Genomic DNA, 72089 nt, shown 5'->3' on the forward strand with positions numbered 1-72089 from the left:
CTGAATAAATGATTTTTTTCAGGAATGAGTTAGTGGAGTTCTCAGAACATAAGAGATGTGACACCTTGCATTTGGAAAGCATTTTATCCAGAAAAATGGAAACTTGCTCAACCCAGATACTGCACTCATCTCACTGTTCTTCATCTTCTGGGGCTATGCCTTGCCTCCTTACAGAAGAGAGGCAACAAAGGATTGAGTTTAATGCTTCTCTCCAGGGCATGGGGAATACTTGACTCTCCCTCTCTCAGCCCCTGCCTGAAACCACAGGTATCCCGCCCCTGTTCCCCCAGCCTGTGTTTCACCAGATGGATGTCTGCTGCCTCCAGAAGCCCCATTCTGGCAATATCCCAACAAAACCAGTGCCTACTGACCCTTCACAGGTACCTCCTGACTAGTCTTGCCCACTTCAGGCACACAGGGAACTGTGCTGGAAATGTGTGCAGTTCTATTTCCAGGTGAGATAGGTGGCATGGGCAGTTGAACGGTGAGTTGTGACTTTGCATAACTACGTCCTTCAACCGTATCGCGCCACATAGGTGATTGGTGGGAAGAGGGTGTGGTAACTCCCAATAAATTCCCTTTGAAGTATGGTGTCCCAATACATGGGTCTTTGTCCTTCTGTCTTTCTTTCCTTCTCCCAGTTCAGCTGTGGGAGAAAGTTCAAAACTCTCTCTGGTTTTCCTACTCCACACTCTTCACTGGCCTCAAGGAAACAATTCTGGTGTCTCTCTTCTGCCTAATAACTCCAGGCATAACAGGCAGAGGGGGAGGCAGGGAGCTTCCCGGAGTGGAAAGAAGTTGGTGATTCCAGTTCATTCTCTCCCCCAACATGATCTGAAGCTGTTTGCCTCAAGAATTCCACAAGATAAACCCACCTCACCAGAGCAGGGATAGGTTTTCTTTCATACATCACATAATTCAATCTAGCAAACACTTGGAGGCCACTCATGGACCAGTTTCAGCCCACTGTCATATTTTGCTTGATCTTCATGTTTTTATCATTCTCCATTTTAAAATTAGCTATATAGACATTTGGGGGATTTCACATTTCAAAAATCTATATTCCTGGCTTGCCCGAGAAAACAAACTATAGACCAAGGGTTAGGGCCCACATTCTAGCAGGGAATTCCAAGCAGTTGACTCTGAGGAAGATCTCAGCCCATTTTAAACTCAGAATATTCTCTTGAGTGGGCCATGCCCCCAGATGACCTGCTTCACTCTAATAAATTGCCCAGATGTCCCCTGGAAACATTTGCATTAGTAGCTTAGCCCTCCTTTGGCTTACTTTAACACCGTTTGCTTTTTATTTTATTTGCTTTATCTTCATCTCAGCAATACTTACTTCAGGGGGACTCTCTGCCAGACAGTCTTCTAGACAGGAGTAGTCTTACCCTCACAGAACTTTCACTGTAGTGTAGGAGACAGACAGTAGCCACGAGACAAAAAGTAAAATATAAAGTATTTTCACACTAATAAATGTTAAGAAAGAAAATATAAAGCAAGGAATGGGGGAACTGGATTTCAAGGGAGGAGGCTGAAATCGGATAGATAGGGAGTCCAGAGAGAGCCTCACCGATAGTAATGACCTGAAGGCATTGAGAGAACTATCTGTGGTTTTCTAAGGAAGGAGCATTCCAGCAAGAGGGACAGCAAATGCTGAGACCCACAGCAAGAGTAGGCCTGACATTTTCAAACCATATTGAGAATACCAACATGGCTGGAACTGAGTGAGCACGGTAGAGAATATGATGGAAGTGAGTTTACAGAAGTGATGCCAATCTGGGAGAAGAATGGAATTTGACTTTTATGCTGTGGGTGATGAGGAACCATTCAGTTATTTTCAGCAGAGGCTCAGCATTTTTTGTTGTGACAACACTTGAGAGTAGTCTGTAATGGTGTGCAAACTGAAAATGTGAGATCAATTGGTGACTTTTCCAATAATCCAGGTAACAGATATGGTCTCAAGCAGTCTGGCACCATTATATGTAATGTGAATTTTGTCTTGTTTTATGATTGTTCAGTTTCTAAATCTCGTGTGACTCTTTTGCGACCCGATAACCTACCAGGATTCTCTGTCCGTGGTGTTTCCCAGAGAACACTGGAATGGGTTGCCATTTCCAACTCCAGGAGATCTTTCTGACCCGGGAATCAAAGCCACATCTCCTGCATTGGCAGGGGATTTTTACCACTGAGCTACCAGGAAAGCCCACAATTGGTCTATCTCGCTATATTTTACAGTATAGTGTAGCATGCCTGATTTGCCCTTAGATAAGATGTTTGCTTGAAGGGAAATATAAGAGATGCCACTTAAAATACTAAGTTTCCTGATATCCTTGAGCCACACAATTTCCCAAGTGAAAGAATAGATGAGGCATTTGGGCTCTTTCTTTCTTAAATTGAATATGTAATGCTGATGAAGTAAGAATTAGAAACTGTCCAAGAAAGCCTACATGCATTCCGACTTTTGCTTCACCTCCTTGGAATGTTCCCTAGTTCTTCTATTGTAACCAGATAAGAACTGATAGTTGCTCTCGTGATAAAGGGCAGAAGGTACCCCCAACAGGGTTTATCATCAGTTTAAATCAGTTAGTAAAGAATTTAACTGACTCTTCAAAAGGAGGCAGGTTTTGAACAGGTCTTGAACTTTCTTATTAGTAAAGATACCTATAGTAACGTAGCATTGTTTTAAGTGCATTGCCTAAATAACATTCCATCCTCCTTCCCCAAGCCCAGATGATATTTTCCTTTCTGAGTTAAAATGGAGGTGTGTATGGTACTAGTGATTAACCACTAATATGAGTCACACAATCAGTCTTGGTTTGGGCATGCATTACATTTAAAGGAATACTGTCAGAATCTCCCAACCCTTTCTTCCAGGTTATTACTGGAGGCACCTACAAATATTTGGAATACCAAAAGTTTCCTTTCATGTCTTAGAGATGACAATACATCCTCTAATTATCCAGGTCCTCTATTTATCTTGAAGAAATAATGCCAGGCCAAGGCATATCTAAGATGGTTGCTCCTTCCCTTGCAGATTGAAATTGTTCCACAGCTCAACATAATGTTTGGGTTGAGGTTCCAAAAGACCAATAAATAAAGCCCCTTTTCTCCTTGCAAGTTTTTAACCACTTGCGGGACAGGCACAATAATGACACAAATGGAGTTCAAAATATTTCCTTTATAATTGATAAAGCTGGCTTGGAGGACATGCCTAGCTCTGAGGCCACAAGTACTTCCTCATACTTCACCCAATCACAGGCAGAGCTGGATATAACTGCAAGTCTCCCTGATAGGGACAAGTATCACTTGCCTACAAAGTTTACTCTGTCTTAAAGTTGATTAGATTGTGCCTAAAAGAGATAAATACAAGAAACAACTCAAAAGGTTTCTCATACATCCATCCTCTCAAACTCACCAATTATAGAAGTCACTGGGAGATGTGAAGTCAGGGGAATGAAGGTCTGAAAAAATAGCTTCCATTTTATTTTCAAAAAATAATATTCTTTTTATTGAGGTATATAATTGGCATATAATATTATTTAGTCTCAGGTGTGCAATATTTTGATTTTGCATATATTACAAAATGATTACAGTAGTCCAATTAATATTCATCATTATTGATAGTTTTTCTTGTGATGAGAATTTTTAAGCTCTACTCTCTTATCAGCTTTCAATATGCAATAAAATGTTATTAACTAGAGTCACATTGCTGTACATTATGTCTATATGACACATAACTGGAAGTTTGTACGTATGGATCCCTTTCATCCATCTCACTCAACATTTCTTACCTTGTACTGTTAATATGTTGTACAACATACCTGGGCATAATTTGCAATGGGTTATAGTTTAAAGAATTAATATTTCAGTGTAGCTTTAATATCATGTTTAATATCAATTTGAGAGGATTCTGAAATAAGCCAAGAACCACCTAGCTCACTCATTAAAGAAAAAACAGTAGGTATTGAAGGAGGGCTCTCACAAAATATGGGCATGACTCCTCTGACTCCCCTGTAATCTTGTATTTATCATGAAGGAAGAGAAGGGCACAAGTAGTTGACTAAAAGAGTGGCTAATGAACCCACAGGCTTATAAAAAGAATAAAGTGTAGGTAGAGGAAAACTCTTCTATTAAATCACTTTAAAATGTTGGATGAAAAATGACAGCTCTCCTTCTAAATTTATAGCTGATCTTTAAATATTGTGAGAAAAATCCCCAGAATCAATGATGAAGAACAAACTGAAAACAAAAGCAGTAAGCATATGACCTGATGCTTTGGCAGCTAGGGAGAGAAATGTGTTATCTCAGTAACTAAAGGATTAGAGTAGAATATAAAACCTTAAGCCTGATTAAATTGAGTGTTGGGAATGAAGATCTCCTTGCTTTCCTTTCAATTCTCAATATAATAGCTGGAGTGAGATTTTAAAAATATAATTGAGATTGTATCATCTTGCTTAAAACTCTCCAAAAGCTTCCTATTATAGTTGACATACAACCCAATCTCCTTGCGTTACCCTGCAAGCTCTAGATCATGCGTTCTCAACCAGAATGATATTGACCACAAAGGTGAAGAAATTGACTCTTTGTTTGGGAGGTGAAAAAAAAAAAACTTAGCTATTGGAATGGTTTGTGGCCTTCCAAACTCAACTGTATCCGACAAAATCTCATTCTTTAGATTTCAATTACTCTCACTGGGTTTTCTTAGATATAGCATGAGCAACACTGACATTGAGCTTATAGAAATATACAATGTGTATGCAAGATCAGTGTTACAAAATACTAGCAAAAATAATAGCTGTGATTAGAAGGCTTTCACATCATTGCTCATTCCTGAAATAATATCTTGAGAAATGAACTATGTGAGCCTATTGGTTGCCATTGAAGGCCTTTATATATTGTCCTTTATGTCCTTGTATATGACTTGGGCTTTGCGAGTTAAATAAAAATAGTATTTATTTAATTCTACAAAAGTTATTCAGCATGTCATTTATTATGTCAAATGATGAAAAGGAAAAATGTCAATAATATATGAATGATCATCTAACAGCTAGTTAAAACTTATTTTCTCATATGAAGTAAAAGTTAGAAGTCAAATTCACTGAAAATAATTTTTAAGAAATGTAAAATTTCAATTGTTCTGCTTTGTCTAGAAAAATAGGTTTTGAAGTATTTTGTAAAGTTTGATTATATGGATATTATATATATATATATATATATATATAGCTAATTTTCAGATTTTATACATTATAATTCATGTAAATAAATAAATTTCATTAAGCCATCCAACAAATATAAAGTTACATGCTAATAGCTTGCAAATTTTAAATTTAACTTCTACCTTCAAATTTTATTTATTCTTAACCCTACATAAGACTTACTATTTTTTATGTATGAGTGTATTTTTATTTCAGATTTCAGATACCTTCCATTTCAAGTACTGTTTTTAATAAAACCCAGACTCAAATTGCTTTACCTATAAAGAAGTTTCTTATCTCATAACTTGAAGTCAGAACTAGGACTCCAGGAATGGTATGATCAGCAGCTAAATGAAATGACAAAGAACTCAGAGTATTTTCATTTCCTCCTAGGCCATATTCAATGTGCTGGTTTTGTCCTCAGGCTGGTTACAGATTCCAGTGGTCATATACAGAAATAGCATTGTCCTAAAGAAGAAAAGGAAACGCCATTTTCTGTTTCCCTTAAGAATAAGTTTTTTTTTTTTTCCCCTCAGAAGTACCTCGTCATGTTCAATTAGCCAAGATTAGATCATATGCCAAATGCTAAGCCAACCACTTGCAGGGGGAGTAGCATTACCATGAATAGCTTAGAGTAAACTTTTAGAGTGGGATGAATATTGGGAAATCAGTGGCCATGACCACCTATAGGTACAGAATGTGTCATTAGGACAACAGTCTCCATCTTTTGCTTACCTTTGCTGTGCTCTTCTCTGTGCAGCTTTGTCCTCAGTCTCCAGACCATGGTAGGGTGAATAGAGCAGCTCAGTCTTCATATCCTCTCAGATTCACTCATGTCCAGTGGACAAGATCATTTACTTCACACCCAGCAGTTTGTGCAAAAATATCATTGTGCCTTATTGACTCTGACTAGGTTGGATACCTAGTCATAAAACAATCACTTGGACAGTATTTCAGTGCTCTGAAAGGTCAGACTTAGGTTGTTCCCAAGAGGAAGAAGGACATATTATTACCAGAAAAAGTGTGATTGAATGCTAGACTGCAATGTGTTAAAATTCAACACATTTTGCTGCTTATCATACTTATGAATCATTCTTGCCATATATACATGTTCAAATATGTCTCCATTGTGTCAAATGTTATGCAGTCCTGAAACAGAATGAAACCGGGTCATTTGCAGAGACGTGGATGGACCAACCTAGAGACTGTCATACAGAGTTAAGTAAGTCAAAAAGAGAAAAAAAAAATATTGACACATATATGTGGAATCAAGAAAAATGGTATAGATCATTTTATTTTCAAAACAGAAATAGATATTACAGATACAGAGAACAAATGTATGGATACCAAAGGGGAGAAAGGGGGCTGGGATGAATTGGGAGCTTGAGACTGACATATATAACTATTGATACTATACGTAAAATAGATAACAAATGACAACCTACTGTAAAAGTCAGGGAACTCCACTCAGTGCTCTGTGGTGACCTAAATGGGAAGGAAATCCAAAAAAGAGGGCATATATGTATATGCATAGCTGATTCCCTTTGCTGTGCAGTATAAACACAACATTGCAAAACAACTATATCCCCATATAAATTTTTAAAATTGTAGAAAATGAAATTCAATCTACAGTGATAGCAAGCAGATAAGCAGAGGAGGCAGTAAGTGTGGGATGGTGAGATAAACAAGGGGGCATGAGGAAAGTTAAGGATTTGGATTTGTTCACTCTCATGGCTGTGGGGATGGTTTCATGGATGTATGCCTGTGTCAAACTCAACAAATTGTACACTTTAAAAATGAAAGTTTATTGTATGTCTTTGTACCTCAATAAAGCTCTTAAAATTTACTAGTAAAAGTGGAAAGGAGGAAAATTTTTTAAAAGCCCCCATGTGTTCTTTCATCAAATACAAACGAAATGTGAATTGTTACCACCTATTTTGAAAACATCCTTGTAAGAATAACTGTTTTTTTTTTTAATTTTAAGATAATAGACTATTGATTTTTGAAATTCAAATACATTGGAAAGAAAATGTGTGCCCTTTTGTTTCTTCTTTTTAACAGCATATTTGTGAGAATCATTCAAATTGTTCTATGTAGTTGTAGTTTACTCATTCTAAATCCTGTATGATAGTCCATTGTATGAATGGATATACCACCAAATATGCAGTCTACTGTTGATGGAAATTTGGGTGATTTCCAGTGTGGAGCTATTATAAATAGTTGATATGAAAAGTAAGATGATAGGAAATAATTTCCCAACCAAGATATGGAGGACAACAGGTCCAAGAGACAGAGAATTTAGTGGATGTTTTTCCACTGAGGAAGTTTAACCACTCTAGAGGGAACTGCTGAAAGCAGTTGAAGCTAAGGATAATTGGAATCCAGAGTCCTGGCAAATCCCATTAATTTTTGATTGGGACTCCAAAGAATAAAAGTTAGCCAGAGATAAACTCTCCCACGAACTAAAGCATATCTGAAATTTGATTTCAATTAAAAAATTGTATGAACTTTCATTTGCATCAGTTTTACATATGAATTTGTTTCATAATCAATGTTAATATTTTTATACTTTGATGATTGAATCAAATTTTTATTGATCTTTCCTTTTTAGTAATTATTTTAAGCTTTGTTGCTTTGTTAACGTTCAATCTATCACTTGATTCAGATATTATATGTATTGAATAACCACTAAATATTGAGATTGTTTAGTTGGTTTTGAGTTGTTTGGTTGTTTTTTTCTTTTGTATTATTTTGTTTCATTTTACATTTTAATAAATCTATTGATATTAGAATAAACAGTATAAAATTTTCCTCAAATTTTTAAAGAATCATTCCAGCATTCCTTAAAGAATAATTCTTCATTGATTCTCCATCATTTTATCTAATTGGTTCTTATAAACTTATTTTTTCCTGAAGCTCTCTTTTCTGATAAATAGACTAAATTACCAGCTATTGTGGAAACATAATCCCAATGTTCAGTAAAGGGAGAAATTAAATTGTGGCCCCTGTAAAACTGAGTTTAATGGACTGAAGGCCATACATGCAATAGGTGCTCAATAAATATTTGATGAATGAATAAGAGAAATAATAGTTTTCAGAATATTTAATATTTTAAGAAAATGCATAATCAATAAGGAAAAAACAGGGTATTAACTTGCCTAGGCAAAGTGATCCTAGTTTTGGAAGAGCCTAGAAAAAATGACAAAACAAACAATGAGTGGTAGTATATGGCTGGGAAACCTAGGGAATGAGAGCTAGAATTGCAGCTGATTATTTTCTTCGTATCAATTTCCCAAAAATTCCACAGTGTTAACATTGTGGAGGAAATTCATTTGCAATAGATTAAAAGTAAAAGAAAAGGGACTTAAGAAATCAAGTCCAATAATGACCTGTAAGGTTGTTCTAATGGTAAAGAATCCGCCCTCTAATGCAAGAGTTCCAAACCTTGGTCGGGAAGGGAGTCTGAAATGGCAACTGACTCCAGGATTCTTGCCTGGAAAGTTCCATTGACAGAGCAGCTTGGTGGGCTACAGTCCACGGGGACTCCAAGAGTCACACACCACTGAGCTCACAGACTTACAAGGAAAGCTTACATAGAGATTGGGTCAAGATGGCAGACTGAGCACATTTCTCCCTTTCTACCAAAAATCCTTGTAAATGACGGGAAAGGCATATTTTAGTATGAAAAATAACTACATAAGTGCACTGGGGGAAAGTAAAGACAAATTCCTAGTAGATGGAAAGCAGATGGAACAGGGGCGCTTATAGGATGGAGGTGGAGGTGAGCACAGGAGAAACAGGACCCTGAAACGGGGAGGAAAGAGGAGGGGGCAATAGGGAGGAGGATTATAGGCCCAGCTGCTTCAGATTTGGGAAAGGGGCGGGATCGGGAGACAAGTAGCACCTCCCATGCTCAGAGCAGTGGTGGGCTTAGGAGTTGAGGTGGGGCAGGCGGTGTTTGGCAGGAAGGGGAGGCTTCTCTCCTGGCAGGAAGCTGCGCTACGGAAAGAGGGAGGAGACTACTGCACCAGTAGCGGCTGGTGGGATCCCGATGTCGCAGAGGGGCAGCCGCCACCAAGAAAGAGGCGGAGGACCCCAGAAAAGAGTGCCGAAGACACCGCCGCCATCCTCCTCTCCTACTCCTCCGCCCTTCTGAACGAGCTCCTCCCTGAACGATCCTCCCCTCCCAGCTCTTGCAAGCACCCAGCTCATCGCCTGCCTATCCTGCTTACACACAGACTCACCGAAAAGGAAGCTGCGAGGTGTCCGATTTGCACACGTGAAGCCTGAGATCCGGGCGGTGGACGCCAGGAAAGGAAAGGCCATTGGTGGGCGCCAGGACAGAGAAGGGGGATGGGATGGATTCCTGCCAGAGATAAGGGGTGGAGGCAGGCGCCGGGTGAGGCTAGGGTGGGAAGGGGGAGTGCAATGGGCAACAGGAAAGGGGCATAGCGTTAGGAAGCAGGCAAGACACTGAAGATGAGCACAGGGAGGCAAGGGCACTGGGGGCCAAGAAAGCGAGTGGAGGTAGACAGGGGGCATGTGAGTAGCAGACTACTGGGATGTTCTGAGCAGGACGACAGTGAGTGAGGGCATGTGGGTCAGGGCTGTGGAGGGATAGGGGTTTTGCAGGGGTTTCAGAGTGGGCGCCAGTGGCGGTGACGGAGGCTGAGGTCTCTGAACAAGGACGTAGTCTGCCCCCTCCTGCAGAGTTCCTAACCCCAGGCAGCACCACTGCTGCTGCCGCTGCCGCCTTTCACCGCAGCCTCAGGGTACCTAGAAGCGAGAGCGCTTTCAGGCACACAGCCAGGATTTCCAGCATTACTGCCAGGCTCATGGGGAAATTTTAGGCGCTGGCGCGGGGCACATGGAGACGTCGCTGTCGGCAGAACTTCACCTTATGGCATATTGAATGTTCCTCTCTTATCTTCTCTCCTCCTCCTGCAGACATGAAAACCCCCAACTCACAGGAGGCCGAAGGGCAGCAAACCAGGGCTGTTGCAGGAAAGGCCACTGGGTCTGCAAACATGATGAAGAAAAAAGCCTCCCAAAAGAAGCAGAGAGGCAGACCTTCGTCCCAGCCCCGCAGGAACATTGTGGGCTGCAGAATTTCACATGGATGGAAGGAAGGTGATGAACCCATCACTCAGTGGAAAGGAACCGTTCTGGATCAGGTGCCTATAAATCCTTCTCTTTATCTGGTGAAATATGATGGAATTGACTGTGTCTATGGACTGGAACTTCACAGAGATGAAAGAGTTTTGTCTCTTAAAATTCTTTCTGACAGGGTGGCATCAACTCAAGTCAGTGATGCAAACCTTGCAAATACCATAATTGGTAAAGCTGTGGAACATATGTTTGAGGATGAGCATGGTTCTAAGGATGAATGGAGAGGAATGGTCTTAGCCCAAGCACCGATCATGAAAGCCTGGTTTTACATTACCTATGAGAAAGATCCTGTCTTGTACATGTACCAACTTCTAGATGATTATAAAGAAGGAGACCTCCGTATCATGCCAGAGTCCAGTGAGTCTCCTCTTGCAGAAAGGGAGCCAGGAGGAGTTGTAGATGGTCTGATAGGTAAACACGTGGAATATACCAAAGAAGATGGCTCCAAACGGATCGGAATGGTCATTCACCAAGTGGAAGCCAAACCCTCTGTGTATTTCATCAAGTTTGATGATGATTTCCATATCTATGTCTATGATTTGGTGAAAAAGTCCTAACTGTCAGGATAAACTTTGCCACGTTTGTGAAAACAAATGCGTACTTTGTAGACATGCAAGATAATGTTACTTTTCAGTGTATTGAAAACTTTGGGGTCCATGTTGATTCAACATCGTTGCCAGCATAACTATTGTCTTGTTCTAAGAAATACAAATGTATGTGGTCATGACATGCTGTGTGTAAGGAATTTGTCATGTTGAAAAGGTTGGGTGTGTTTGGTGGATGGAACATGAAAGGAAGGAGCAGCTGTAAAATTCAGGCTGTGAATAACTTTCAGCTAGTATCATAATCAGTCAAATAAACATGGAATAGGACTTAGCTGGTTTGGGCTAGGGAGAGGAGAGGAGAATGAACTAGAGATGGGCTGTGGGGAAAAGGAAAAGGGAAGGTGGCTGCTTACGAAAGGAGGTGGGAAGGGACCGGAAATGGAGAGACTCCTAAGGGGAGGGATGACCTAAGAGTAGGAGGCAGCTAACTGGAAGAGGGTGAAGAATAACAGAGGGAGAGTGAAATCTTGGGGCTGAGAGAAAATGGACAGGATAAATTGAGTAAGGAGGGACACAAAGACGTTTAGAAGAGGTGCAGAGCAATGGGGAGAAAGGCAAAGTTGGCAGAGATCTGAGGAGAGGCTAGAGGGATACTCCAGAAGGGAAGGGACACTGAGGAAGGAGGAATTCTAAGAAGAAAGACTGACAGAGGGAGTGAGAATAGAGAAAAAGGGGTATGAGGTGTGGAGCCAATGAGAGACGGAAAGACCCAAGAAAACCAGGCCCTCTGGCAGTCTCCAAGTTGCCCTCCCTAGCTCTGTGCACAAAGGATGTGGCAACAAACAAACCACATGGATTGGAGCCTCCCTAGAGGGGAATTTTGACAGGACTGTCTCAAGAGTTAAGCAGGAACCAAGTTTATACTTAAAAGACTTTTATTTTATCAGGGACATCATGCCACATCTGCTGAGCAGAGCCCAGCCCTCAGCTTAAACACACTGCATGGTGCTCCATAGCAGGGGGCTGTGGGCAGTTTCCTCGTATTTTCCAGAGGACCCAGGGGCAGTAAATCTCAGACCTGAAGTTCTTGGTTCACTTCCCCTACACTGAATAAATGATTTTTTTCAGGAATGAGTTAGTGGAGTTCTCAGAACATAAGAGATGTGACACCTTGCATTTGGAAAGCATTTTATCCAGAAAAATGGAAACTTGCTCAACCCAGGTACTGCACTCATCTCACTGTTCTTCATCCTCTGGGGCTATGCCTTGCCTCCTTACAGAAGAGAGGCAACAAAGGATTGAGTTTAATGCTTCTCTCCAGGGCATGGGGAATACTTGACTCTCCCTCTCTCAGCCCCTGCCTGAAACCACAGGTATCCCGCCCCTGTTCCCCCAGCCTGTGTTTCACCAGATGGATGTCTGCTGCCTCCAGAAACCCCATTCTGGCAATATCCCAACAAAACCAGTGCCTACTGACCCTTCACAGGTACCTCCTGACTAGTCTTGCTCACTTCAAGCACACAGGGAACTGTGCTGGAAATGTGTGCAGTTCTATTTCCAGGTGAGATGGGTGACATGGGCAGTTGAACGGTGAGATGTGACTTTGCATAACTACGTCCTTCAACCGTATCGCGCCACATAGGTGATTGGTGGGAAGAGGGTGTGGTAACTCCCAATAAATTCCCTTTGAAGTATGGTGTCCCAATACATGGGTCTTTGTCCTTCTGTCTTTCTTTCCTTCTCCCAGTTCAGCTGTGGGAGAAAGTTCAAAACTCTCTCTGGTTTTCCTACTCCACACTCTTCACTGGCCTCAAGGAAACAATTCTGGTGTCTCTCTTCTGCCTAATAACTCCAGGCATAACAGGCAGAGGGGGAGGCAGGGAGCTTCCCGGAGTGGAAAGAAGTTGGTGATTCCAGTTCATTCTCTCCCCCAACATGATCTGAAGCTGTTTGCCTCAAGAATTCCACAAGATAAACCCACCTCACCAGAGCAGGGATAGGTTTTCTTTCATACATCACATAATTCAATCTAGCAAACACTTGGAGGCCACTCATGGACCAGTTTCAGCCCACTGTCATATTTTGCTTGATCTTCATGTTGTTATCATTCTCCATTTTAAAATTAGCTATATAGACATTTGGGGGATTTCACATTTCAAAAATCTATATTCCTGGGTTGCCCAAGAAAACAAACTATAGACCAAGGGTTAGGGCCCACATTCTAGCAGGGAATTCCAAGCAGTTGACTCTGAGGAAGATCTCAGCCCATTTTAAACTCAGAATATTCTCTTGAGTGGGCCATGCCCCCAGATGGCTGGCTTCACTCATAAAATACCCAGATGTCCCCTGGAAGCATTTGCATTAGTAGCTTAGCCCTCCTTTAGCTTACTTTAACACCGTTTGCTTTTTATTTTATTTGCTTTATCTTCATCTCACCAATCCCAGGCAGTCTTGTAGACAGGAGCTTAGGATATGTTCATAAAAAAAGCAAAGTAGTCTTACCCTCATGGAACTTTCACTGTAGTGTAGGAGACAGAGAGTAGCCATGAGACAAAAAGTGAAATATAAAGTATTTTCACACTAATAAATATTAAGAAAGAAAAAATAAAGCAAGGAATGGGGGAACTGGAATTCCAGGGAGGAGACTGAAATTGGATAAATAGGGAGTCCAGATAGATCCTCACTGAGAGCACAGTTTTTGAGTAAAAACCTGAAGGCACTGAGAGAACTACCCCTTGGTTGTTTAGGGAAGGAGCATTCCAGCAAGAGGGACAGCAAGTGCTGAGGCCCACGGCAAGAGTAGGCCTGACATTTTCAAACCATATTGAGAATACCAACATTGCTGGAACTGAGTGAACAAGGTAGAGAATATCACAGAAGTGAGGTAAGAGAAGTGATGCCGATCTGGGAGAAGAATGGAATTTGACTTTTACACTGTGTGTGATGGGGAACCATTCAGTTATTTTCAGCAGAGCCACATTATTTGTCTCATTTTTTTTAACCAGGACTCTCTGGCAACTCTTGAGAATAATCCGTTACAAGGACAGAGGGAGGAATATCAAATATTTCAGTGAAATGCCTGATATTACCCTATAAGAAACTGAAAGTTGGATATAGGTTACATTTTAGAGGAATAAGATTAGAATTTTTTTTAATAATAAATGTGTATGTGTGCCTGCTTAGTCACTTCAGTCATGTCCAAATATTTGTGATACTGAGGATAGTAGCCCCCCAGGCTCATCCCTCCATGGGATTCTCCAGGCAAGAATACTGGAGTGGGTTGCCATTTCCTTCTCCAATGGAATCTTTCTGACTAACGGATCAAACCCACATCTCTTTTTTCTCTTGCATTGCAGGTGTTTTCTTTTCCACTATAGCCACCTGTGCTAGTGGTAAAGAACCCAGTTGCCAATGTAGGAGATGTAAGAGATGCATGTTCGATTCCTGAGTCGGGAAGATCCCCTGGAGGAGGGCATGGCAACCCACTCCCATTTTCTAGTATTGGAGAATCCCAAGGACATAGGAACCTAGAAGGCTTGTTCACAGGGTCACAAAGAGTTTTCATGACTGAAGCAATTTAGCATGCATTCACATACAGATCCACCTGGGAACAGTGCAGGATTAATCTATTTTCCATTTGCTGGGGAATATACTTAAATCCCTTCATACCTTGCACACAAAATTAGTTCTGAATGGATAAAAAGTTAGTATTCAATTTAGGAAGTAGCATTTATAAAATATTAGAATAAAGTAGAAGAAAGTGTTTATATTTTTCCTATGGAAGTGGTGAAAAATTTGTTTAAAAACTATAATACTGACAGATATTGATGGAAATTTTGATAAATACTATCATATTAAAACATGAATCCTCTAATTTGAAAAAAGATCATGCTGTAAAGTGGAAATTGTTATGATATACACCTTTCTATTCATCAGATCAACAACATGCATGAAGTTGAAAAATATTTGCTGTCAATCAGATAAAAAAGTGAGAGATCCCACCCACTGCTGGGAGTTCTGTTGGAAATGTTTGCCATTATCTAGTGAGTTTGAAGATGGCATATTTCCAACAGTTTTACTGTTAGAGGACAGTTCTGTATGGATTCCTCTACATTTTGCAAGCAAAGGAATGATTGGTTTTGGTTTGCCAGTTTTGTTTGAAGGATGTGTGAATAACAAACATCTTTTTGAGATGGAATAGTGGTTCCTTCTATAGCAATGAGCAGGAATGCTAACTTCAATATAATAAATATGTCTTCTTCTACAATAAGAGGAAGACGTATTTACTGCCCATTTTAAAAGATTAAGTTAAAGTAGTTTCCTTTCCTCTAATGCTATCTACTGTGTATATACGTGCCCTGTGTCCACTTACTGTCACCCTGTGGTAAGGGGACTTGGATATTTAGAGTAAAATTGCTGATAAGTCTGACTGTAGCTGTTGCTGTGAATAATAAGCGGTTAACTAGGAGTAATTCAGGAAATTGTTGCAAGATGAGTACCAGGAAGTACATAAAGACAGGCTGTAATCATGTGTTATTTCTTTTTTCTTAATTTTAATTTTTAATTAGAAAGTAACTTACAATATTGTGATGGTTTCTGCCATACATCAACATGAACTGGTCATAGGTATGCATACATCCCCTCCCTCTTGAACATCCCCCCCACCTCCCTACCCATTCCATCCCTCTAGGTTGTCACAAAGCACCAGCTTTTGGTTCCCTGTGTTATACAGCAAATTCCCACTGGCTATCTATTTTACATATGGCAATATGTTTCAGTGCTATTCTCTCAAATCATCCCACCGTTTCCTTATCCACTGTGTCCAAAAGTCTGTTCTTTACTTCTGCATCTCCTTTGTGCCCTGCAGGTAGAGTCATCAGTACTATCTTTCTAGATTCTATACATATGCATTAATATATTCAAGCATTATTCCTTGATAATTCAACTCCAGTTGAAAGGTGTTCCTCAATCTAGTCATTAACCTCAGGTCCACTCCACTACAACAAATAGTCCTAAGATTAATCCTAAGTAAGCAGAAGTTTTTGTATTCTTTCATATAACAGTGACGGAGACACACAGCGACCCAGAGTTAAAGGAAGGAAAGCACAAGCACCCTAAGCACAAACTGGAGAATCCTTAGAACTTTTGGTAGTTGGCTTGGGATATGAGAGGGCTGGATAAACAGTTATTGTAAATAAAGAATATAGATAGCTGGCCTACTCAACCACATCTGCTATAAGTAGAAAAATAACTAGAAATGACACTGAGTCCTCTCTGTCTCTAATGGAGATCAGATGTCATGTGCATTTATCTGAGTAGGCTGTAGAATTTTGGTGAGGAGAGAGAATCAAATTTTATGATTCTGGTAGATATGGATGTCCAAATTACTATTCTACAGGACCCATGGAAGGGAACAACATCTAGATTTGTGTTATAGGTTTTGCCCAGGTTTAGAATAGGGAAAACTTGAATGAAGCTATTTGTGCCAATTCTGTGCAATCTCAGTGTTACCTTCATATCTGAATATATAGTAGGAAATAATGCTTGTATTTTCCTGTCCCATAAGTGCTAGATGAAACTCGGCCACATGTAAAGAAGTATTAGGGAAACATAAATGTTCCACCAGTAGACACTCTGGCTCATCCTGGGTGGTTTCACACACAGAGTATAGAATCCCAGGAGGAATAAAAAATTCACAGCCATGATTAAATATTACTTAAAGGAAGCAGTGGGAGTAAGAAATGCAGGATCTGTATCGAAAAGCCATGCATGCACAGTATAAAAGTCTAAGAAGAACTGAAGATTTATAGTGGATTATTGTCAAGTAAATTCAATTCTATCGTCTTGGCTGTTGCATACAATGTGACTCTAACTGAATCTATTACACACACTTGAACATTGGCAGCACCTTCTTTGCCATACTATTGGCATCTGATGATCGAGATCTGTTCACATTTATGTGACAAGGCATCTCATATATGTTTTGTTGTACTCCTCTGGGTTACCTAATCTTCTTGGCCATTTGTGAAAATCAAATAGTTTAGAATTTGATGTATTTATTGTTGTTAAGTCACTCGGTCATGTCTGACTCTGTGACCCCATGACTGCAGCATGCCAGGCTTCCCTGCCCTTCACTATAAGTAAGGGCTCTGATTTATAAAGTTTTCACATATATGCATGATGTCCTGATGGTTGGCTTTCAAAAGCTTCAGTTTTAAAAGTGTTGGTTTCCTAGGAAGAGTGCTTGAAAACCTTCAACAGAATTCAGTAGCCTGCTTGCCTAGTAATGTTTCTTGTGGCTTTGCAAGTAGATTCACAATACTGAATCCTTAGGCAGTCAAGGAAAATTTGTTGTCTATTCAGCCCCCACCACTAAAAAGGAGAACTATCATTAAGCTGGATCCCTCAGATATTGAAGAGTTTGTGATTCTTTGAAAATTCTGCTTGGTCCTATATATTGGCTAACCCATAATTTACCATCTTTTGAGTGGGGCCCAAAACAACATTCTGCTATGGAAACTGTCATTCAAGCTGTGTCATACTCTGTATCTTTGGGGCCCTACATTCATACTGACCAACTTGAGATTTAAAGTCCTGTAACTGATGATTTTCCAATTGGAGTCTCTGGCAGAGGGAAACATTTTTTTCCAGGAGGTGTGCTTTGGGATTTTGGACTTAGCTTCTCCTTAATATGTATGTTAAATATATCCGTATAGAAAACATCTGTTTTCAAAACTGAACACCTACACCATGGAGGCCTTGTGTCTCTCTAGCCTGTTTTTCCCTTTTTGTGATAGACGATTGCAACTTAACATCTATAATGGTGGGAAAAGATAAGTCTTGCCTGTCAGAGGTAAATAGTATATTTAATACTTACCTGGCCTCAACCCGGTGGCATATGGACTTTACATGAAAAAGTGGGTACTACACCTTCAGGGAAACTCTATGAACCACTCTACCACTTGAAGTAAAACTGCTAGCTAAGTGAGGTCTTGATTCATTTAGAGGTTCAACTAATCCCTAGACCTGGTTCACTGATTGTTTGGATAAGTTGAAATCTAGTGGTGTCTACTGTGCTGCTATGTATGTTTAATCTCAGTATCAGCTAAACAGAATCGAAAGCAGATCGTGGTCACTGTCCTCAGTGATCAGACTGAAGGGCACTTGCATAGGTCTTGGTACTACTCTAGAGGAAGTTTGTCCTATTTTAACGACTCATGATATATTAACAATAGCCTAGTTTTTGGTCTACCACTTAGAAAGTTACAGAGGTGTAGACTGAAGACTTCCAACTATAGAACCAGAGGAATGAGACTACCAAGATTGTGACAGATTGTCCCAACTTCACTCCCACTCACAAGAAGAATAAATACTCATGGACAAAACACCAGTGAGAAAATAATGGAACATGAATAAGACTGAAGCACCCCTCCTGTACCACAGAGACCAAAACAGAAGTTTGGTCTTCTGTTTTTCAGCACTAGAAGTTTAAAAGAAGTGACTACATGATGATTGCATTGCCAGTCCTTCAAGCTGGCACTGTACCACACTGAGAGATTTCCCCAAGACTAAAGTCCCTCCAGTGAGAAAGAGTGCCCAGGGTAGGTACCCAGGTCCCAGCATTATAACTTGCTTTTTGGGAGTCCCCATTTTGGTCCTGTCTCACAGGGATTGTGGAGAAATGTGCATGGCTTGCTCACTGAGACTCTAGTTGTGAGGAGTAGTGGGGAGGATTGCAACAACCACCACGTGGATCTTGACAGACTGAGTTCCTACCCATAGCACCTATGTAGTCATCCCAACCAGCAGATTTTCTCATCTGCAGAAAGCAAACTGTAGTGCAGTCTGACCAGGAAACTTGGCTGGGTACAGATCTGGCTGATTCAAGTCCTTAAAAAAAGTTTTGCTGGATCTAGAGCTCTGCCCACCTTCTACCCAGATAGGGAAGATAGTCATAGCCCAGCCCATGACTGAGTGTAGCTCCTGGACATTTTCTGAGCAGGAAGCATAACTAGGAGCACCTGGAAGGCCTCTTGGACCCAACTTACCCGCACCATCAGCTGAGGAGTTAATTAATTGCCTCACATAGTGTTGAGTGAAACTCCCAGCTCCACCCAACAAGAAAACCTGGACAGAACACCTGGAGAGTTGGGTAGCCCAGCAACACTTGAGCAGAGAGTCCAGCAAGAGAGTTGATCACCCATAGAGAAAAATCAGTGTTTCAGTTCAGCCAGGAAATTGGGGCATGTGTCCATTTGAGTAAAGACCATAGAGTTTTGTTGACTTTGAAGTGGGTTTTCCCACTCTGCCCAGGCAGGAAAGCAAAGTCACAGCCCCACCCATTGCTGAATACAGTATTCCATCTTCCCAACAAGGGAATCTAACAGAGTGCACAGAAAATGCTCTAGCTTATCCAACATCCTGCTTACGGTTGCACTTGAACAGAGACCACAGACTGTGATTTTTCCCAACTTCAGAGAAAAACTTGTGATCATCTCTGGCCAGGGAATTCAGTGCACAGTCTTGCATAATTCAGGTTCCTAAACAATAAACCATGCAGAACTTGGAGCCTTTTTAGCTGCCCCACTAGGCAGGGAAACCATTATTGTCCTATCTACTGCTGAGTGTGGTACTGAGTCCTGGTGATCTAGGAAGCCTGACCAGAGAACACAGGCAACTGCAGAGCCTGACATACAGCCTTGCTTGGACAAAGAATAGAGTCAGCAATCATATACAACTTTTCTCAGTCAGTATCACCCACCTTAACCTCAGAGCTTGGCAGTGGCCTCACCCCAAAACAGACCTTGGTAGCAGACTCTACATGCCCGAGGATATAACCAGCAGATAAGTACAGAAACCCAAGCTGAACTTACTGAAAAATAACTGTCTCTTTCAAAGAGAACCTATAAAATCTGGAAGAGAAAACTGCTTACCCAACCACACAGATACAAACATAAGGAATCAAGGACCATAAAAAATTAGAAAAACATGACAACATCAAAAGTTAAAGTGAAAGTTGTTCAGTTGTGTCTGACTCTTTGTGACCCCATGGACTATAGCCCCACAGGCTCTTCTGTCCATAGGGATTCTCCAGACAAGGATACTAGAGTGGGTTGTCATACCCTCCTCCAGGGGGGTAACATCAAAGAAAATAATAAATATCCAATAAATGACCTAAAGAAATGAAGTTTTAAGCCAGATTTTTCACTCTCCTCTTCCACCCTCATCAAGATGTTCTTTAGTTCCTCTTTGCTTTCTGCTATTGAAGTTGTATCATCTGCATATCTGAGGTTGTTGATATTTTCCCCAGAAATCTTGATTCCAGCTTGTGAATCATCCAGCCTGGCATTTTACATGATGTACTGTGCATATAAGGGGCTTGTCTGGTGACTCAGACAGGAAAGAGTCTGCCTGCAGTTCAGGAGACTTGGGTTTGATCCCTGGGTCAGGACGATCTCCTGTAAAAAGAAATGGTGACCCACTCCAGTATTCTTGCCTGGAAAATCCCATGGACAGAGGAGTTTGCAAGGGGGTCACAAAGAGTCAGACATGACTGAGCAACTTCATTTCACTTCTTTATGCATATAAGTTAAATAAGCAGGGTAACAGTATACAGCCTTGATGTACTCCTTTCCCAACTTTGAACGAACCTACAGTTCCAAATCTGGTTCTAAGTGTTGCTTCTCAACCAGACAAAAAAATCATGATAAATCTCATAAAGAAGTTTAGTAAACTACAAATATATACAGTTAAGTGAAATTAAGAAAACAATGCATGAACAAAACAGGAAGTTTAACAAAGAATTAGACACTACTAAAAAGACAAAAAACAGAAAATCTGAGCTCCAAAATACAATGACAAAAGTGAGGAATTCAATAGAGAGCTTCAAAAACAGACTTGAACATGTAAAACAAAGAATCAGTGATCTAGAAAACAGAACTTTAGAAATTATCCAGAGGAGCAAAATGAAAAAAAGAATTAAAAAAGTGAAGAAAGCCACTGTGACTTACGGGACACAAACAAAAGAAACAATGTTTACGTTATGGGAATTCCACAAGGAAAAAAAGAAAGATAAAGGTACAAAAAGTGTATTATTAGTAAAAGCAAAAGTGGCTAAAAGCTTTCCAAACCTGAGGAGAAGGATGAACATCCAGATTTATGAGGCTCAAAAGACCCCAAATATATTGAACTTGAATAAAGCTATCCTGAGACATATTATAATTAAATTGTTAAAAGTGAAAAAAATAATTTTTTTGAAAGAAACAAGAAAAGTTACATACAAGGAAACTCCCCCACCCTAAATACTATGGATAGATTTCTTTTTACTTTATTAAGTAATTTACTTTAATTGCAGGATAATTGTTTTGCAATATTGTATGGTTTCTGCCATGCATCAACATGAATCAGCCACAGGTATACATTTGTACCCCCATTCTGAACCCTCTTCCCACATCCCTCCCCATCCTACCCAGAGCACCAGCTTTGGGTACCTTGCTTCATGCATCGAACTTGCACTGGGCATCTATTTTACATGTGGTAATATACATGTTTCAATGCTCTTCTCTAAGTAAGAACACCTGCCTTCTCTCACTGAGTCCAAAAGTCTATTCTTTATTTCTGTGTCTCCTTTGCTGCCCTGCATGTAGGATCATCATTACCATCTATCTAAATTCCATATATATGCATTAAAATACAGTATTTGTCTTTCTCTTTCTGAGTTACTTCACTTTGTATAATAGGCTCCAGGTTCATCTACCTCATTAAAACTGACTCAAATTCCTTTTTACAGCTGAGTAATATTCCACTGTGTATATGTACCACATATGTATATGTATCCATTCATCTGCCAATGGACATCTATGTTGCTTCCATGTCCTAGCTATTGTAAACAATGCTGCAATGAACATTGGAGTACATGTGTCTCTTTCAATTCTGGTTTCCTTGGGGTGTATGCCCAGCAGTGGGATTGCTGTGTCATATTGCAGTTCTAGTTCCAGTTTTTTAAAGAATCTCCACACTGTTCTCCATAGTGGCTGTACCAGTTTGCATTCCCACTAAAGTGTAAGAGGGTTCCCTTTTGTCCACACCTTCTCCAGCATTTATTGTTTATAGACTTTCTGATGATGGCCATTCTGACTGGTGTGAGATGATAACTCATTGTGGTTTTGATTTGCATTTCTCTAATAATGAGTGATATTTAGGATATTTTCATGTATTTTTTAGCCATTTGGATGTCTTCTTTGGAGAAGTGTCTGTTTAGGTCTCTTGCCAACTTTTTGATTGAGTTGTTTGTCTTTCTGGTATTGAGCTGCATGAGCTGCTTGTATGTTTTGGACATTAATTCTTTGTCAGTTGTTTTGTTTGCTATTATTTTCTCCCATTCTGAGGACTGTCTTTTCACCTTGCTTATAGTTTTCCTGCTGGATAGAATAATCCAACCTATAAGGGAGTGAGTCCCTTGAACTCGCTGAGTGCCATACAGGTGCTCCTGGTGGGAAGGGTCAGTGGTAAGGTTGCTCATTATCTCTACCTTCTGCCTAGTCAGAGGAATGCCATTATCCCCTATACCCTACACTTCACTAACCATGCCTGGATACTATCTCTGGCCTTTGGGGTGGGGGGATTAGCTGCTATGCCAGTCAGCTCAGTGAATGTATGTTCTCTTATCATGAATGTTCTTGAGTTGTGGATGCCCCCACTGGATAGAGTTGTTGTGCCTTTTCTTTCCTCTGTATTAGGGGTCTGATGGCATGAGGCATTTTATCTGTTTCACTGTGAATTACCACAGCATCTTCCACTTTGCTCTTCTCAGTTTTCCAGGGATTCCACTTCCTAGTGTCACAATAAGGCTTTTTCAAGAGCACTTAGACCTTAAGCCATAGCAGACTTCACCCTCCTGGCTTTGCAAAACAGCATGCAAAAGTCTCCAAATTAATTTGCTGCTGTTAATATCGCACCCTGTCAGCTCACCCTGAAGCCATAAAAATAGTGTATGACTACACTTCCTTCTCTACCCTCAGCTTTTCTTTCAGCTTTCTAACTGGAGCCTCAGCCTCTAGTTGGGCATCAGTGACTAGCCAAACTCCACAGTAGAGGCCAGTCTGTTGCAGCAGCCATTCATTTTCCTTCTTGGCCACAGTGTGTGATGCCAAGTTCCATAATGCCCTAAATAAATTGGCATTTTGGGGCATACCAATATTCACAAACATGAAACATGTGGGCCATTCATCCCCACATAGCTAACACAGTATTTCAACCACAAATTCCTCTTTCCCAAAACCCATATCTTCAGTCTCCTGACTGGTTCACCAAGTGTTGGTTTGCATTCTCAGAAATTTCCTAGGTGAAATTAAAAACCGACCTCTCTACATGGTGGGGAAGGAGAGACTGAAGAAAAAGGAAGACCACTCCAGATTGATAGGTAGCAGGTTGAATAACAAGGCAATTTGTATATGAGACTTGTCCTGTATGACTGTAATATTAGTAGGTCTCCAAACCTGCCCACAAAAATCTTAAAAGCTTATATAGGGAACGTAATGGGATTCAGGCATGTATAAAATCCAGATGTCCTCAACAAAATACTACTCTCTCAAGGTTTCATCTTTGAAATGGCTCTCAGTGTGAGAACAGTGGGTGGAACATGCATTCCAAATGACAGAGATGAGGTAAGGAAACTCTGATACCTGGGTCTACCTTGTAGGTCAACCAATGCTCATGTCCTCTCCATGACATTCTCCAACAATAAGGGGGGTAATATTTCAAGAAGATATAACAATTGTTAACATTTATGCATCAAACATTGCAGCATATAAATATATAAAGCAAAAGCTAACAAACTAAAATGAGAAATAAAAAAGTACACAATAACAGCTGGGACTATTTACAATAGCTAGGACATGGAAGCAACCTAGATGTCTATCAACAGATGAATGGACAAAGAAGCGGTGGTACATATATACAATGGAATATTCAGTTCAGTTCAGTCACTCAGTCCTGTCTGACTCTTTGTAACTCCATGAATCGCAGCATGCCAGGCCTCCCTGTCAATCACCAACTCCCGGAGTTTACTCAAACTCATGCCCATCGAGTCGGTGATGCCATCCAGCCATCTCATCCTCTGCCGTCCCCTTCTCCTCCTGTCCCCAATCCCTCCCAGCATCAGGGTCTTTTCCAACGAGTCAACTCTTCACATGAGGTGCCCAAAGTATTGGAGTTTCAGCTTCAGCATCAGTCCTTCCAATGAACACCCAGGACTGATCTCCTTTAGGATGGGCTGGTTGAATCTCCCTGCAGCCCAAGGGACTCTCAAGAGTCTTCTCCAACACCACAGTTCAAAAGCATCAAGTCTTCAGCGCTCAGCTTTCTTCACAGTACAATTCTCACATCCATACATGACCACTGGAAAAACCATAGCCTTGACTAGAAGGACCTTTGGAATAATACTCAGTTGTGAAAAGAAATGCATTTGAGTCAGTGCTAATGAGGTAGATGAACCTAGAGCCTATTATACAGAGTGAAATAAGTGGGAAAGAGAAAAATAAATATTGTATATTAATGCATATATATGGACTCTAGAAGGATGGTACTGATGAACCTAATTTGTAGGGAAGCAATGGAGACACAGACATAGAGAACAGACTTATGGACAGAGGGAGAGAGGGCAAGAGAGTGTGGTGTTAATGGAGAGAGTAGCATGGAGACATATACACTACCATATTTAAAATAGATAGCCAGTGGGAATTTGCCACATGACTCAGAGAACTCAACCCAGGGCTCTATGACAACCTAGATGGGTGGGATGGGGTGGGAAGTGGGAGACAGGTTCAAGAGGGTTGAAATATGTTTACCTATGGCCAATTCATGTGGATATATGACAGAAACCAACACAATATTATAAAGAAATTATCATTCAATTAAAAATATATTAATTAAAAAGTTATAACTGGGGAATTTTATACTTCATCTCAACAATGGACAGAGTCTCCAACCTGAAAATCAATAAGGAAACAATGGATATGAAAAACATCACAGATCAAATGGACATAACAATCATACATAGAACATTTGATCCAAAAACAACATAATACATATTTTCTCTCAGGCACACATGGAACACTTTCTAGGGTAAATCACATATCAGACTTCAAGTCTAGCAAATTCAACAAGATTAAAATTATACCAAATATTTTCTCTGATCATAATTGTATGAAACTAGACATCTACAACATGAGGAAAACTAAAAAAAAAAAAAAAGAAAGAAAGAAAGAAAAAAAAAAAAGAATTCACAAACAAACAACAACAGCAACAACAAAACTCACAGAACTAAACAATAATCTCCTGAACAACCAGTGAATCAAAGAAAAAACTAAAGGGGGATTTAAAAATATGCAGAGACAAAGGAAAATGAAAACACAACACACTGGAATGTATGGGATTCTGCAAAAGCAGCTCGTGAGGGAAGTTCACAGAAATAAATGCCTACATTAAGAAACAAGACAGATATTTAATAAACAACACATTTCTATGCCTCAAGTAACTAGGGAAAGAAAAAAACGGAGTTCAATGGTAGAAGAAGGAAGAATTAATAAATATTAGAGCATAAATAAGTAAAATAGAGAACAGGAAAGCAATAGAAAATAGTAACAACACTAGAAGTTGATTCTTGATATACTTTCAAGATGTAGGAGAAATAAGACAGGGGGATCACCTCCCACACACACACACACACAAATACATCAAAAATTCATCTGCATGTGGAACAGCTCCTAAAGAACAACTTCTGAATGCAGGCGGAAGACCCCATACTTCCAGAAAGGCAAGCTAATTTCCTCAGAATGAGATAGGGCAAAAGATAAAGACAAAAAAGAGACAAATGATTTGGGGACAGGGACCAGAGCCCTGGGGAGGGAGTCGTGAAGGAGGAAAAGCTTTTGAACACTCAGAAACAGGTGGGATCGGGGAGGGAGAGCTTCAGAACATCGGTGTGGAATGCAGCAACAGGTGCTTGAGGGGAAAAATAGAAAATTCACCACAAAGATTTTTGCTAAACAACACTTCCCAGCTGAGAAGTATCTTGCACGCACACACCCATAAGCGAATGGGAGCTGAATGCTCAGGCTTCAGGGGTTGAACCCAAGGGAGAGGACCGGGGTTGACTGCCATAAAGATACTCTGAGGGGGCTAGTACAACACAGCTGAGGGAGTTCAGAGAAAACCCTGGGTTTCACATACAGGCAAGAGATTACAGCCACCAAAGCACTCTATCTCTTCACGCTCACAGACAGCAGCTATGCACCCAGCAACCATCACCAAAGCTGGGAGGACCACCGATGCCAGCAGTGGAACTAGATGTGACTGCAGAGGGGGGAACATAAGCCACTGCCAAAGGCAGGGAGAGTCCCTGAAGCAGCAGACAAAACATCACCACTATAGTCACAACCCCAGAAGTGGCAGCTGCCACCAAGCTGTGAACAGGCACAGATTAATGCCCATACACTGCTGGGAGCCTAATCAACTTGGCTTTTCCTATGGAAACATGACAAGGGGCCAATTCTTCTGGGAGAGCTCATGACCTGCCTCAGACTGTAATAACATCCCATTGGCCTCTAGTGCCCCAGGCACTCCCTGGTACATTCCAAATGTGGCTATCATACCCTCCCTCTCCCCAGCCTAACTGAGCAAGTGAGCACTAATAAACCTCCAGCTTCAAGCTTCATCCCCTCTTATCTATCAGAGAATGAACACTGGGGCATGGTGTACAAATAGAGGTAGGGCCAAAACCAAAGCAGAACACTAGGAGATGCATGACCAAAGAGGAGGGGAATTATCTCCTGCATCTGCAGGTGCAGTGGATTAAATCCCTGCAATTAGCTCAAGACTGTGGACTTTAGGGATAACTGTGGACTTAGAGAGCAAGTACAAATGAAGTAAGGCAAGAGCTGAGTCTCAGTTGACCTAACACTTCCCACAACTGGTCCAGAGACCTTCCTGGAAATTTTAGAGGACTTTCTGCATAGGCAGAGTGACTGGAGCACACTGTGTGGAAAGAAAAATGGAGGAATCATAAGGACATTCTTCTTACTACCGCTCTATATATAATTTCCCTTTTTTTCATACTATTCTAATATTGTTCTTTCTTTATCATCTCACTAATTTTTATTTTTATAACATACATTTTATTATTTTAAAGCACCTTATTTTTAAATAAATTCATCTTATTTCTACTTTTCCTATTTTTGCAGTACTGTTTAGTTATAATGCATTTTCCATCTTTTTTATTTTATATTTTTGCTAGTCTAGTTCTTAATATACATTTTCAGTTGGGTTTTTATTGGCTTGATTGCTGTCTTCCTTTTTGACTTCTACTTTTATCTTTTTTAATTTTCTCTATATTCTTTTCTATTCTAAGTGTGTGAGTTTCTTTGGGTTCTCTTAGCTGTTGAGTGTTTTTTTCACCATCAGTCCTGGGGTTTTGTCTTCTGTGCTGTGTGGTCTGTGAAGTCTTGTTGCTGCAATAAGGGGTTGGGCCTGAACCATTGAGGTGGGAGATGCAATTACAGGACTTCGAACAACCAGATAACTATCAGTCCCATGAAACGTTAATCAGTGAGAACCCTCCTAAAAGCCTCCATCTCATCACTGAGACAAAGCCCCACCCAAAGGCCACCAAGTCCAGTGCTGGACATTTCATGCCAAACCTTTAGCAAAATTAGAACACAAACCTACCTGGTAGAAAGGCTGGCAAACCTGGCAGCATAAAGACTGCCCAAAGCCATACCAAGCCCATAGACAGGACAAGACAATACAGGACAAAGCACTGACCTTCAGAGAGACAAGATCCAGCACCATCTACCAGAACACAGGCACAAGTTTCACCAACCAGGAAATCTTCACAACACACTAGTCCAACCCCACCCATGGAGGGCTGACTTCACAATTAAGAGGAATTCTGGCCTTCCAGACTACAGAAAGGAGACAACAAACTCAGTATATTAAACAATAGAGAAACATGGGGTGGATAAAGGGAAAACAAAAAATCCCACAATACCAAACAAACAAATAGGAAATAAACCATCTACCTGAAAGAGAACTAAGAATAATGATAGTAAAGGTGATCCAGAAATTTGAAAATAAAATGGAGGCACAGAAAAATAAACTGGAGGTACAGATAAAGGACCTAGAAAAAATTAAAGAATAGAAAATAAACAGTGAGCAACACAATAGTAGTAGTAGTAGTAGTAGTAGTAGTAGTTTAGTCGCTAAGTCATGTCTGACTCTTGCAACCCCATGGACTATAGCCTGCCAGGCTCCTCTGTCCATGGGGATTCTCCAAGCAAGAATACTAGAGTGGGTTGCCATGCCCTCCACCAGGGGATTTTCCTGACCCAAGGATCAAACCCACATCTCACATCTCCTGCATTGGCAGGCAGGTTCTTTACCACTAGTGCCACTTGGGAAGTCCAATACCATACATAGAAAACCCTAAAGATAACACTAGAAAATTACTAGAGTTAATCAATGAATATAATAAAGGCACAGGATATAAAATTAATACACAGAAATCCCTTGCATTCCTATACACTAATAATGAAAAATAAAAAGGGAAAATTAAGGAATCAATCCCATTCACCATCACAAACAAAAGAATAAAATACTTAGGAATAAACCTACTGAGCATATAAAAATCCTGTATGCAGAAAACTATGACACTCATGAAAGAAATCAAAGATGACACAAACAAATGGAGAAATATACCATATTCTTGGATTGGAAGAATCCATATTGTAAAAATTACTATACTACCAAAAACAATCTATGGATTCAATACAATCCCTATCAAACTGCCAATGGTGTTTTTCATAGAACTAAAACAAGGAATCTCACAATTTGTTTGGAAACATAAAAGACTTAAAACAACCAAAGCAGTCTTGAGAAGGAAGAATGGAACTGGAGGAATCAATCTTCCTGTCTTCAGGCTATACTACAAAGCTACAGTCATCAAGACAGTATGGTACTAGCACAAAAACAGGAATATAGACCAATGGAACAAGATAGAAAGCCCAGAAATAAATCCACACACCTATGGGCAACTTATCTTTGACAAAGGAGGCAAAAATATACAATGGAGAAAAAACAGTCTCTTCAATTAACGGTGCTGGTAAAACTGGAAAGCTACGTGTAAAATAATGAAATTAGAGCATTTCTTAACCCCATACACAGAGATAAACTCAAAATGAATTAAAGATCTAAATGTAAGATCAGAAACTATAGAACTCTTAGAGGAACACATAGGAAGTACACTCGCTGACAAGTCACAGAAAGATGCTTTATGACCCACCTCCTAGAATAATGGAAATGAAAGCAAAAATAAACAAACTGAACCTAGTTTAACTTAAAAGCTTATGCATATCAAAGGAAACTACAAACAAGGTAAAAAAAAAAAAAAAAAAACAACCCTCATAATAGAAGAAAAAATAGCAAATAAAAAAATGCCAAAGGATTAATCTTCAAAATATACCAAAAAGCAAACAAACAAACAAAACAATCCAATCAAAAAGTGGGCAGAAGACTTAAACAGATATTTCTCCAAAGAAGACATACAGATGACTAATAAGTGCATGAAAAGGTACTCAGCATCACTCATTATTAGAGAAGCACCATCCTAAACTACAATGAGGAATCATCTCACACCTGATAGAAAGGCCATCATTAAAAAATCTGCAAAGAATAAATCCTGGAGAAGGTTTGGAAAAAAGGGAAACTTTTGCACTGTTGGTGGAAATGTACATTGTTACAGCCACTGTAAAACAATATAGAGATTCCTTAATAAGCAAGAAATAAAAACTACCATATGGCCCAGCAATCCCACCATTTGGTGTGTACCCTGAGGAAACCCGGTGACTCAGTGGTAAAGAATCCGCCTGCCATACAAGAGACACAATAGACACCGGTTCAATCCCTGGGTCAGGAAGATCCCCTGGAGAAGGTAACGGCAACCCACTCCAATATCCTGGCCTGGAGAATCCTCATGGACAGAGGAGCCTGGCAGGCTACAGTTCATATGGTCGCAAAGAATCAGACATGACTGAAGAAAATTTTCACTCATGCACTGAAGAAACCATAATCGAAAGACACATGTACCTCAATGTTCATTGGAGGACTATTTCCTATAGTTAGGGTATGGAGGCAACTTAGATGTCCATCAACAGATGAATGGATAAAAATCCTGTGGTACATATATACAATGAAATAGTACTCAGCATTAAAAGGAACACATTTGAGTTGGTTCTGATGAGATGGATGAACCTAGAGCCTATTATTCAGAATAAAGTAAGTCAGAAAGCAAAAAATAAATATTGTATATTAATGCATATATATGGAATCTAGAAGGATGGTATTGATGAGTCTATTTGCAGAGCAACAGTGGAGATGCAGACATAAATAATAGACTTGTTGACACAGTTGGGGAAGGAGAGGGTGTGGGGAATTGGAACAGCAGCATTGAAGCATATACTTTATCATATGTAAAATAGATAACCAGTGAGAATTTACTGTATGATGTGGGGAGCTCAAACTGGTGCTCTGTGACAACCTAGAGGAGTGTGATAGTGTGGGAGGGGGGAGGGAGTTTCAAGAGGTAGGGGACATGTGTATACCTATGTCTTATCCATGTTAATGTATGGCAGATACCAACACAATGTTGTAAATAAATTATCCTCCAATTTAAAATAAATTTTAAAAGAGAAAGTAATATAAAAATGAAGTTGGTTCCTTGAAAAGCTAAACAAAATTGACAAACCTTTAGATAGACTGACACAGGAAAAGTATAGAGTACACTAGTCAACAAAATTAAAAACTGAAAGAGAAGACATTACAACTGATACCACAAAAATACAATATTTGAAAAAAACTGCTATGAGCAACTACAACCAATTGAACAAACCAGAAGAAATGGAAAAATTCTTAGTAGCATACATTGCACCAAGAAAGAATCAGGAAGACATAAAAATCTGTACAAACCAATTACTACTAAGGAAATTGAGTGAATAATTAAAATTCTTCCAATGAAAAATAATCCAGGACAAGATTTCACTGGATTATTTTACCAAACATTTAAAGAAGTGCTACCAATCCTTCTCAAAAGCTCCAAAAAAAAAAAAAAAATACAAGAGAGGGAGCATTCCCATTATTCATTTTATGACGTCAGCTTTAACCTGATACCAAATTAGAAAAGAATACAAGAAAAGGAAACTACAGGCCTATATCCATGCAGAATATAGATGCAAAGTTCTAAGTATAATATTAGCATCTGAATTTAGTGGTATGCTAAAGGTCTATTCACCATGATCAACTGGGGTTTGTTCCTGACAAGCAATGACATTTTAATGCACACAAATTAATAAACATGATACATTTTAAGGATAGGATAAATGAAAAAACTGCCAACAAAGGTCCGTCTAGTCAAGGCTATGGTTTTTCCAGTGGTCATGTATGGATGTGAGAATTGTACTGTGAAGAAAGCTGAGCGCTGAAGACTTGATGCTTTTGAACTATGGTGTTGGAGAAGACTCTTGAGAGTCCCTTGGGCTGCAGGGAGATCCAACCAGTACATCCTAAAGGAGATCAGTCCTGGGTGTTCATTGGAAGGATTGATGCTGAAGCTGAAACTCCAATACTTTGGGCACCTCATGCAAAGAGTTGACTCATTGGAAAAGACGCTGATGCTGGCAGGGATTAGGGGCAGGAGAAGGGAATGACAGAGGATGAGATGGCTGGATGGCATCACCGACTTGATGCACATGAGCTTGAGTAAACTCCGGGAGTTGGTGATGGACAGAGAAGCCTGGCGTGCTGCAATTCTTGGGGTGGCAAAGAGTTGGACAAGACTGAGCGACTGAATTTAACTGAACTGAAGAGGAAAAAAGAAATCGTATTATCATCTCAATAGATTAATAAACTAACAAAATTCAACATCATTTCATGATTAAAAAATTCTTAGTAAATTAATCATGGAAGAAACATACTTTAATCTAATAAAGACCCAAAATGGTAAGCTCTCAGCTAATATACTCAATAGGGAATGGTTGAAAGTTTTTCCTTCAAGGTCAAAAACAAGATAATGGTACTCACTCTTACCTCTCCTATTGAACATAATATTGGAAGCCATAACCCCAGCAATCAAGCAAGAAAAATAACTAGAAGACATAAAATAATAAGCAAAATTGTCTCTATTTGCAGATGCCATGATTATATATATAGAGAGAAAATCCAAAATCTTAGAGCAAAGAATGTAAGGAGTACTCAGAAATTTATTAAAGTTGCAGGATACAAAACTAACATACAAAATCAGAAGCATTTCTACATACTAAGAACAAATTATGTGAAAAAGGAAAATTGATACAGTTGTATCAAAAACAATAATATATTTAGCAATAAATTTAACCAAGATGATAAAAGATCTCTGCACTGAAAACCACAGAACACTGATGAAGGAAAAAAATAAAATACAAATAAATAAATGGTATCTCATGCTCATGGATTAAAAGAATTAATATTGTGGAAATGTCTATACTACTCAAAGCCATCTATAGATTCAATAATATCCCTACCAAGATTCCCCAAGATGGCATTTTTTTAGAGAAGTGAAAACAAAAATACTAAAATTTATATGAAGCCACAAAAGACCCTGTAAATTCAAAGCAGTTTGATACTGGAATAAAACATATACATAGATGAAATTAACAAAATGGAGATCCCAGAAAATAATCCAAGTATATACAGTAAACTTATCTTTAACAATGAAGCCAATGGTAGTCAATGGAGAAAAGATAATCCCTTCAATAAATGCTGCTTAGAAAATTGTATATTCACACTCAAAATAGATCCTTACTGTACGCCACACACAAAAATTAACTCAAATGGATTAAAAAATGTATGATTCAAAACCATTAAATTTCTTTTTTAAATCTTCTCTTAAAATTAATAAATTTATCTTAATTGAAGGCTAATTATTTTACAATATCGTGGTGGTTTTTGCCATACATCAATATGAATAAGCCACGAGTGTACATGTATATCACCATCCTGGAACCCTTCCCACCTACCCCACTAACCCATCCTACTGAGTTGTACCAGAGTAGTAGCACTGACTGCCCTGCTTCATGCATCAAACTTACACTGGTCATTTATTTTACAAATGGTAATATACATGTTTCAATGTTATTCTCTCATATCACCCCACCCTCGCCTTCTCCCACATAGTACAAAAGTCTGTTCTTTACATCTGGGTCTCTTTTGCTGTCTTGTATATAGAGTGGCTGTTACTGTCTTTCAAAAGTCTATATATATGCATTAATATACTGTGTTGCTATTTCTCTTTCTGATTTATTTCACTCTGTATAATAGGCTCCAGTTTTGTCTTCCTCATTAGAACTGACTCATATGCGATCAGTTTTATAGCTGAGTAATATTCCATTGTGTATATGTATCACTACTTGCTTATCCATTCATCTGTGGATGGACACTTAGGTTGCTTCCATGTCCTAGCTATTGTAAACAGTGCTTCGATGAACATTGCAGTTACACGTGTGTCTTTCAATTCTGGTTTCCTTGGTGTGTTTGCTGAGCAGTAGGATTGCTGGGTCATGTGGCAGCTCTATTTCCAGTATTTTAAGGAATCTACACTGTTCTCCATAGTGGATGTAATAGTTTGCCTTCCCACCAACAGTGTAATAGGGTTCCCTTTCCTCCACATCCTCTCCAGCATTTGCTGCTTGTAGACTTTTTGATGGCAGCCATTCTAACCAGCATGAGATGGTACCTCATTGTGGTTTTGATTTGCATTTCTCTGATAATGAGTGATGCTGAGCATTTTTTTATGTGCTTGTTAGTCATCTGTATGCTTTCTTTGGAGAAATGTCTGTTCTTTGGCTCATTTTTTTATTGGGCCATTTATTTTTCTAGTACTGAGCTGCATGAGCTGCTTACAAATTTTGGAGATTAATTCCTTGTCAGTTGTTTATTGCTATTATTTTTCCCCCATTCTGATGGCTGCCTTTTCACCTTGCTTATACTTTTTTTAAGATTTTGAACGTTTTTATTTGTTGTGTTGGTTGAATATATATATATATATATATCATATATATATATTATATATATAATATATATTATATATATTTTAATTGGAGCCTAATTACCTTACAATATTGTAATGATTTTGTCATACATAATCTTTTAAGTTTAATTAGGTCACATTTGTTTATTTTTGTTTTAATTTCGATTACTCTGGTGGGTGGGTCATAGAGGATCTTGCTATGATTTATGCCAGAGAGTGTTCTGCCTATATTTTTGTCTAAAAGTTTTATACTTTCTGGTCTTATATTTAGGTCTTTAATCCATTTTGAGTTTATTTTTGTGTAAGGTGTTAGAAGGTGTTCTAGTTTCATTCTTTTACAAGTGGTTAACCAATTTTCCCACTTGTTAAAGAGATTGCTTTTTCTCTATTGTATATTTTAGCCTCTCTTTTCAAATATAAGGTGTCCATAGGTGCATGAATTTATCTCTGGGCTTTCAATTTTGTTCCATTGATTTTTATTTCTGTCTTTATGCCAGTACCATACTGTCTTAATGACGGTAGCTTCATAGTATAGTCTAAAGTCAGGCAGGTTGATTCCTCCAGTTCCTTTCTTCTTTCTCAAGATTGTTTTGGCTATTCGAGGTTTCTTGTGTTTCCATACAAATTGTGAAATCATTTGCTCTAGTCCTGTGAAAAATACTCTTGGGAGTTGATAGGGATTGTATTTAATCTATAGATTGCTTTGGATGGTATGCACATATTCACTATATTGATTCTTCCAATCTATGAATGTGGTATATTTCTCCAACTATTTGTGTCATCTTTGATTTTTTATCAGTGTTTTATAATTTTCTACATATATAAGTTTTTTGTTTCTTATTTATTAGCAAATTTATTCCTAGGTATTTATCTATTTATTCCTAGAAAATTTATTCTGAGAGTAAATTTATTGCTAGGTATTTTCTTATTTTCCTTGCAATGGTGAATGGGATTATTTCCTTAATTTTTCTTTCTGGTTTCTCATTTTAAGTGTATAGGGATGCAAGCGATTTCTGTGTATTAATTTGATATCCTACAACTTTATTATATTCATTGATTAGCTCTAGTAATTTTCTGGTTGTGTCTATGGGGTTTTCCATGTAGAGGAGGATCATGTCATCTGTAAACAGTGAGAGTTCTACTTCTTTTTTTCCAATCTGTATTCCTTTTATTTCTTTCTCTTCTCTGATTGCTGTGCCTAGGGCTTCCAAAACTATGTTGAATAGTAGATGAGAGTGGGCACCCTTCTCTTGTTCCTGATTTTAGAGGCAATTCACTCAATTTGTCATCATTGAGGATAATGTTTGGTGTGGGTTTGCCATATATGGCTTTTATTATATTGAGGTATGTTCCTTCTTTGCCTGCTTTCTGGAGAGTTTTGTTCATAAATGGGTGTTGAATTTTGTCAAAGGCTTTCTATGCATCTATTGAGATGATCATATGGTTTTTATCTTTCAATTTGTTAACATGATGTATCACATTCATTGATTTGAAAATATTGAAGAATTCTTATATCCCTGGGATAAAGCCCATTTGGTCATGATGTATGATCTTTTTAATATGCTGTTGGATTCTGTTTGCTAGAATTTTCTTGAGGATTTTTCGTCTATGTTCATCAGTAATATTGGCCTGAAGTTTTCTTTTTTGTGGTGTCTTTGTCTAGTTTTTCTCTTAGGTTGATGGTGGCTTCATAGAATGAGTTTGGAAGTTTACTTCCTCTGCAATTTTTTGGAAAAGTTTGAGTAAGATCGGTATTAGCTCTTCTCTAAATTTTTGGTAGAATTCACCTGTAACACAATCTGTTCCTGGGATTTTGTTTGTTGGAAGATTTTTTATCATACTTTCAATTTCCATGCTTGTGATGGGTCTGTTAAGATTTTTTATTTCTCCCTGGTTCAGTTTTGGAAGGTTATACTTTTCTAAGAATCTGTCCATTTCTTCCAAGTTGTCCATTTTATTGGCATATAGTTTCTCATGAAGAAGTGAAGTTGCTCAGTTGTGTACGACTCATTGTGATCCCATTGACTGTAGCCTACCAGGCTCCTCCATCCATGGCATTATCCAGGGAAGAGTACTGGAGTGGGTTGCCATTTCCTTCTCCAGGGGATCTTCCCAACCTGGGAATTGAACCCAGGTCTCTCTCATTGCAGCCAAATACTTTAACCTCTGATCCACCAGGGAAGCCCTAATTGCTTGTAGTAGTCTCTTATGATCTTTTGTATTTCTGTGTTGTCTGTTCTGATTTCTCCATTTTCATTTCTAATTTTATTTGTTTGATTCTTCTCCCCTTTTGCTCGGTGAGTCTGGCTAATGGTTTGTCTATTTTATTTATCTTCTCAAAGAACCAGCTTATAGTTTTGCTGATTTTTGCTATAGTCTCCTTTGTTTCTTTTTCATTTATTTCTGCTCTAATTTTTATAATTTCATTCCTTCTACTAACTTTGGGATTCTTCTTTTCTTTGTCTAGTTGCTATAGGTGTAAAGTTGTTACTTTTTTTATGTTTCTCTGGTTTCTTGAGGTAGGCTTGTATTGCTATGACCCTCCCTCTTGGCACTGCTTTTACTGAATCCTGTAGGTTTGGGGTTGTTGTGTTTTCATTTTCATTTTCTTCTATGCATATTTTGATTTCCTTTTTGATTTCTTCCGTGATCTTTTGGTTATCTATCCAGAAGTGTGTTGTTAGCCCCCATATGTTTGTATTTCTAAGAGTAATTTTTTTTCTTATAGTTGACATATAATTTTACTGCATTATGATGAGGAAAGATGCTTGAAACTATTTCAATGTTTTAAAAATTTACAAAGGCTAAGTTTATGGCCCAGGATGTGATCTATCCTGAAGAATGTTCCTTGTGCACTTGAGAAAAAGGTGAAATCCATTGTCTTGGGGTAAATGCCCTGTAAATATCAATCAAGTCTAAATTGTCCATTGTATCACTAGAGTTTGTGTTTTCTTGCTAATTTTCTATTTAGTTGATCTATCCATAGGTGTGAGTTGGGTATTAAAATCCCCCACTATTATTGTGCTACTTTTAATTTCTCCTTTCATACTTGTTAAAATTTGCCTTACATATTGAGGTGCTCCTATGTTGGGTGCATATATATTTATAGTTGTTATATCTTCTTCTTGGATTGATCCTTTGATCATTATGTACTGTTCTTCTTTGTCTCGATCATGGCCTTTATCTCAAAGTCTATTTTTTCTGATATGAGTATTGTTACTCCTTGTTTCTTTTGGTCCTCATTTGCATGAGATATCTTTTTCCAGCCCTTCACTTTCAGTCTGTATGTGTCCCTAGGTTTGAGATTGGTCTTTTGTAGACAACATATATAAGGGTCTTGTTTTTGTATCCATTTGGCCAGTCTTTGTCTTTTGGTTGGAGCATTTAACCCATTTACATGTAAGGTAATTATTGATAAGTATGATCCTCTTGCCAGTTATTTTTTTGCTGTTGTTGTTTTGGGTTCATTTTTTTCTTATTTTCATTGTGTGGGGCCATTTATTGACATTTACTTCCCCCAAATGACTATGGTCAAGGATTGAAGGAATTGGAGGTGTGGGAGGGGATACAGACAGAAGCAACCAGGTATACCCTCAATGTGTTGTGGTTGGCTGAAAAGAGATTGGTCTGCAATTGACAAGTCCCTGCCCCTACCCCCTATTTGAGATGCTCAGGACCTTTGGGCTCAAGAATACACACTCATTAAGCCAAATCCCTTCCATCAGCCAGAGGAGGACCAGGCCTCTTTAGGGACTGGCTTCTGCATCAGTAGGACCACTGTGCTAATGGCCTTGGAGTCTTGACCTAAAAAAAAATAGGAGAGGTCTGGCCCACCTTCCTCTGCACAAGCAGAGACAAAGGCGACTGATTAGCAGGAGATCTGATCTGCAGGGCATGGATAATGGCAGAGGGTGGTGCTTGCAGAAGTAGATGAGGAATCTAAAACATAGTGTAAACCTACAAGGTGGGTGACTAAAAGTAGGACATGGGAATTAAGTCAGAAAATGGAACTCTGTGAGTTGACCCAACTTTTCAAGAGGCTTTCAGGACAGTCTCTGTTCACAGGGTATTTCAGCCCCCTTGGCTCTAACCCCTCAGGAAGGCAGAAGGAAGAAGTGGTGGTCTGCCCACTAGGGCCTGGGCACTGTCGTGATTGTCCAGATCTCTGCAGTCAGAGGGCAACCCAGACACCTGAGACCTTGTGCCCCAGGAGGGCTGACCTCAAGGCCCTTGCCTGCCTGCCAAACTGTGAAGGCTGCCTCTTCTACCACTTCTTCTTGGCTTCCTTCTTGGGTCTCTTGTTTGCAAAGGAGCAGTGACCTTGGGATTCCTCGTCACCTCTGCACTTCAGGGCTCAGATTGTTCTGCATCTGCCTTGTGGGACTTGGGAACAGGAATGATTATGGCCAGCATGCAGATGAGCTGGAAAATGGCCCCCAGAAAGACTCTATACTACAGCAGGTTCCCCAGGTACATGGGCTCAAGCACCTCGGGAGGGGAGATGTCCAGGTCGGAGGCCATGGCCCCAGATGCTGGTTGCCTGAGGTCCTCTCCAACTCACCACTATCCAGAGCCAACTTATCCTATGCTGCAATGTTGCACCCCCATAAGTCTGGGTTCATTTTTAAAAACCTTTACTGTGTTTCCTGTCTAGAGACAATCCTTTAGCATTTGTTGAAGAGCTACTTTGATGGTGCTGAATTCTCTCAGCTTTTGCTTCTCCATAAAGCTTTTGATTTGTTCATCAAATCTGAAGGAGAGTCTTGCTGGGTAGAGTATTCTTAGTTGTAGGTTTTTCTCTTTTATCACTTTAAGTATGTCCTGCAATTCCCTTCTGGCCTGGAGAGTTTTTATCAAAAAGTCAGCTGTTATCTTTAAGGAGGACCCTTTGTTTGTTATTTGTTGCTTTACCCTTGCTGCTTTTAATATTTGCTCTTTGTGTTTGATCTTTGCTAGTTTGATTAATATGTGTCTTGGGGTGTTTTTCCTTGGGTTTGCCCTGTTTGGGACTCTCTGGGTTTCTTGGACTTGGGTAGTTATTTCCTTCCCCATTTTAGGGAAGTTTTTGTCTATTATCTACTCAAGTATTTCCTCATGTGTTTTCTTTTTGTCTTCTAGAACACATTTGGTTCAAGTGTTGGGGCATTTAACACTGTCCCAGAGGTCTCTGAGGTTGTCTTCTTTTATCTTTTTTCCTCTCTGCTTCATTTCTTTTCACCATTCTATCTTCCACCTCATTTATCCTCTCTTCTGCCTCAGTTATTCTACTGTTGGTTCCTTCCAGAGTGATTTTGATCTCAGTTATTGCATTATTCATTATTGATTGATTCTTCTTTATTTCTTCTAGGTCCTTTTTAAACATTTCTTGCATCTTCTCAATCCTTGCCTCTGGTCTATTTATCTGTAAATCCATTTTGCTTTCAAAATTTTGGATCATTTTACTGTTATTATTTTGAATTCTTTTTCAGATAGACTCCCTATTTCCTCCTCTTTGGTTTGGTTTGGTGGGTTTTTATTTCATGTTCCTTCACCTGCTGAATATTTCTCTGCATTTTCATTTTATGTAGATTGTTGTGTTTGGGTTGTCCTTTCTGCAGGCTGGAAGTTCTTTGGCTCTCTTAATTGTGGATTCTGCTCCCTGTGGGTGGGTTTGGACTAATGGCTTGTCAAGGTTTCTTGGTTGGGGGAGATTGTGTCTGTGTTCTGGTGGGTAGAACTGGATCTCTTCTCTCTGGAGTGCAATGAAGTGTCCAGTAGTGAGTTGGGAGTGTCTATGGATTTAGCACACCTTTAGGAAGGCCATCTTTTAATGTTCATGACTGTGTTCCTGTTTTGCTGGAGAATTATCATGGTGTGTCTTGCACTGGATCCTGTTGGCTCTTGGGTGGAACTTGGTTTCAGTGTAGGTGTGGAGACTTTTGGATGAGCTCTTATCTATTAATATTCCCTGGAATCAGGAGTTCTCTGATGTTCTAAAGTTTTGGAGTTAAGCCACCTGCCGCTGGCTTTTGGTCCTTCTCTTTCAGTAGCCTCAAGACTTCTCTATCCATACAGCATAGAAAATAGAGTCCCTAGTTGAATTGGTGAAACAATGCTCCACAGCTAGCAACACTCAGAGAGATTCACCAAGTTATATAGAGAAGAGAGGAGAGACGAGGGAAACAGGTGAGCAGGAGGAGAAAAGGGGGAGTCAAAAATGGAGAGAGCAATCTACCCAATAATCTAATCCCTAAGTGCTCTCCACAGCTTGGAACACCCAGAAAGATTCATAGAATTATATAGAGAAGAGAAGAGGGAGGAAGGAGATAGATGTCACCTGGAGGTGAAAAGGGAGAGTCAAAAGGTGAAAGGGCAATGTGAAAATGGGTACTGAAGGTTAGATTTTTGAAGTACAAAATTGATAACAAATATAAAAAAGCAAAGATTAAAAACCTAGAATAGAGGTCAGACTCTCAAAAATACAACATACAAAATATAAAACATAGTCAATCACAATAATTAAAAACATATATATATATGGAGTATTTTTTAAAAACCTGTTTTTTCTTTTTGGAAAGGTAATGGTAGGCTAGAATTTTTTAATTAAAAAGTGATAATAGTATCACTATATAATTAATATATTATTAATAATATACAGCATTGATGCATCAATATTAATAGAATTATATATTAATAAAATATTATCAGACTAATATTAACAGAATATTATATTAATATTAATAAACATTTTAAATTAAAAGGTGATAATAACATCATTATATTATTAATATATTATTAAATATCATTATATGTTATTTATACTAATAAAATATATCTAGGAATTTCTCTGGAGCTGTTGTGGGCAGTATGGGGTCAGTTCAGTGTCAAATTGTCCCTTGTTCCAGCTTGTACTAGTTCTCAAGGTCTATAGGTGCCCCTCAGATGTCTCCAGTGTTAAATGCTTTAGCCCACTGCACCTGTTACTTCCAGGGCGGTTCCCCCTTCTTTTCTTATTTTGGCTTCCTCTGTTTGCAAGCCTCTTCAATGTCTAATTTCTGCCCTGACACAAGGGGGCAAAGGTGGCCACTTATTTAGGCTCACTTGTTTAATTGTGTTGTGGAGAGGAAGGGACACTGGAAACAAAAAGCACTGGGATGTGTGGGAAGTACTCACAGTGGATGGACCACACTGGGTTTGCCATAGCCCAAGGTGGCACGTGTTTCCTGGGTCTATGCTGCCAGGTACCAGGGTGCTCTGCAAGGAAACTGTCCCACATGGGGCCTGCATTTCATGCACTTCTCAGATCTAAGCTTCTCAGGTTCTTGGCTGCTTTGCAAGGGCACAGACTAGGATGGGCTGTGTGTTTTGTGCCCCTCCCAGGTCCAAGCAGCTTAGGCAATCGGGTGTTTGGTGAGCGCACTGTCCCAGGTGGGCCGTGAATCTTAGTTACCACTCCAGTTCCTGTCGCTCATTTTCCCAGGTGCTCCATGAGAGCACAGTCCCAGGTGTGCCGTGTGTCTCCTCTGGGGAGCTGAGCTCAGGCTGTGACTTTCCTGACTGATGTCAACCAACCAGGATTCCAGGAAGACATGGTTAGCAACTGGGAACCTGCTCACAGTTTGGTGGAAGATGTGGTCCTTGGGGCCGAGATTGAAGCAGTCCCTTGCATTCTGGCTCTGATTGTTGCACACCTGCCTCTCTGTCTCCAGGGAGAGGAGGCCATATATGGTAAGCAGCTTGCTCTCCTTTGGTATTTGCTCAATAGTTTGTTCTAAGAGTGGGCCAGGGGTCACCGTGAGGCATTAAAGCCTTTCATGGGGAAGGTCTTTCTTTTTGGTCTCTTTGGTGATCTCATGGTTTGGGTTGCTATCCCACATTAGCTCCCTCAGATTGTTCTCAGGCCATTCCAAGCTGGTCCTTACCCTAAGGACTGATGATATACCCCACAACTTCCTGCCCAGTCCCCACTTGCTGGTACTGGACAACAGTGTCTGGGCCACTTCTCCAGTTGTGGTTAGGCGCGTATTCTGTTGGTTTTTTGTTGTTGTTGTTTGTTTGTTTTTCCTTCCAGTTATGTTGCCCTCTGAGATTCCAAAATTCCTTATATACATGCCTGTGAGAGGGCTTCCTATTGTGTGCAAACTTCTCTTTCACGGCTCCCTCCCCAGGATGGGTCTCCATCCCTAACTCTTTTGTCTCAGTTTTTATCTTTTATATTTTGTCCTACATCATTTTCGAGAGATTGGGCTGCCTTTCTGGGTGCCTGGTGTCCTCCAGTGTTTGGAAGTTGTTTCGTGGATGTTTCTCAACATTAAGTTGATCTTTTGATGTATTTGTGGTGTAGAAAGTGGTCTGCCAGTTCTCTTCCTCCTCCATCTTGGGACTGTCCCCCATTAAATTCTTATAAGAAAGCAAACCCCCCTTCAAAAATCTCCTCTACATAAGTTTTGAAATTAATTTATCTGATATCCAAGGAACAAAATAAAAAATAAATGACACTGCATCAAACTAAAGAGCGTACACAGCAAAAGAAACAATCAATATAAATATAAATCAAATATAAATCAATATAAAAGATAACCTATGTTCCACATATAAGCAGCATTATATTATATTCATTTTTTTCTTGTCTGATGTACTTCACTCTGTTTGATGGACTCTAGGTCCATCCACATCTCTAAATGACCCTATTTTGTTCCTTTTAGTGGCTCAGCAACATAATTCTGTACAATAATTATTGTACAGCAGAAACAAACACAGCATTGTAAAGAAACTATATTCCAATAAAAAGCAGACTATGGAATAGGACAAATATTTCTTTTTTTTTCTTTTCTAAAATATATTTTTTTAATTGCAGGAAGATTACAATATTGTGATAGTTTTTGCCATATATCAACATGAATCTGCCATATTAATACATATGTCCCCTCCTTCATGATCCCCCTCCCTCCTGATTTACAACCCCATATTATAGGTTGTCACAGAGCATTGGCCTTGGGTTCCCTGAATCATACATCAAACTTTCACTGGCTATCTAATTTACATATGATAAATATATACTTCAATGCTATTCTCTCAAATCATCCTGCCTTATCCTTTCCCAACTGTATCCAAATTTGTTCTTAAAGTCTGTGTCCCCTTTGCTACCTTGCCTGAAGGATCTTTGATAGTATCTTTCTAGATGCCATATATATGCATTGTTGTTGTTATTCAGTGACTACGTCATGTTTGGCACTTTGCGATCTCATGGACTACAGCATGTCGGGCTACACTGCCTTCACCATCTCATGGAGTTTGCTCAAACTCATGTTCATTGAATCAGTCATGCCATCCAGCAATCGCATCTGTTGCAACCTTTTCCTTGTACCTTCAATCTTTCCCAGCATTAAGTTTTTTTTCCAATTAGTCAGCTCTTCACATTACTGGAGTTTCAGCTTCAGCACCAGTCCTTCCAATGAATATTCAGGGTTGATTTCCTTTAGGATTTACTGGTTTGATCTCTGTGCTGTCCAAAGGACTCTCAAAGTCTTCTTCAACAGCACAATTTGAAATCATCAATTCTTCAGTGATCAGCCTTCTTTACAGTCCAACTCTCACATCTGTACATGACTACTGGTAAAACCATAGCCTTGACTAGACCGACCTTTGTCAGTCAGCAAATTGATGTCTCTGGTTTTCAATATGCTATCTAGGTTTGCCTTGATTGTGCTACCAGTAGATGGTTCAGATGGTACAGAATATGCCTGCAGTGTGGAAGACCCGTGTTCGATCCACAAACAACCACACTAGGTTTGTCATAACTTTTCTTCCAAGGACTAAGCATCTTATAATTTCCTGGTTTCAGTCACCATTCATGGTAATTCTGTATATTCTGTATAAGAAAATTTATATTTTCTTATAAAATCTGTCCCTGTTTACACTGTTTCCCCTCCTATTTGCTGTGAAGTAATGGGACTGGATGCCATGATTTTATGTTTCTTAATGTTAATTTTAAGCCAGCTTCTTCATTCTCCTCTTTCATCCTCATCAAGAGGCTCTTTAGTTCCAATTCACATTCTGCCATTAGAGTGGTATCATCTGCATATTTCAGGTTGTTGATATTTCTCCAGACAATCTTGATTCCAGCTTGTGATTCATCCAGCCTGGCATCTCACATGATGTACTCTACATATATGCTTTGTAGCCAAAAACAGAGAAGTTCTGTACAGTCAGCAAAAGCAAGGCTGGGTGCTGACTGTAGCTCAGATCATGAACTCCCTATTGCCAAATTCAGACTTAAATTTAACAATGTATGGAAACCGCTAGGCCATTCAGATATGACTTAAATCTCTTATGATTATACAGTAGAAGTGACAAATAGATTCAAGGGGTTAGATCTGATAGACAGAGTGCCTGAAGAACAATGGACAGATGTTTGTAACATTGTATAGGAGGCAGTGAACAAAATCATCCCCAAGAAAAAGGAATGATAAATGGCAAAGTGGTTCTCTGAGGAGGACTTACAAATAGCTTAGAAAATAAGAGAAGCTAAAGTCAAAGGAGTTAAGGGAAGATATACCCATCTGAATACAGAGTTCCAGAAAACAGCAAGGAGAGAAAAGAAAGTCTTTTTAAGTGAACTATGCAAAGAAATAGAGGAAAACAATAGAATGGGAAAAACTAGAGATTTCTTCAAGAAAGTCAAAGATACCAAGGGAACACTTCATGGAAAGATAGGCACAATAAAGGACAGAAATGGTATGGACCTAACAGAAGCAGAAGATATTAAGAAGTGATGGCAAGAATACATAGAAGAACTATAAAAAAAATTAATGACCCAGATAACCACGATGGTGTGATCACTCACCTAGAGTCAGATATCCTGGAATGTGAATTCAAGTGGGCCTTAGGAAGCATCACTATGAAGAAAGCTAGTGGAGGTGATAGAATTCCAGCTGAGCTAATTCAAATACTAAAAGATGATGCTGTGAAAGTGTTGCACTCAATATGCCAGCAAATTTGGAAAACTCCATGGTGGCCACAGGACTGGAAAATGTCAAGTTTCATTCCAATCCCAAAGAAAGGCAATACCAAAGAATGTTCAAACTACCATACAATTGTACTCATTTCATATGCTACCAAAGTAATGCTCAAAACCCTCCAAGTTAGGCTTCAACAGTACAAGAACCGAGAACTCCCAAATGTACATGCTAGATTTAGAAAAGGCAGAGGAACCAGAGATCACATTTCCAATATCCATTGGATCATTGAAAAGGCAAGAGAATTCCAGAAAAACATCTACTTCTGCTTCATTGACTACGCTAAAGGCTTTGACTGTGTGAATTACAACAAACTGTGGAAAACTCTTAAAGTGATAGAAATATCAAACCACATTAGCTGACTCCTGAGAAGCCTGTATGCAGGTCAAAACAACAGTTAGAACTGGACATGGAACAGCAGACTGGTTCCAAATTGGGAAAGGAGTATGTCGAGGCTGTATATTGTCGCCCTGCTTATTTAACTTATATGCAGAGTACATCATGTAAAATGCTGGATTGGATGAAGCAGAAACTAGAATTAAGATTGCGTGGAGAAATAACTTCAGATTTGCAGATGATAGCACCCTTATGGCAGAAAGCGAAGCAAAACTAAGGAGGCTCTTGATGATGGTGAAAGAGGAGAGTGAAAAATCTGCCTTAAAATCAATATTCAAAAAATGAAGATTATGGCACCTTGTCCCATCCTTTCATGGCAAATAGATGGGGAAACAATGGGAACAGTGACAGACATTATTTTCTTGGGCTCGAAAATCACTGTGGATGGTAACTGAAGCCATGAAATTAAAAGACGCTTGCTCCTTGGAAGAAAAGCTATGACAAACCTAGACAGTGTTTTAAAAAAGCAGAGACATTACTTTACCAACAAAGGTCTGTCTATTCAAAGCTATGGTTTTTCCATTAGTCATGTATGGATGTGAGAGCTGGACAATGAAAAAAGCTGAACACTGAAGAATTTATGCCTTCGGACTGTCGTGCTGGGGAAGATGCTTCAGAGTCCCTTGGACAGCATGGAGATCAAACCAGTCAATCCTAAAAAATTCAATCCTGGATATTCTTTGGAAGGATTGATGCTGAAGCTCCAATACTTTGGCCACCTGATATGAAGAGCCAACTCATTGAAGAAGACCCTGATGCTTGCAAAAATTCAAGGCAGGAGGAGAAGAGGGTGACAGGATTAGATCTTAGGATGGCATCACTGACTACATGGCAGTGAATTTGAGCAAACTCTGGGAGATGGTGAAGGACAGGGAAGCCTGGTGTGCTACAATCCATGGGGTCAGAAAAAGTTGGACAAGACTGAACAGCAACCAATCTATGTATAAGTAATCACGGTGACAATATACAGCCTTGATGTACTCCTTTCCCAATTTTGAACCAGTCCATTGTTCCACGTCTGGTTCAAATTGTTGCTTCTTGGCCTGCATACAGGTTTCTCAGGAGACAGGTAAGGTGGCCTGGTATTCCCTCTCTTTAAAAAAATTTTCCACAGTTTGTTGTGATTCATGCAGGCAAAGGCTTTAGCACAGTCAGTGAAGCAGTTTATAAAATATGTGCCTTTATCTTATCAACTTACTTCACTCTGTATAATAGGCTCTAGGTTCATCCACCTCATTAGAACTGACTCAAATATATTCCTTTTTATAGCTGAGTAACATTCCATTGTGCACATGTACCACAACTTTGCTATCCATTCATACACCAATGGACATCCAGGTTGCTTCCATGTCCTAGCTATTATAAATGGTGCTGGGATGAATTTTGGGGTGCATGTGTCTTTTTTAATTATATTTCCTTCCAAGTATATGCCCAGTAGTAGGATTACTGCATCATATAGTAGTTTAATTCCTAGTTTTTTAAGGAATCTCCATACTGTTCTCCATGGTGGCTGTATCAATTTACATTTCCACCAGCACTATAAGAGGTTTCCTTTTTGTAAACACCCTGTCGAGCATTTATTCTTGTAGACTTTTTGATGATGGCCATTCTGGCAGTCATGAGATGATACCCACTGTAGTTTTGATTTTCAGTTCTCTAATAATGAGAAATGTTGAGCATATTTTCAAGTGTTTATTATCCATTGTATGTCTTCTTTGGATAAATGTCTGTTTAAATCTTCTGCCCACTTTTTGATTGTGGTGTTTGTTTTTCTGGTATTGAGGTTCATGAGCTGCTAGTATATTTTGGAGATTTATTCTTTGCTGATTGTTTCATTTGTTATTAATTTCTCCATTCTAAGGGTTGTCTTTTTACCTTGCTTATAGTTTCCTTCACTGTGCAAAAACTTTTCTGCTTTAATTAGGTCCCATTTGCTTACTTTTGTTTTTATTTCCATCACTTTAGCAGGTAAGTAATATAGGATCTTTCTGTGATTTATATCAGAGAATGTTTCGCCCAAGTTTTCATGTTAGAGTTTATAGTTTCTGGACTTGTGTTTAGGTCTTTAATCCATTTTGAGTTTATTTATGTATATGGTTTTAGGAAGTGTTCTAATTTCATTCTTTTACACATAGTTGACCAGTTTTCCCTGTAACACTTATTGAGGAGACTGTCTTTTTTCCATTGTATATTCTTGCCTGTTTTGTCAAAGATAAGGTGTCCTTAGATGTGTGGATATATCTCTGAACTCTGTCCTGTTTCATTGGCCTTTATTTCTTTCTTTTTTTTTTTTTTTTTTTTTTTGCTAGTACCATACCACCTTGATGCCTGTAGCTTTGTAGTTTAATCTGAAGTCAGGAAGGTTGATTCCTCCAGTTCCATTCTTCTTCTCAAGATTACTTTCACAGTTCATGGTCTTTTTTGTTTCCATACAAATTGTGGAATTATTTTTCCTAGTTCTGTGAAAAATTTCGTTGGTAGTTTTAGAATTATTGCATTGAATCCATAGATTGCTTTGGCTAGTAAGTTCATTTTCACTATACTGATTCTTCTAATCCAAGAGCATGACATATCTCTCCATTTCTTTTTGTTGTCTTCGATTTCTTTCATGATTGTTTTATAGTTTTCTGCATACAGATGGTTTGTCTCTTTAGGGAAAACAAGAAAGGGGTATAAAAACAAACAATAGAATAAAGTAAATGGTAATGGGATAATTCAGTTCAGTTCAGTTCAGTTGCTCAGTCGTGTCCGACTCTTTGCGACCCCATGAATCGCAGCACGCCAGGCCTCCCTGTCCATCACCAACTCCCAGAGTTTACTCAAACTCGTGTCCATCGAGTTGGTGATGCCATCCAGCCACCTCATCCTCTGTCATCCCCTTCTCCTCCTGCCCCCAATCCCTCCAAGCATCAGGGTCTTTTCAAATGAGTCAACTCTTCGCATCAGGTGGCCAAAGTATTGGAGATTCAGCTTCAGCATCAGTCCTTCCAATGAACACCCAGGGCTGATCTCCTTTAGGATGGACTGGTTGGATCTCCTTGCCATCCAAGGGACTCTCAAGAGTCTTCTGCAACACCATAGCTCAAAAGCATAAATTTTTAGGTGCTCAGCTTTCCTCACAGTCCAACTTTCACATCCATACATGACCACTGGAAAAAACCATAGCCTTGACCAGGCGGACCTTTGTTGGAAAAGTAATGGGATCATACTTATCAACAGTTACTTTAAAGGTAAATGAGCTAAATACTTCAACCAATAGACACAGTTTGGCTAAATGGATTAAAAAAAATAGGAACCTGATATATGCTATCTAAAAGAGACCCACCTCAAAATCTAGGGACACATACAGATTGAAATTGATGAAGTAGAAAAAGATATTCCTTGCAAATGGAGACCAAAAGAAAGTGAGAGTAGGAATACTTATAACAGATAAGATAGACTTTAAAATAAAGACCATTTGAAGATACAAAGAAGGACACTATACAATGAACAACAGATCAATTCAAGAAGAAAACATAACAATTATAAATGCATATGCTCCCAATGTAGGAGCACCTCTATGCATAAATCAAAGGCTAACAACTATTAAAGGGGAAATTAATGGTCATACAATGATATTGGAGGATTTTAATACCCCACTCACAGCAATGGATAGATCATCCAGACATAAAATGAATAAGTAAACACAAGTTTTAAATGATACATTGGACCAATTGGACTAATTGACATCTAAAGTCTATTTCATTCAAAATCAATAAATTTCACTTTTTTCTCAAATGCACATGGAACATTCTCGAAGATAGATCACATTCTGGGCCACAAATCTATTCTTGGTAAATTTTTATAAATTGAAATGCTTTCAAATGTCTTTTCTGATCACAACACTGTAAAATTAGCTATCTAATGGAGGGGAAAAGACAAAGAAATGGAGACTAAACAACGTGCTTCTGAATAACAAACAAATCACTGAAGAAATCAAAAAAGAAATCAAAATATGCCTGAAACAACTGGCAATAAAAACACAACTCAAATTTATGGGCTTCAGTAAAAGCAGTTCTAAGAGGGAAGTTTATAGCAATACAATCCTACCTCAAGAAACAATAGAACCATTAATAAACAACCTAACCTTACACCTAAAGAAACTAGAAAAAAAATTAAGTTAGTATAAGGAAAAAAATCATTCAATCAGTGCAGAAAGAAATGAAAAAGATTATAGGAAAGATCAATAAAACTTAAGTTGGTTCTTTGAGAAGATAAAATCGACAAACTTTTAGCCATACTAATCAAGAAAGAAAGGGAAAAGAATCAAATCAATAATATTATAAATAAAAAAGAAGTTACAACAGACAACACAGAAGTACAAAAGATCATAAGAGACTACTATATGCCAAATGGACAACTTGGAAGAAATGGACAAATTCTAAGAAAAATATAACCTTCCAAAACTGAATCAGGAGAAATAGAAAACATGAACAAACCAATCACAAGCATGTAAATAGAAACTGTAATAAAAACAGTCTTACAGTAAACAAAAGCCAGGGCCATGTGGATTCACAGGTGAATTCTACCAAAAGTTTCGAGAAGATCTAAAATGGCAACCCACTCCAGTATTCTTGCCTGGAGAATTCTGTGGACAGAGGAGCCTGGTGGGCTGCTGTCCATGGAGTCACACAGAGTCCAACCCAACTGAAACGACTTGGCATGCATGCATGCATTAGAGAAGGAAATGGCAACCCACTCCAGTATTCTTGCCTGGAGAATACAGGGAACAGAGGAGCCTGATGGGCTGCCTTCTATGGGGTCACACAGAGTCAGACACGACTAAAGCAACTTAGCAGCAACAGCAACACCTTCTTTGCTCAAATTCTTCCAGACAATTGCAGAGGAAAGCAAACTCCAAACTCATTGTTTGAAACCACCATCACCCTAATACCAAAACCAGACAAAGATAGACACACAGAAAGAAAATTGTAGGCCAATATCATGCTTCCTAGGTGGCGCCAAAGCAAAATGCAAAATCCTATGGCCTCCAGAACGAAAACCACAACCACAGAAAACTAACGAAAATGATCTCATGGGTCACAGCCTCGTGTAACTCAATGAACTGTATGAAAAGGTAAAAAGATATGACACTGTAGGTAGGTGTCCAATGCACCACTGGGGAAGAGTGAAGAAATAGCTCCAGAAAGAATGAACAGGCTGAGCCAAAGAAGAAACTATGCCCATCTGTGGACGTGTGTGTGTGGTGGTGGAAGTAAAGTCTGATGCTGTAAAGAACAATATTGAATAGGAACCTGAAATATTAGGTCCATAAATCAAGGCAAATTGGATGTGGTCAAACAGGAGATGGCAAGAGTGAACATCAACATCTTAGGAATCTTTTTTTTTTTTTTAATTTTAAATCCAGTGCTTTTTTCCCCCATTTATTTTTATTAGTTAGAAGCTAGTTACTTTACAATATTGTAGTGGTTTTTGTCACCGTGGAGATAAGGCTTCTTCAATATACCCAAATCAATCAGTGTGATACACCATATTGACAAACAGAGACAAAACTGTATGATCATCTCAGTAGATGTAGAGAAAGTGTTTGACAAATTCAACACCCACTTATGATAAAAAAAAAATCTCCTGAATGCAGGCATAGAAGTAATCTATCTTAACATAATAAAGGCAATGTACAGCAAACCCACAACAAATATTATCCTCAATGGTGAAAACCTGAAAGCATTTCCTCTAAAATCAGGAATAAGAGAAGAGTTCCCACTTTTACCACTGTTATTCAACATAGTTTTCAAAGTCCTAGCCACAGAAATCATAGAAGGAAAACAAATAGAAGAAATTCACATTGGAAAAGAGGTAAAACTCACTGTTTTCAGATGATATGATTCTCTATATAGAAAATCCTAAAGATGTCACCAGAAAATTGCTAGAGCTAATCAATGAATATAGTAAAGTCGTAGGATATAAAATTAATACACAAAAATCTCTTGCATTCCTATACACTAAAAATGAAAAATCAGGAGGAGCCAAGACGGCAGAGGAATAGGACGGGGAGACCGCTTTCTCCCCTACAAATTCATTGGGAGAACAATTCAACGCTGAGCAAATTTCACAAAACAACTTCTGATCGCTAGCAGAGGACATCAGGCACCCAGAAAAGCAGCCCATTGTCTTCGAAAGGAGGTAGGACAAAATATAAAAGATAAAAAGAGAGACAAAAGAGCTAGGGACGGACACCCGTCCCGGGAAGGGAGTCTTAATAGAGGAAGTTTCCAAACACCAGGAAACCCTCGCACTGGCGGGCCTGGGGGAAATTTTCAAATCTCGGAGGGCAACTTAACTCGGAGGAAAAATTAAATAAAACCCACAGATTACGTGCCTAAAAGCAAATCCCAGCAGAAAAGTACCCCAGACGCCCGCATCCACCACCAGCAAGTGGGGGCGGCACGGAGAGGAGTGGGCGGCATTGCTTAGGGTAAGGACCGGGCCTGAAGACCCTGAGAGCAATCGGAAGGAGTTTTTTTAAACTGTGCAATAGCAAGAGAGAAAATTAACCGGCCCGAACACACTGCCAGCCGTTTGCAAAACAAAGGGAATGAGAAACTCCAGAGAAGAGCTAGCCTGCGGCAGACCGGCCCATCCCCACCGGAGGTAGGAGGCAGGGGGGAGGGGAAAGGGGCAAATTCGGCCCCAGAGACTGCATCCCCTCCCACACTGCAAACAGGCCTCCAGTTTCTATCTAAAGACTTCCTGAGATTCTGGATGGTCGACATCTGCCGGGAGGGTTGCGGCTAAACACAGGGCCCACGCAAATGACAGGCGCACGCAGAAACAGACTGGGGCCGCGAAGGGGAGAGGCCATGCCACACCCGGGGAGAGTGCACCCGTCAAGCTCCTGGTTGCCTGAGCTGCTCAAATCAGGGAAGGCGCAAAACGCAGGCGCTACCTAGTCCGCACTTTGTGGGGTGCCCAAAGACTGGAACCGCATGCAGTGCAGGCCACGCTCCATATAGAGCAACTGGGAGCCTGAGCAGTGTAGACGGGGAAAGCACAGACACCTGTGAGCAGGGGCAAACCCAGTGTGGCCGGAACACGTTGAGTGCTACCCACACACAGCGATATTTGTCTGCAGTGCCCCTCCCTCCCCATAGCAGGACTGAACTAGCGAACTTAAATAAGAGATCAACTCCACCCGCCTGTGTCAGGGTGGAAATTAGACACCGAAGAGATGGCAAACAGAAGCCAAATAAACAAAAGGAACCGCTTTAGAAGGGACCAGTGCAACAGATTAAAATCCTTGTAGATAGCACCAACTACACCGGAAGGGGCCTATCAATATTGAGAAGTGTAAGCTGGAACGAGGAGTTATCTGAAACTGAACTGAACCCACACTGACGGCAACAGTGCCAGAGAAATTCCTAGATATATATATATATATATATTTTTTTTAATTAAAACATTTTTTTTCTTTTCTTTTCTTTTCTTTTCTTTTAAAATTCCCTATCACATTCCCATTACTCCTTAACTTTCATTTTATGTATTTTTATGATTATTTTTTAATTAGGGAAAAAAATTTTTTTTAAATTTTTTTGTTGTTGTTTTTTTCTTTTTCTTGTTTTTCTCTCTTATTTCCTTTTAAAGTCCTCTGTTACTCCTTTATTATTCCTTAATTTTCATTTTCATTTCACTATAACCTTACAAAAAAAAGAGAGAAGCCCTATTTTTAAACCAAACTTCATATATATTTCTAAATTTTTTTGTGTGTTTTTGTTTTTAAATATTGTATTTTAAAGAGCCTAACCTCTATGCTAGATTGTTAATCTTTGTTTTTCAGTATGTGATATAAATTTTGGACATTTAAGAATCCAATATTCAGTTCCCATTTTTATTCAGGAGTGTGTTGATTACTCTCTCCCAATCTTGACTCTCCATTTTCTACCTCAGAACACCTCTAATAATTGCCCCAAATTTAAAAAAAAACCTAAGATCTCTTTCAGAAAGTGAATGATTTCTTTAAAAAGCAAACCATGGAGAATTTCCTGTGGTCCAGTGGCTAGGTCTCTGTGCTTTCACTGCCAAGGGTTCAGGTTCAATACCTGGTTGGGGAACTAAGAGCCTGCAAGCCACATGCAGTGTGATTGGGAAAAACAAACAAAAAAAAAAAAATGGCAATCCTTAAAGTGAAATATTACCAATAATCAGAAAAAAATGAACTTTCAAACCAAGGAAGCAAGTGGAGAAATCATAAATAACTGTTACTATGTAATTCAATTAAAAAGGCTACATAGTGTATGCTTCCAATTACATATTCTGGTAAAAGCAAAACTACAGATGGTTAAAAGATCAGTGGTTGCCAAGGGGGAGGGTGAAGTAATGGATAGGTAGAGTACTGGAGATTTTTAGGTCAGTAAAACTACACTGTAAGATAGTGTAATAGTGGATACAATCCATTACGCATTGTCAAAGGTCATAGAATTGTACAACAACAACAACAACAAAAACGAACCCTAATGTGAACTAAAGACTTTAGCTAATAAAAATATAGAATTATTGCTTCTTCAATTGTAACAAATGTACCCCATCAGTGGAAGATGTTTATATGTAAAACTGTTAGGGGAAGCACATTGACTGAAACCGTCCACCCTGGCCAGGCACCATAGTAACCATTTGCTTGAGTTGTTTTATGACAGGAGGTCCTGCTAAGGAACACAGAACTAATAAGCCACTACCAACCGGAAGAGTTTGGGAAAGGTCAAAAGGAGACACCACAGGTCTGACCACCTCCCAGAATCCTTCTCTCTGGCATCCATTTGGCTGAACAAGGTGTGCACCACCAGGAAGGACTCTGAGTCAGAATGATTGTCTAAGGACAATCCAGAAAAGAATCCCATCACCATAAAACCTGAAACTGCAAGCCATGTGGCAGAGCTGTTCTCCTGGGTTCCCTTACCCTACTGCTCTCCACCCGGGTACTCTTTCCCAATAAAATATCTTACTTTGTCAGCGCATGTGTCTCCTCAAACAATTATTTTCCCAGTGTTAGACAAGAGCCCAGTTTCGAGCCCTGGAAGGGGTCCCCCTTCCTGCAACAAAACTGTCCACAGGAATGAGGAAGTATATAGAAATTCTTTATATTGTACTCAGTTTTCCTATAAACTTAAAATTGCCCAATATTTTTCATTAATTTAAAAAATGTCAATTGTTTGGAAACAAAGCAAAAATCTTCTAAATAACATATAGGTCAAAGAAGTCAAAAAGGAAATTAAAAAATTATCTTTAGTAGGCTTGATTCTAACTATGGCCCCCAGGACTTCCTGCTTTACTGTAGGGACTGTGAATATTACGGGCTATCACTTTCGTGGTTATACTCTTTGTTACATGGCAAAAGAAGCTTTCACATGTAACTAGGTTTACTAATCAGTTAACCTTAACAAACAGAGATTATACAAGTAAGACAAAACTAATCAGATGAGCCCTTTTAAATCAAAGTTTTCTTTATCTGATAGCAGAATGGAAACACAGAGCCTAACAGAAGTAGAGGATATTAAGAAGAGGTGGCAAGAATACACAGAAGAACTATACAAAAAAGATGTCCATGACCCAGATAACCAATATGATGTGATCACTCACCTAGAACCAGACATCCTGGAATGTGAAGTCAAGAGGGCCTTTTGTTTGGAATGGGAAGCAGGTTATGCTGTGGTGATGGCTGAACAGGTTTTAGAAGCAAAATCTCTCCCGCAGAGAAATAATGCTCAGCTAACTGAGCTTGTGGCTCTGACCCAAGCTCTAGAGTTAAGCAAAGGACATCGAATAAATATCTACACTGATTCAAAGTGTACCTATTTGACTTTACATTCTCATGCTGCAAAATCAAAAGGAAGACAGTTTTAAAAGAGAACAGGAGAGCCTATTAAGCATTCCAGAGGGATTGAGAGACTTTTAACTGCTATATATCGTCCTAAAGAAGCAGCTGCTATGCACTGCAAAGGGCACAGCAGGGACAGGAGTAGATAACTGAGAGTAATCAGCTCGCTGACTGTCAAGCCAGAAAGGCTGCAGTTTACAAAACCCCTTCACTACAGACACCTTTGATTTGGACAGGTTCTGTGGAACAGGAAAAACCACAACATACTGAGGAAGAACTAGAAAGCTGAGAAAAGAGGAGCAAAGATTACTGATAAAGGATGGGTACAGTCCGAGGATGGATGATTAGTAATTCCTGAAAATGCCCAGTGGAGAATTCTTAAGGGTTTACACCAGCGTTTTCATTTAGGGGTTGAGAGCGATTACTAGATGACTTCTCATTTGTTTGAAACAACAGACAATGCAGAAATAGAAAGGATTATAAGAGATTAATTATGAGCACTGATATGGCAATAAAATGGATAACTTGGAAGAAATGGACAGAAGAGTTCAATCTTCCAAGACTGAATCAAGAGGAAATAGAAATTATAAACAACCAAATTACAAGCACTGAAATAAAAACTGTGATCAAAAATCTCTCCAAAAACAAAAGCGCAGTATCAGATGGCTTCATGGTGAATTATATCAAACATTTAGAAAAGAGTTAATGCCTATCCTTCTAAAACTCTTTCAAAAACTTGCAGAGGAAAGAACACTTCCAAACTCATTCTACAAGACCACCATCACCCTGATACCAAAACCAGAAAAAGACAACACAGAAAACTAGATTATAGACCAATATCACTGATGAACATAGATGCAAAAACCCTCTACAGTCTTCTAGCAAATAGAATTCAACAGCACATTTAAAATCTCATACACCATGATCAACTTGGGTTTATTCCAGGGATGCAAGCATTCTTCAATATACACAAATCAATCAATGTGATACACCATATTAACAAATTGAAAGATAAAAACCATATGATCATCTCAATAGATGCAGGAAAGGCCTCTAACAAGATTCAGCACTCTTTTATAATTAAAACTCTTCCAAAAATGAGCATAGAAGGAACCTTCCTCAACATAGTTAAGGTCATATATGATAAGACCACAGCAAACATTATTCTCAATGGTGAAAAACTGAAAGCATTCCCCCTAAGATCAGGAAAAAAACAAAGGTGTCCACTCTCACCACTATTATTCAACATAGTTTTGGAAGTTCTAGCTAAAACAATCAGAGAAGAAAAAGAAATAAAAGGAATCCAGACCAGAAAAGAAGTAAAGCTCTCACTGTTTGCAGATGACATGATACTATACATAGAAAACCCTGAGGATACTATCAAAAAATTACTAAAGCTAATCAGTGAATTTAGCACAGTCACAGGATACAAAATCAATACACAGAAATCACTTGCATTCCTATATGCTAACAATGAAAAATCAGAAAAAGAAACTAAGAAATCTGTCACATTCACCATTGCAACAAAATTAATAAAATATCTAGGAATGAACCTACCTAAGGAGACAAAAGAACTGTAAATAGAAAATTATGAGAGACTGATGAAAAAATCAAAGGTGACATAAATAAATGGAGAGATGTTCCATGTTTCTGGGTAGGAAGAATCTATATTGTGAAAATGACTATAGTAACAAATGCAGTCTACAGATTCAATGTGATCCCTATCGAATTGCCAATGGCATTTTTCACAGAACTAGAACAAACAATTCATATGGAAACACAAAAGACCCTGAATAGCCAAAGCAGTCTTGAGAAAGAAGAATGGAGCTGGAGGATTCAACCTTCCTGACTTCAGATTGTATTACAAAGTTAGAGTCACCAAGACAACATGGTGCTGGCACAAAAACAGAAGTACAGACCAGTGGAACAAGATAGAAAGCCAAGAAAAAAGCCCACACTCTTATGGGCACCTTATTTTTGACAAAGAGGCAAGAATATACAATGGTCCAAAGAAAGCCTCTTCAATAAGTGGTGCTGGGAAAACTGGAGAGCTACATGTAAAAGAATTAAATTAGAACACTTCCTAACACCATACACAAAGATAAACTCAAAATGCATTAAAGACCTAAATGTAAGATCAGAAACTATAAAATTCTTAGAGGAAAGCATAGGCAGATCTCTTGATGATATAAATCAAAGCAATTTTTCAGCGCTCAGCTTTCTTCACCATCTGACTCTCACATTCATACATGACTACTGGAAACACCATAGCCTTGACTAGACGAACCTTTGTTGGCAAAGTAGTGTCTCTGCTTTTAAATATGCTATCTAGGTTGGTCATAATTTTCCTTCCAAGAAGTAAGTGTGGTTTTTTTTTGTTTTGTTTTGTTTTTTTGTTTTGTTTTGTTTTAATTTCATGGTTGCAGTCACCATCTGCAATGATTTTGGAGCCCAAAAAAATAAAATCTGACCCTCTTTCTTATCTATTTACCCAAGTTAAAAAATAAAACTTTTATTCACACCCAAAAACACTGCCCTCAAATGTTTATAACAACTTTATTTCTAAATGTCAACAACTGGAAACAACTCAAATGCCCATTAAGATGTAAATGTATAGACAAATAACAATTCATCCATATGATGGGATATGCTTAGGAATAAAAGGAAGGAACTACTGATTCACATATATCACGAATGCATCTAAATATGTTTTGCTAAGTGAATGACACCAAACTCTCAATGCTACAAAATATATGATTCTGTTTACAAAGACATTTTGGAAAAAGTAAAGAATATGGGGAAGGAAGAGATGAGTGCCAGTGATTGGGAATGAGAGAGTGTGTTGATTACAAAGGGACAATATTAAGAAAATTTTAAAGCTGATGGAACTGTTCTGTATGGTAATATGATAATGGACATATAATTTCACGCATTTGTCAAGCTCTTAAAACTGAAAACCAAGAAAAGAAAAATTTACTGTATGCAAAGTGAAAAACATATCAACTGGAATATCAGGAAATCCAAAGATACAGAAAGAGACAAAAGAATCCAACTACATTCCAAATGAATGTCTTAAGCACACTGAAAAGGGTGAGGAAGAAACGTGACTTTGTAATTAAGTGATTTTGGAAGATAATATCTTATCTGACAGTGAAGATAGAGACAAAAAAGGAACTGTACACTAACACAAGCATTGTATTTAAATTGGCAATTTGGTAAATTTGCTCCTAACATGGCCATAGATTAGACATTGTGAAACTAATTTACATATCCAACAGGTTGAACTGATATGTAAATATATTGCACATAATAGGGCATAGATTTCTTACTGTTGGATAAGGAAGTTACAAATAAGCAAACGAGGAAAAATGGAATAAACACTGTGATCAAAAAAAAAAAAAAAAAAAGAATTAACCTGAACATGCCCCCAGTTGTCACAATAGAAAAATTTTGTGTCATGAAATAAATATGGTATTTCATTATTACCCAGAGAATTCATTACCCAGAGACTCATATATCTGAGTCCATACTGAGGTTTAATAAACATTTAAGTAAATACATGGAAGAGTAAAAGACACCTCTGTCGAGAACTATGAAAGGGTCTGTGTGTTACCCTACTTAGTACTGTGGCAGATACTGTTATGCTCATAGATACTGGTTTTTCTCCTCTTTGAGTGTTCAACTAATATTAATTTCTTATATCCCTTCCAGGAAGATTTGAACTATGAGCTCTGTTCAAATGGAATTTTGGTAGACATGATAGGTACAATTTAAAGGGGTACCCCATAAATGACTACAAATATGCCATCCAATTATTTATGGGGTAACTCATTAAATTGTATCTATCATTTCTACCAAAGCACTTTACACATGGACATCACTAAATGGTCATATACTGAAATCAGATTGATTACATTCTTTGTAGCTAAAGATGGAGAGGCAGTCAGCAAAAACAAGACCTGGAGTTGTTTGTGGCTCAGATCATCAACTTCTCAAAGCAAAATCCAAGCTTAAATTAAAGAAAGTGGAGAAACCACCTAGGTGAATAAGGTACAACTTAAATCAAAACACCTATGAATATACAGTGGAGATAATGAAGAGATTCAAGGTATTAGATCTGGTAAACATAGTGCCTGAAGAACTATGGACAGAGGTTCGTAATATTGTACAGGAGGCAGTGAACAAAACCATCCCAAAGAAAAATAGATGCAGAAGGAGGAACTAAGATGGTGGAGGAATAGGACGGGGAGACCACTTTCTCCCCTACAAATTCATTGAAAGAACATTTGAACGCTGAGCAAGCTCCACAAGACAACTTCTGATCACTAGCAGAGGACATCAGGTGCCCAGAAAAGCAGCCCATTGTCTTTGAAAGGAGCACGACTGAACAAGAAAACCTAAACAAGAGACCACCTCCACCGGCTTGTGTCAGGGCAGAAATTATACACTGAAGAGACCAGCAAACAGAAGAAAAAGAGATGCAAGAAGGCAAAGTGGTTGTCTGAGGAGGCTTTACAAATAGCTGAAGAAAGAAGAGAAGTGAAAAGTAAGGGAGAAAAGGAAAGGTACATCCAATTAAATGTAATTCAGTTCAATTCAATTCAGCCGCTCAGTGGTGTCCAACTGTTTGAGACCCCACGAATCACAGCACGCCAGGCTTCCCAATCCATCAACAACCCCCAGAGTTTACTCAAACTCATGCCCATTGAGTTGGTGATGCCATCCAACCATCTCATCCTCTGTCCTCCCCTTCTCAGCCTGCCTTCAATCTTTCCCAGCCTCAGGGTCATTCCAAATAAGTCAGTTCTTCATATCAGGTGGCCAAAGTATTGGCGTTTCAGCTTCAACATCAGTCCTTCCAATGAACATTCAGGGCTGACATCCTTTAGAATAGACTGGTTGAATCTCCTTGCAGTCCAAGGGACTCTCAAGAGTCTTCTCCAACACCACAGTTCAAAAGCATCAATTCTTCGGCGCTCAGCTTTCTTTATTGTCCAATCCTTGCAGCCATACATGACTACTGGAGAAACCATAGCCTTGACTAAATGGATGTTTGTTGGCAAAGTAATGTCTTTGCTTTTTAACATGCTGTCTAGGCTGATCATGACTTTTCATTCAAGAAGTAAGTGTTTTTTTAGCTTCATGGCTTCAATCACCATCTGCAGTGATTTTGGAGCTCCTCCCAAAAAATGAAGTCTGGCTCTGTTTCCCCATCTACTTGTCATAAAGCAATGGAACCACATGCCGTGATCTTATTTTCTGAATGTTGAGCTTTAAGCCAACTTTTTCACTCTCCTCTTTCACTTTCATCAAGAGGCTCTTTGGTTCTTCTTTTCTCTCTGCCATAAAGGTGGTGTCATCTGCATATCTGAGGTTATTGATATTTCTCCCAGCAATCGTGATTCCAGCTCATGCTTCATCCAGCCCAGCGTTTCTCATGATGTACTCTGCATACAAGTTAAATAAGCAGAGTCAAGGCATATAAGTTATAAGGCATATAGCATTATAACTTATATGCCCAAGAATATTTAAAGTTAAAATAAGTTAAATAAAATAAGTTAAAGAAAACCAAGAATACTGGAGTAGGTAGCCTATCCCTTCTCCAGGGGATATTCACAGCCCAGCAATCAAATTCATCTCTTACATCTCTTGCATTGGCAAGAGAGTTCCTTACCACTAGTGCCAACTGGAAAACCCAAACTATACTTCAATTAAAGAAAAAACAAAACTTGTTTGTAAAGCTATGTTTAGAGAGAAAAAACAAAGGGCATGGGCCCTGCAGAGTCTGACCCTGCAGACTCTGCAAAGCCTTGATGTACTCCTTTTCCGATTTGCAACCAGTCTGTTGTTCCATGTTCAGTTCTAACTGTTGCTTCCTGGTCTGGATACAGATTTCTCAAGAGGCAAGTGAGGTGGTCTATTATTCCCATCTCTTGAAGAATTTTCCACAGTTTATTGTGATCCACACAGTCAAAGGTTTTGGCATAATCAATAAAGCAGAAATACATGTTTGTTTGTTTGTTTCTGGAACTCTCTTGCTTTTTCAATAATCCAAGGGATGTTGGCAATTTAATCTTTGGTTCCTCTGCCTTTTCTAAAATCAGCTTGAACATCTGGAATTTCACGGCTCACGTACTTTTGTAGCCTGGTTTGTAGAATGTTGAGCATTACTTTACTAGCATGTTAGATGAGGGCAATTGTGCGGTAGTTTGAACATTCTTTGGCATTGTCTTTCTTTGGAATTGGAATTAAAACTCAGTTTTTCCAGTCCGGTGTCCACCACTGAGTTTTCTAAATTTGCTGGCATATTGAGTGCAGCACTTTCACAGCATCATCTTTCCGGATTTGAAATAGCTCAACTGGAATTCCATCACCTCCACTAGCTTTGTTCATAGTCATGCTTCTTAAGGCCCACTTGACTTCACATTCCAGGATGTCTGGCTCTAGGTGAGTGATCATACCATCATGATTATCCAGGGCATGAAGATCTTTTTGTATAGTTCTTCTGTGTATTCTTGCCATCTCTTCTTAATATATTTTGCTTCTCTTCAGTCCATACAATTTCTGTCCTATATTTAGTCCATCTCTGCATGAAATGTTCCCTTGGTATCTCTAATTTTCTTGAAGAAATCTCTAACCTTTCCCATTCTATTGTTTTCCTCTATTTCTTTGAACTGATCACTGGAGAAGGCTTTCTTATCTCTCCTTGCTATTCTTTGGAACTTTGCATTAAAATGTGTATATCTTTCCTTTTCTCCTTTGCTTTTCACTTCTCTTCTTTTCAGAGTTATCTGTAAGGCCTCCTCAGATAGCCGTTTTGCTTTTTTGCACTTTTTTTTTCTTGAGGGTGATCTTCATCTTTGTCTCCTGTACAATGTCATGAATCTCTGTCCATAGTTCATCAGGCACTCTGTCTATCAGATCTAATCCCTTGAATCTATTTGTTTCTTCCACTGTATAATTGTAAAGGATTTGATTTAGATCATACCTGAATGGTCTAGAGGGTGTCCCTACTTTCTTCAATTTAAGTCTGAATTTGGCAATAAGGAGTTCATGATCTGAGCTACAGTCAGCTCCTGGTCTTGTTTTTGCTGACTGTATGGAACTTCTCCATATTTAGCTGCAAAGAATATAATCAATCTGATTTTGGTATTGACCATTTGCTGATGTCCATGTGTAGAATCTTCTGTTTTGTTGGAAGATGGTGTTTGCTGTGCATTCTCTTGGCAAAACTCTATTAGCCTTTGCCCTGCTTCATTCTGTACTCCAAGGCCAAATTTGCCTGTTACTCCAGGTGTTTCTTGACTTTCTACTTTTCCATTCCAGACCCCTTTAATGAAAAGGACATCTTTTTTTTTAGGTGTTAGTTCTAGAAGGTCTTATAGGTTTTCATAGAACTGTTCAACTTCAGCTTCTTCAGCCTTACCGGTCAGGACATAGACTTGGATTACCATCATATTGAATGGTTTGCCTTGGAAACGAACAGAGATCAATCATTCTGTCATTTTTGAGATTGCATCCAAGTATTGCATTTCAGACTCTTTTTGACCATGATGGCTACTCCATTTCTTCTAAGGGAGTCCTGCCCACAGTAGTAGATATAATGGTCATCTGAGTTAAATTTACACATTGCAGTCCATTTTAGTTCGCTGATCCCTAAAATGTCGTCGTTCACTCTTGCCATCTCCTGTTTGACCACTTCCAATTTGCCTTGATTCATGAACTTAACTTTCCAGGTCGCTATGCAATATTGCTCTTTACAGCATCGGACTTTGCTTTGATCACAAGTCACATCCACAACTGGGTGTTGTTTTTGCTTTGGCTCTTTCTCTTCATTCTTTCTGGAGTTATTTCTCCACTGATCTCCAGTAGCATATTAGGCACCTATTGACCTGGGAAGTTTATCTTTCAGTGTCCTATCTTTTTGCCTTTTCATATTGTTCATGGGATTCTCAAGGCAAGAATACTGAAATGGTTTGCCATTCTCTTCTCCAGTGGACCATATTTTGTCAGAACTGTCTACCATGACCCGTCCATCTTGGGTGGCCCTACACGGCATGGCTTATAGTTTAATGCAGAGTTCCAGAGAATAGCAAGGAGAGACAAGAAAGCCTTCTTCAATGAGCACTACAAAGAAATAGAGGAAAACAACACAAGGGAAATGAATAGAGATCTCTTCAAGAAAACTGTAAAGATCAAAGGAACATTTCATCCAAAGATAAGCACAATAAAAGACAGAAATTGTAAAGACATAATAGAAACAGAGGAGATGAAGAAGAGATGGAATGAATACACAGAATAACTGCACAAAAAAGATCTTAATGCTTCAGATAACCATGATGGTGTGGTCATTCACTCAGAGCCAGACATCCTGGAGTGTGAAGTCAAGTGGGCCTTAGGAAGCACTGCTGTCAATAAAGGTAGTGAAGGTGATGGAAATCCGGCAGAGCTCTTTGAAATCTTAAAAGATGATGCTGCACTCAGTATGTCAGTAAATTTGGAAAACTCAGCAGTGACCACAGAACTAGAAACAATCCACATCCCAATTTCCAAAAAGGCCAGTACTAAAGAATGTTCAAACCACAGGACAATTACATTCATCTCCAATGCTAGTAAGGTTATACTCAAAATCTTGCATGCCAGTCTTCAGCATTATTTGAACTGAGAAATTCAAACTGGGCTTAGAAAAGGCAGAGGAGCCAGAGATCAATTTGCCAACATTTGCTAGATCATTAGAAAAAGCAAGGGAACTCCAGAAAAAAGCAACTACCTCTGATTCATTGACTACACTAAAGCCTTTGACTGTGTGGATCATAACAAACTGTGGAAAGCTCTTAAAGAAATGGGAATACCAGACCATCTTACTTGTCTCCTGAGAAACCTGTATGCTGGTTAAGAACCAACAGTTGGGGTTGGGGGTGGTCCCAAGGTGGCAGAGGAATAGGATGGAGAGACCATTTTCTCTCCCACAATTTCATCAAAAGATCATTTGAATGTGGAGCAACTTCCACAATTGAATGTGGAGCAACGTCCACAAAACAGAAAGCTAGGAGAGGATGTCAGACACCCAAAAAGGCAGCCCAATCTCTTTGAAAGGAGGTAGGACAAAATATAAAAGAAGAAAACAGAGACAAAATATTTAGGGATGGATACCTGTCCTGCGGAGGAAGGAGGAGTAGTTTCCACACTATAGGAAACCTTCTCACAAGCATGTCGGTAGGGAGCTTTGAAACCTCAGAGAACAATATAACCAAAAAAAAAAAAAAAAAAAACACTCACAGACTATGTGCCTAACCGCAACTATCAGCAAAGAAGAGGCACAAATATTCTCATCTGTGAGCAGCCAGTGGGGGGGGGGGAGGGAGCTGGGAGCAGACACAGGCTTCATTGTCTATCCTTACAGTAAGGACTGGGCTTGAATGCCCTGAGGACAATCTGAGGGGGCTAATGTGACATAGCAATCCAAACTGTGGGATCACCAGAGAGATCAAAAAAATAAATAGATAAAAGGACCTTTCCCAGGAAAGGTTCTAAGACCCTGGCATGCTCACAGAACAAAGGACTGTGCCCTAGCAAATACCAAAGGAGGGCGAGACAGCTGCCCTTTAGGGCCCTCCTTCCCCAGAGGCAGAGAGGCAGGTGCACAAGAGCCAGAGCTGGAAGACAAGGAGCCACTGCAAACTGGGCCCCAGAGACCGAAGCCTCTGCCAAACTTTGCACAGGTTCCCAGTTGCTAACCATGTCTTCCTGGGATCCTGAACAGTTCACATTGGCTAGGAGGGTCACAGCCTGAGATTAGCTCCCCAGAGGAGACACATGGCACACCTGGGACTGTGCCCTCATGGTGCACCTGGGAAACCAAGTGGCCAGGAATGGGGAGATGCATAAGATACATGGCCCACTTGGGATAGTGTGCTCCACAAGCACCCAGTTGCCTGAACAGCTTGGACCTGGGAAGGGCACAAAACACACAGTCCATCTGGGTCAGTGCCTTTGCAGTGCTCCCAAGAACCTGAGTGGCTTAGAACTGAGGGAAAAAGTTAAATGCAGGGCCCACATGGGACAGTGTCATTGTTGAGCACTCTGGAGCATGAGGAGTGTGGACCCAGAAAGTACACGCCACCTTGGGCTGTGGCAAACCCAGAGTGGTGCATCCGCTGTGCACTCCCCACAAATGCCAGCAGGGTTCATCGGCAGTGTCCCTCTCTCTCTACAGCACAACTGATGGCTAATAATTACACATGAAAAGATACTCAATATCACTCGTTATTAGAGAAATGCAGACCAGAACCACAATGAGGTATCATTTCACATCAGTCAGAATGGCCACCATCAAAAATTCTACAAACAATAAATGCTGGAGAGGGTCTGTAGAAAAGGGAACCCTCTTACACTGTTGGTGGGAATGCTAACTGGTTCAGCCATTATGGAGAATAGTGTGGAGATTCCTTTAAAAACTGGAAATAAAATTGCCATGTAACCCAGAAATCCACTGCTGGGCATACACACTGAGGAAATCAGAATTGAAAGAGACACATGTACCCCCAATGTTCATTGCAGCACTGCTTACAGTAGCTAGGACATGGAAGCAATCTAGATGTCCATTGGCAGATGAATGGATAAGGAAGTTGTGGTACATATACACAATGAAATGTTACTCACCTATAAAAAGGAACAATTTGAGTCAGTTGTAATGAGATGGATAAAACTGGAGCCTATTTTACAGAGTGAAGTAAGTCAGAAAAAGAAACACCAATGCTGGATATTGATGCGTGTATATGGAATTTAGAAAGACAGTAACAACAATCTTTTTTTTTTTTTTTAATTCTCAGCTGATGTTATTTATTTATTTTTTCTTTTTTTTTTTCTTTTTCTTTTTGAACTCTTCCCCTCCCCCCCCCCCGCCAGTGGGTTTTGTCATACATTGATATGAATCAGCCATATAGTTACACGTATTCCCCATCCCAGTCCCCCATCCCACCTCCCTCTCCATCCGATTCCTCTGGGTCTTCCCAGCCCACCAGGCCCAAACACTTGACTCATGCCTCCCACCTGGGCTGGTGGTCTGTTTCACCACAGATAATATACATGCTGTTTTTTCGAAACATCCCAACCTCACCTTCTCCCACAGAGTTCAAAAGTCTGTTCTGTACTTCTGCGTCTCTTCTTCTGCCCTGCATATAGGGCCATCGTTACCATCTTTCTAAATTCCGAATATATGTGTTAGTATACTGTAATGTTCTTTATCTTTCTGGCTTACTTCACTCTGTATAATGGGCTCCAGTTTCATCCATCTCATTAGAACTGATTCAAATGAATTCTTTTTAATGGCTGAGTAATATTCCATGGTGTATATGTACCACAGCTTCCTTATCCATTCATCTGCTGATGGGCATCTAGGTTGCTTCCATGTCCTGGCTATTATAAACAGTGCTGCGATGAACATTAGGGTGCACGTGTCTCTTTCAGATCTGGATTCCTCAGTGTGTATGTCCAGAAGTGGGATTGCTGGGTCATATGGCAGTTCTATTTCCAGTTTTTTAAGAAATCTCCACACTGTTTTCCATAGTGGCTGTACTAGTTTGCATTCCCACCAACAGTGTAAGAGGGTTTCCTTTTCTCCACACCCTCTCCAGCATTTATTGCTTGTAGACTTTTGGATAGCAGCCATCCTGACTGGCATGTAATGGTACCTCATTGTGGTTTTGATTTGCATTTCTCTGATAATGAGTGATGTGGAGCATCTTTTCATGTGTTTGTTAGCCATCTGTATGTCTTCTTTGGAGAAATGTCTGTTTAGTTCTTTGGCCCATTTTTTGACTGGGTCATTTATTTTTCTGGAATTGAGCTTCAGGAGTTGCTTGTATATTTTTGAGATTAATCCTTTGTCTGTTTCCTCATTTGCTATTATTTCCTCCCAATCTGAGGGCTGTCTTTTCACCTTACTTATAGTTTCCTTTGTTGTGCAAAAGCTTTTAAGTTTCATTAGGTCCCATTTGTTTATTTTTGCTTTTATTTCCAATATTCTGGGAGGTGGGTCATAGAAGATCTTGCTGTGATTTATGTCGGAGAGTGTTTTGCCTAAGTTCTCCTCTAGGAGTTTTATAGTTTTTGGTCTTACATTTAGATCTTTAATCCATTTTGAGTTTATTTTTGTGTATGGTGTTAGAAAGTGTTCTAGTTTCATTCTTTTACAAGTGGTTGACCAGTTTTCCCAGCACCACTTGTTAAAGAGATTGTCTTTTTTCTATTGTATATCCTTGCCTCCTTTGTCAAAGATAAGGTGTCCATAGGTGCGTGGATTTATCTCTGGGCTTTCTATTCTGTTCCATTGATCTATATGTCTGTCTTTGTGCCAGTACCATACTGTCTTGATGACTGTGGCTTTGTAGTAGGGCCTGAAGTCAGGCAGGTTGATTCCTCCAGTTCCATTCTTCTGTCTCAAGATTACTTTGGCTATTCGAGGTTTTCTGTATTTCCATACAAATTGTGAAATTATTTGTTCTAGTTCTGTGAAAAATACCGATGGTAGCTTGATAGGGATTGCATTGAATCTATAGATTGCTTTGGGTAGAATAGCCATTTTGACAATATTGATTCTTCCAATCCATGAACACGGTATGTTTCTCCATCTTTTTGTGTCCTCTTTGATTTCTTTCATCAGTGTTTTATAGTTTTCTGTGTATAGGTCTTTTGTTTCTTTAGGTAGATATACTCCTAAGTATTTTATTCTTTTTGTTGCAATGGTGAATGGTATTGTTTCCTTAATTTCTCTTTCTGTTTTTTCATTGTTAGTATATAGGAATGCAAGGGATTTCTGTGTGTTAATTTTATATCCTGCAAATTTACTATATTCATTGATTAGCTCTAGTAATTTTCTGGAAGAGTCTTTAGGGTTTTCTATGTAGAGGATCATGTCATCTGCAAACAGCGAGAGTTTCACTTCTTCTTTTCCTATCTGGATTCCTTTTACGTCTTTTTCTGCTCTGATTGCTGTGGCCAAAACTTCCAACACTATGTTGAATAGTAGTGGTGAGAGTGGGCATCCTTGTCTTGTTCCTGATTTCAGAGGAAATGCTTTCAATTTTTCACCACTGAGGGTGATGCTTGCTGTGGGTTTGTCATATATAGCTTTTATTATGTTGAGGTATGTTCCCTCTCTTCCTGCTTTCTGGAGAGTTTTAATCATAAATGAGTGTTGAATTTTGTCAAAGGCCTTCTCTGCATCTATTGAGATAATCATATGGTTTTTATCTTCCAATTTGTTAATGTGGTGTATTACGGTGATTGATTTGCGGATATTAAAGAATCCTTGCATTCCTGGGATAAAGCCCACTTGGTCATGGTGTATGATTTTTTTAATATGTTGTTGAATTCTGTTTGCTAGAATCTTGTTAAGGATTTTTGCATCTATGTTCATCAGTGATATTGGCCTGTAGTTTTCTTTTTTTGTGGCATCTTTGTCTGGTTTTGGAATTAGGGTGATGGTGGCCTCATAGAATGAGTTTGGAAGTTTACCTTCATCTGCAATTTTCTGGAAGAGTTTGAGTAAGATAGGTGTTAGCTCTTCTCTAAATTTTTGGTAGAATTCAGCTGTGAAGCCATCTAGTCCTGGGCTTTTGTTTGCTGGAAGATTTTTGATTACAGTTTCGATTTCCTTGCTTGTGATGGGTCTGTTAAGATCTTCTATTTCTTCCTGGTTCAGTTTTGGAAAGTTATACTTTTCTAAGAATTTGTCCATTTCATCCAAGTTGTCCATTTTATTGGCATAGAGCTGCTGGTAGTAGTCTCTTATGATCGTTTGTATTTCAGTGTTGTCTGTTGTGATCTCACCCTTTTCATTTCTTATTTTGTTAATTTGGTTCTTCTCTCTTTGTTTCTTAATGAGTCTTGCTAATGGTTTGTCAATTTTGTTTATTTTTTCAAAAAACCAGCTTTTAGCTTTGTTGATTTTTGCTATGGTCTCTTTAGTTTCTTTTGCATTTATTTCTGCCCTAATTTTTAAGATTTCTTTCCTTCTGGTGACCCTGGGGTTCTTCATTTCTTCCTTCTCTAATTGCTTTAAGTGTAGAGTTAGGTTATTTATTTGGCTTTTTTCTTGTTTCTTGATGTAAGCCTGTAATGCTATGAAACTTCCCCTTAGCACTGCTTTTACAGTGTCCCATAGGTTTTGGGTTGTTGTGTTTTCATTTTCATTCGTTTCTATACATATTTTGATTTCTTTTTTGATTTCTTCTATGATTTGTTGGTTATTCAGAAGCGTGTTATTTAGCCTCCATATGTTGGAATTTTTAACAATTTTTTTTTTCCTGTAATTGAGATCTAATCTTACTGCACTGTGGTCAGAAAAGATGACTGGAATGATTTCAAATTTTGAATTTTCCAAGACCAGGTTTATGGCCCAGGATGTGATCTATTCTGGAGAAGGTTCCGTGTGCACTTGAGAAAAAGGTGAAGTTGATTGTTTTGGAGTAAAATGTCCTATAGATATCAATTAGGTCTAGCTGGTCCATTGTATCATTTAAGGTTTGTGTTTCCTTATTGATTTTCTGTTTAGTTGATCTATCCATAGTTGTGAGTGGGGTATTAAAGTCTCCCACTATTGTTGTGTTACTATTAATTTCCTCTTTCATACTCGTTAGCGTTTGCCGTACATATTGCGGTGCTCGTATGTTGGGTGCATATATATTTATAATTGTTATATCTTCTTCTTGGATTGATCCTTTGATCATTATCTAGTGTCCTTCTTTGTCTCTTTTCACATCCTTTATTTGAAAGTCAATTTTATCTGATATGAGTATTGCGACTCCTGCTTTCTTTTGGTCTCCATTTGCGTGAAATATTTTTTTCCACCCCTTCACTTTTAGTCTGTATGTGTCTCTGGTTTTGAGGTGGGTCTCTTGCAGACAGCATATATAGGGGTCTTGTTTCTGTATCCATTCAGCCAATCTTTGTCTTTTGGTTGGGGCATTCAACCCATTTACATTTAAGGTAATTATTGATAGGTGTGGACCCGTTGACATTTACTTTGTTGTTTTGGGTTCACGTTTATACAACCTTTCTGCATTTCCTGTCTAGAGAAGATCCTTTAGCATTTGTTGAAGAGATGGTTTGGTGGTGCTGAATTCTCTCAGCTTTTGTTTGTCTGTAAAGCTTTTGAATTCTCCTTCATATCTGAATGAGATCCTTGCTGGTTACAGTAATCTAGTTTGTAGGTATTCTCTTTCATTACTTTCAGTATGTCCTGCCATTCCCTTCTGGCCTGGAGGGTTTCTATTGATAGATTAGCTGTTATCCTTATAGGAATCCCTTTGTGTGTTATTTGTTGTTTCTCCCTTGCTGCTTTTAGTATTTGTTCTTTGTGTTTGATCTTCGTTAATTTGATTAATATGTGTCTTGGAGTGTTTCGCCTTGGGTTTATCCTGTTTGGGACTCTCTGGGTTTCTTGGACTTGGGTGGCTATTTCCTTCCCCATTTTAGGGAAGTTTTCAGCTATTATCTCCTCAAGTATTTTCTCATGGCCTTTCTTTTTGTCTTCTTCTTCTGGGACTCCTATGATTCGAATATTGGGGCGTTTCACATTGTCCCAGAGGTCCCTGAGGTTGTCCTCATTTCTTTTGATCCTTTTTTCTTTTTTCCTCTCTGCTTCATTTATTTCCACCATTCTATCTTGTCCCTCACTTATCCTATCTACTGTCTCCGTTATTCTACTCTTGGTTCCCTCCAGAGTGTTTTTGATCTCATTCATTGCATTATTCATTTTTAATTGTCCTATTTTTAAACCAAACTTCATATATATTTCTAAAATTTTTTTTTTATATTTTGGTTTTTGTTTTTAATATAGTATTTTTAAGAGCCTAACCTCTACTCTAGATTTTCAATTTTTGTTTTTGTGAACATTTAAGAATCCAATATTCAGCTCCCATTTTTATTCAGGAGTGTGTTGATTATTCTCTCCCAATCTTGACTCTCTGTTTTCTACCTCAGAACACCTCTATTTCCTCCTTTCCCCTTCTCTTCCCAATCCAATTCTGTGAATCTTTGTGGGTGTCTGGGCTACGGAGAACACTCTGGGATCAGACAACTTCGTTGATCTGTCTCTCTCCTCTTGAGTCCCCCTTTTTCTCCTCCTGCTCATCTGTATCTCCCTCCTCCCTCTCCTCTTCCTCATGTAACTCTGTGAACCTCTCTGGGTGTCCCTAATGGGGGAGAAACTTTTCACCATTAACCTAGAAGCTTTATTATCAGTGCTGTATGGTTGAAGAAGTCTTGAGACTACAGGAAGAATAAAACTGAAATCCAGAGGCAGGAGACTTAAGCCCAAAACCTGAGAACACCAGAAAACTCCTGACTACATGGATCTTTAAGTAATAAGTGACCGTCCGAAAGCCTCCATACCTACACTGAAACCAACCACCACCCAAGAGCCAATAAGTTTTAGAGCAAGACATACCACGCAAATTCTCCAGCAACGCAGGAACATAGCCCTGAACGTAAACATACAGACTGCCCAAGGTCACACCTAACACATAGACCCATCTCAAAACTCATTACTGGGCACTCCATTGTTCTCCAAAGAGAAGAAATCAAGATTCACGCACCAGAACACTGACGCAAGCTTCGCTAATCAGGAAACCTTGACAAACCAATCGTCTAACTCTACCCACTGGGTAAAACCTCAGACCTCCAGAATACAGAAAGCCCACTCCAGACACAGCAATCTAAACAAGATGAAAAGCAAAGAAATACCCAACAGGTAAAGGAACATGAAAAAAGCCCACCAAGTCAAACAAAAGAGGAGGA

General features: G+C 39.1%; 1 protein-coding gene and 1 pseudogene across 2 annotated transcripts; one reads left to right on the forward strand and one right to left on the reverse strand.

Annotated features, from left to right (window-relative positions):
* The first annotated feature begins 9222 nt into the window (after positions 1-9222).
* Positions 9223-10959, forward strand: LOC136153761 (spindlin-2). Of its 2 annotated transcripts, XM_065915864.1 has the most exons (3): positions 9223-9526; positions 10146-10372; positions 10649-10959. In XM_065915864.1, the coding sequence occupies exons 2-3, from the start codon at positions 10148-10150 to the stop codon at positions 10922-10924; spliced, it is 501 nt and encodes a 166-aa protein (XP_065771936.1). In that variant the 5' UTR covers positions 9223-9526; positions 10146-10147; the 3' UTR covers positions 10925-10959. The 2 variants fall into 2 exon arrangements, with proteins under 2 accessions (XP_065771936.1, XP_065771935.1); XM_065915863.1 differs by having other exon boundaries at positions 10146-10959.
* Positions 10960-38289: 27330 nt separating this feature from the next.
* Positions 38290-38546, reverse strand: LOC136154452 (protein MANBAL pseudogene; annotated as a pseudogene).
* Positions 38547-72089: the final 33543 nt, after the last annotated feature.

This window comes from Muntiacus reevesi, chromosome X (assembly GCF_963930625.1).
Source record: "Muntiacus reevesi chromosome X, mMunRee1.1, whole genome shotgun sequence".
NCBI classification, from domain to species: Eukaryota; Metazoa; Chordata; class Mammalia; order Artiodactyla; family Cervidae; genus Muntiacus; species Muntiacus reevesi.

Coding starts and splice junctions, on each gene's coding strand:
- LOC136153761 (XM_065915863.1), top strand. CDS start 10,148: ATGAAAACCCCCAACTCACAGGAGGCCGAAGGGCAGCAAACCAGGGCT.